The sequence below is a fragment of the Pristis pectinata genome, chromosome 7, assembly GCF_009764475.1.
Source record: "Pristis pectinata isolate sPriPec2 chromosome 7, sPriPec2.1.pri, whole genome shotgun sequence".
NCBI lineage: Eukaryota > Metazoa > Chordata > Chondrichthyes > Rhinopristiformes > Pristidae > Pristis > Pristis pectinata.
In genome coordinates this window covers 28,185,658-28,257,746 of record NC_067411.1, presented here as the reverse complement: position 1 = coordinate 28,257,746, position 72,089 = coordinate 28,185,658, and positions in this window count along the sequence as shown.

Here is a 72,089-nt window from a genome sequence, read left to right as displayed (position 1 = left end):
ACAATTAGCCTCACTTAGAAAAACACAAAGAAGAAACTGCTCTGAAGATCCTGGGCATTGTAGGCTCCATGGGTTAGGTTTCAATAATGCTGCTTTTTGTAACACTGGCTCCCCAGTGAAAGCCTGCCATGTGTGGGCCTGGATTATGCAACATACCTTTGTACAAGTCACATCAAAATGTACTTTGCACATCACTTGCTGGCATTATGCTTGCCCAGTTGCCTCAATGTGTGTGTGCAATGGATGCATGAAGCACCTAGAGCCAAACTGCAGAAGTGGACTACCAATACTTCATTATACTTTATTTCTTTTCAATAAAATTCCCTCACATAGTGCCCAGAATGTTGTGCCATGTGATGGAATCCCTGGACCATGATGTTAACTGTCTTCTTAAATCCCATTCGATTGCACCGGCATTCAATCAGCACCGCAGGTTGATTGACATCACAATCTGTTTATTCTGCATTTCCTGGCATGCAGGTCTGCACCAATGCTACAAATATGCACGCACACATCCATCTCCACTCTGAGACCAGTTGGGTACCTGTAGCTCCCAAATGACAGGTGTTACACAGATGTGATTTATAGCCCGTTCAGTTAAAAAATATTTGAAGGTTCAGTTTAACGCTGACTGCTAATCTAGCGGTTAGCGCAACACTATTATAGCGCCAGCGATCGGGTTTCGATTCCCATTGCTGTCTGTAAGGAGTTTGTACATTCTCCCGTGTCTGCGTGGGTTTCCTCCAGGTGCTCCAGTTTCCTCCCACATTGCAAAAAGATGTACAGGTAGGTTAATTTGGGTTTAAAATGGGTGGCGCGGACTCGTTGGGCCGGAAGGGCCTGTTACTACGCCGTAAATAAAATTTTAAAAATTTTAATATTTACTTTTCCAGTTCTGTCCTGCACTTTGCATAATCTTCCATGTCCGCACCATGGATCGCAACTTCCCATTGTTTTCTTCTTTTCATAAGACCCTGCACCCACCCAGTGATACCCTTCATCCTGACATCAGGGAATCAATGCACCATTCAAGAATCACATTTGCAGTTACAGAAATGTTGCCAATGGCTTCAGTATCAAACCCCCTGTCTATAATGCATTTGTGATCTTGCCTTATCCCCTCTATGCAGCCAAATATCTTATGTTGCCACGGTTTCCATTCTTACTGCATTCTCTCAAGAATTTGTTACCTTCCCTGGTATTTAGTCCTGCAAACTAGCACTAATATCAATTTAAGTAACTCTCTTGCAAATTGGTGGAAATTTTAAACAGCAGAGAACACCATAATCCAAGAGAATGGCATGGGCACATTTACAGGTCATATTATACTTCTGTACAAAAATTGGAACTGTGGATCACAAATTGCTATAATCTTCACAAAGACCAAAAACGCCAAAAGATTTTTTTCCTAAACAGCTTTAACCATTTGCAGATGTTTTTAAAATTGAGAGTTCCATCCCACAGAAACTCATTATATTTGAATTTACATTGTTTTTGTCTCCCTTAATGAGTCTATATTGTGAATCTGAAGTGAATTGACGGCATTTTGGCAAGTACATTACAACAGCGACAACAGAACTAAAGTACTTCACCTACTCTTAAGCACTTTGGGATGTCCTGAGCTTATCAAAAGCTCTTTATGACTGTGAGTTTTTTTCTACTTCTTAAAACTAATTTAACCAATGTGCTCAGAGAAAAAATATGAAGAAACGTTCAACACTAGGAGTTTAGTCAAAAGGAATTCTGTTGACAGACACCAGCAGACATTTGCTGCAACAATCACCATAAATAAGACCATTATTTGCCCTAATCCTTTAGGAGTGAATTTCTAGGGGAGCTCTTTATCCTACAACAGCAGGGTAATGATTATGATCCAAACAACTCTGAAGCGTTTTTCACTCCGTTTGCGATTGTGAGACACATCCAGAGAGGTTCCTAGAAGCCACAGTCACAAGGCAACGGTGAATGCAACATCTCACTTCAAACTTTCCAGGAGAACCAGAATTTATGCAGAAAAAATATAACTTAAATAGAGTCATGGAGTCATACAGCACAGAAACAGGCCTTTCAGCCCATTGAAACCATACCGACCATCCAGTACTGACACACACTAATTTGACCCTCACAACTCCCCCAGAATCTACTCCTCACTTGAGGGTAATTTACAGCAGTCAATTAACCTACCAACCTGCATGTCTTTGGGATTTCATAGAGTCATAGAGTCATATAGCATGGAAAAAGGCCCTTCGGACTAACTCGTCCATGCTGACTGTGTTGCCCAGCGAGCTAGTCCTATCTTCCTACAATTGGCCCATAGTCCTCTAAACCTCTCCTATCAATGTTCTTATCTAGATGGCTTTCAAATGTTGCTAATGTGCCCACCTCAACCACTATTTCTGGCAGCTCATTTCAAATATGCACCACTCTTCGCGTGAAAAAGCTGCCCCTGATGTCCCTTTTAAATCTCTCGCCTCCGATCTTAAACCTATGCCCTCTTGTTTTTAGAACCCCCTTCCTGGGAAAAAGACTATGTGCTTTCTCCCTGTCTGTGCCCCTCATGATCCTATATACCTCCATCAGGTCACTCCTTAATCTCCAAATTCCAGAAAATAATGTCCTAGTCTACGCAACCTTTCCTTGTAACTCAGGACCCCAAGTCCAGGCAGCATCCTGGTAAATCGTTTCTATAATAGGGTGACCAAAACTGTGCACAATATTCCAAGTGTGGCCTCACTAACGTCTTATATAACCGCACCATAATTTCTCAACTCCTATACTCAGTGCCTGGACTGATGAAGGTCAATGTGCCAAACAACTTCTTCACCACCCTGTCTACCTGTGACACTGCTGTCAGCGAACTATGCACTTACACTTCTAGGTCCCTCTGTTCCATTCACTCCCCAGGGCCCTACCATTCACTGTATAAGTCCTGCCCCGATTTGATTTCCCAAAATGCAATACCTTACACTTAAATGGATTGAAAGCCATTTGCCAATCCTCAGCTCACATACCTAGCTGATCTAGAACACCTTGTAATTTTTCATAACCTTCTAGACTATCTACAGCACCACATATTTTAGTATCATCTACAAACTTACTAACCATGCCTTGTACATTCACATCCAAATTGTTAATGTAAATTACAAACAACAAAGGCTCCAGCACTGACCCCTGCGGCACACCACTAGACACAGGCCTCCAGCCTGAAAAACAACCCTCGACTACCACCCTCTGCTTCCTACCATTGAGCCAATTATGAATCCGTTATCTCCCCCTAGATCCTATGGGATCTAACCTTCCAGACTAGCCTGACGTGAGGGACCTTGTCAAAGGCCTTGCTAAAGTCCATATAGATAACATCCACTTCCCTACCTTCATCTACCCTCTTGGTTGTCTCCTCAAAGAACTCCAAGAGATTTGTCAGACATGACTTCCCATGCACAAAACCGTGCTGACTGTCCTGAATCACACCCTGTCCCTTCAGATGTTGGTAGATCCTGTCCCTCAGCATCTCCTCCAGTAATTTGCCCACCACCAATGTCAGACTCACTGGCCTGCAGTTTTCTGGCTTGTTTTTGTTACCCTTTTAAAACAATGGTACCACATCAGCCATTCTCCAGTCCTCCGGAACCTCACCTGTGATCAGAGATGAAACAAAAATCATTGCAAGGGCCTCCACAATTTCTTCTCTAGCTTCCCAAGATGTCTGAGAATGCACCAGGTCAGGCACTAGGGATTTATCCATGTTATTGTGCTTTAAAGCCTCCAGTACCTCTTCCCTGCTAATTCATATGTGGTCCAAGACATCATTACTCATTTCCTCCATTTTCATCATTTTCTCCACAGTAAAAACTGAAAAATATTCATTAAAAATCTCACCCATTTCCTTTGGTTCCACACACAGATGGCCATGTTGATTTTTAAGGGGAACTATTCCCTCTCTAGCCACCCTTTTACACTTAATACACCTATGGAATCTCTTGGTATTTTGCTTCACCTTGCTTATCAGATCCTTTTCATATCCTCTTTTCGCCCTCGTAACTTCTCTCTTAAGTGCACTCCTACATTTCTTGTAGTCAAGAGATTCTCTAGTTCCCAAATGCTTATGCGTAGTATATCCCTCCCTCTTTTTCTTAACCAGAGCCTCAATTTCTCTCGTCAACCAGGTTTCCCAAAACCTGCCAGCCTTGCCCTTCACCCTAACAGGAACTTACAGGCCCTGAACCCTTGACATCACACTTTTAAAGCCCTCCCACTTGCCAGACACTCCTTTCCCTGCAGACAATCTAGCCCAATCAACCACTGCAAGATCCTGTCTAATGGGTCCAAAATTTGCTCTGCCCCATTTCGGGACCTTAACCTGTGAACCGACTATATCCTTCTCCATAACTATTTTAAAACAAATAAAATTATGGTCACTGAAACCAAAGTGCTCGCCGTCAGACACTTCTGCTGTTTGCCCTACCTCATTCCCCAGGAGGGGGTCCAGTGTTGCACCCTCTCTAGTAAGTCCCCCGATATATTGATCAAGGAAGCTTTCTTGGATGTATTTCACAAATTCCACTCCATCCAAGCCGTTCACATTATGGTTGGCCCAGTCAATATTAGGGAAGTTAAAATCTCCCACCAATACTACCCTATATTATGATTCTATTAAGCATATGGAGGAATTTAAGATAGAGGGATATGTGGTAGGAAGGGGTAGATAGTCTTAGGAATGGTTTGAAGGTTGGCACAACATGGTGGGCCGAAGGGCCTGTATTGTGCTGTATTGTTCTATGGTTCTATGGTTCTATACTTACAACTAGCTGCAATCTCTTTACATATCTGCTCTTCCAATTCCTGCTGACTATGGGGGAGCCTATAATACAATCCCATCAGTGTGACCATCCCCTTTCTATTTCTAAATTCTACCCATATGGCCTCACTGGATGATCCCCCAAGAATATCCTCTCTAAGAACCATTGTTATGTCCTCTTTCATCAAGAAGACAACTTCGCCTCCTCTCTTACTTACACCTCTGTCACGCCTGTAGCATCTGTATCCTGGAACATTGAGCTGCCAGTCCTGTCCTTCCCTCAGCCATGCTACTGTTATGGCGATGATGTACCAGTCCCCAGAGCCAATCCACACCCTGAGTTCATCTGCCTTACCTGTCAAGCCTCTTGCATTGAAATAAATGCAGTTTAAAGCAAAGGTCCATCCTCTCTTTTTACTGTGCTGCTGTGTATCCTGATGACTAAATTTGCTCTCATTGGCTACAGTATTATCCCCTGATTTCTCTTCAACCACTCTATTGTTCAGGGCCCAACTCCACTGCCACTCTAGTTTCAATCCTCCCAAGTAGCACTAGCAAATCTCCCAGTCAGGATACTGTTCCCCCTCCAGTTCAGGTGCAACCGGTCTCTCTTGTACAGGTCACCCCTACCCCAGAGGAGATCCAAATGATCCAAGAACATGAATCCACGCCCCCTGCACCAGCTCCTTAGCCACACATTCATCTAAGCTATCTTTCTATTTCTACCCTCACTAGCATGTGGCACTGGGAGTAATCCAGAGATTACTACCCTTGAGGTCCTGCTTTTTAGGTTCTCTCCTATATTAACTGTGCAGGACCTCATCCCTCTTTCTACCTATGTTATTGACATCAACACACACCATGACCTCTGGCTGTTCACCCTCCCCCAGAGAATGTTCTGCAGCCGCTCTGAGACATCCCTGACCCTGGCACCCAGGAGGCAACACACCATTATGGTGTCTCTTTTGCTGCCACTCCAATCTGTCCCCCTAACTATCGAGCCTCCTATCACTACCTCACTGCCTGACTTCTCCCTTACCCGCTGAGCCTCAGAGCCGGTCTCAGTGCCACCAACCTGGCAATTGCTGCTGTGCCCAGAAAGGTTATTCCTCCCCAGCAGTATCCAAAGGGGTATACTTGTTGCTGAGGCGAACAGCCACAGGGGGACCCTGCACTGTCTGTCTCTTCCCCTTACCTCTCCTAGTGGCCACCCAACTATCTGCAGCCTGTCCCTTAGGCATGACCACCTCACTAAAGCTCTTGTCTATGATGCTCTCAGCATTCCAGCCAATCCTAAGTACATCCAACTCCAGCTCCAGTTCCTGGCCTATGTATAAGGATGTCTCCTGCCTTTACTCAGACTGGCCTGTATATAAGGATGCGTACTGCCCTTACTCAGTCTGGCTTGTGTACAAGGATGTGTACTGCCCTAAGCCAGATGGCTTATAAGTCCACACTCACAACAATGTGAATGATTCTTCATTGCCCTCAAGATGCTGAGTACTTGCAATAAGTAGCTATTTCAAAACATAATGAAAGTAAAGCCAGACAAGTCACTCTTCAATGACTGGGTAACAGACTCCAACACAGTAATGGCACACACAGAACAGTCAATCTTGAGAAGTCCTCAGATTGTGGGTCTGTCTCTAATTTAGAAGAGCTGCCCCTCAGACTGGTCAAACAACAGCCCGAAATAAGCACACGTAAGCAGAATCTTACTTTTCAACCAAAACTGAGGTCTCAGAACTCATGGCTGCTGAATAGGTTCCTATCCTCCTGCAGGAGAGACACAAAAGTGGTAGCATTATGGTGAAAGGTCTTCAGGGGAGTGAATCTGTAAGTCCTCACCATTGGTTCTGGACCATCAAGACTCCTGTCACCAGGTCAAACATGGGCAGTGAATCATCATACTGTTTACAATCTACTAACCTACTAGTTTTGATGAGTCAATATTCCTACACGTTGAACACTTTTTGGAAGAAGCACCAAATGTAGCAAGAGCATAGAATGTCCAATAGATGGGATCTTCAATGTGCATCACCAAGAGCAGCTTGGTAATACCAAAGCTGTCAAGGGGGTTGAGTCCCAAGGATTCAATATGCAACAGGGGCGAGATAACCAACACGAGAGATAAACTTAGTTTGTCCCATCTTTGTAACCACTGCGCAGTCCTTATGGAGATGAAATCCTCTCTTTACATTAGGGATCCTCACAATCATCTTGTGTCAAATGGGATTGATCCAGAACTGATCTGTCAGCTCAAAAATGGGCATCCACGGAGCACTGGAGGCTAGTAAAAGCAGCTGAATTATATTCCACCACTTTGTTTAACCTTATGACCATGCATATTCCTCATATTGCCATCATCATTGATCTACTGAGGTGTCCATTAGAACATGCCAGGGCAGCACCTAACATAACTCATGAGAAACAAGCCTAGTACAGAAAACAGCTATGTTCATGCTAACCAGAAAAGTCAGAATGAAGTGGACAATGTTGAGCAATCCCACAATCAACAAACATGTCAGACCAGAACTGTGGTTCAGCCACATCCAGTTGCAAATGTTGATAAATAATTAAACAACTTTCAGGAGGATGATGGTCCAAAAATGTCATCATCCCAACCCTGTTGCTCTGCATGTGAATGCAAGAGAAAAGACCAAAGCCAAGAGATGCAGAGAGACAGTCCATACTGACTGGAGTCGTACTCACGCAAGAAAAGGATATTGTGGTCATTTGAGGTCAATCAGACCAACTTCAGAACAACTCTTCAGGAGTTCCTTGGGCCAGTGTCCTAAGCCCATCCAGCTTCATCAGTTTCATTAATGACCTGACTTTCATCTTAATGTTAGAACTAAGGATATTTCCTGATGGTTATATAATGTTCTATTTGCAACTTATCTGAAAGTAATCCTGTCCTTGCCTGCTTGCAGTAAGACCAGGCAACTTCCAGGAATACAAGGCGACTTCCAGGTCTGGGCTAATAAAAGACAAAGGAAATTCATGTCACGTAATCACAAGGCACTGACCATCTCAAACAAGAGAGAAGGAGTCTAATACTCCACCCCTAACATTCAATGCCATCACCATGACACAATCCAAAACATTAACCTCCCGTTAATATTTACATATCGACAGTTTTCACATTTGGCAGTGTGGGGATGAATAGATTTGCAAGATATTGATTTGTATTGCATTATTACAGAATACAGATACAGAATCCTTAGATGCACAGGAACCACGCTGTGTGGAACAGCTAACTACCATAATGAGGGTGGTAGATGTGGCCAACTATGGCAGATAGATTGAGAACCACTATTCTATCCTGATGTGTTCATACAGAGTACCGTATGACAATACCATTGAGAAAAAATAAAAGCAGAGGTGCAAGCTAATACTGGGAATGCGTTCAGATATATAGGACGCTGATGGGGTACTGGAGCATAATGAAAACATTTACAGTACGGGATTTAAAGTAAGCTTAACAAGATTGCTGTAGTTTACTTTGCTCTGTTGGTTAAAGAATGTAGATGAGAGATGCAGTCGTCCATATGGCATTTAGTTATGGCAATGTTTACTGTGCAAAGTCTTTTATGGTAGTTTTGTAATGGATTTTTGACAGGTCAATTCTACACATAATAAATTCTCTCCATGCGCTGACTGTGGCCTGATATCTCCGTGCCAAGGGTATATTATACATTTTTTCTTGCGTGTTCAGCTGTAACTTACAAAGGAAACCAGTCTGCCAGGAACAATTTGTCAAAATAATGGGGGAGCATTCAATTCTGGGGTTGTTTATCCAATGTATTTAGTGTTGAACCAGCTGCTCGAGAGAAAAATTGCAGCAGATGTCCAAAAGTATATTTTTAGGGTTGCAGAGGGATTCCTGATTAGGTCAGTGTTCAGCATTCCTGATTCATGTGTTTAAACATTGGTGGAAAAACCACCATCGTGGCCCTCAGTAGAGGGACCTGAGTACCTGAAGTGAAAATTGCTACTTCTTCAAATATTTGAGGTCCTTCCAGAGTTGCAACCGTACTTAAAATACTTAATTTAATTTTGGATTTATAGTGAAAATTAGATTAGAATCACTGTAGTGAAAAGAACATGCTTTGACACACTTGTTGAATTAATCATTGTTAAGAAATCCTTTCCTTTCTATCCTGTACAATGCAAAATATTTTTAAGTTACACAATGCTACTGCTATTAAGGTATAGCACTATGATATCTACATATTTTCCAAGCTCATTGTAACCATGGATTATGCATAATCTTTTGTTGGGAATTGATATGTAAAGTTGTGTGTGGACCGAAAATTAAACAAAACTGCAGATGCTGGGAATCTGAAATAGAATCAGAATATGCTGGAAACTCTCAGCAGGTGAAACAGCACCTGTGGAGAGAGAAACAGAGTTAATGTTTACATTAACATTCCACTGTTTCTGCCAGTCATCAGTTTGGTTCAGTTTTTTCTATTTGTATATTCTGGCCTGTTGGGTTAGGCACATACCACAGGCTTGTTATTAGCAATATATTACTCAAGAAGGCATAATTGCTACCTTGAGACCAAACTGCCCTCATTTGGTCTCTCCCTATCAGAGATGTTCCCTTTGATCTACTAATTCCTCCCCATCTTCTCTGCTACTAACTTTTTATCTCTTTTCTCAACTTCTGTTGAAGGGTTTTGGACCTGACATGTTCACTGTTTCCTTTCCATAAAGGCTGTATGCCCTGTTAAGTGTTTCTGGCAATTTCTGCTTCAGTTACTGGTTCTCCACTCTCCCCTTTAAAGTCAGCTTCACCAAGCCAAGCAAAAACCTACCTCATCTCTTCAATGTCTACACACGTACTCACATGTCTGAGTTCAATCCTATTTGAGTTTGCTTTGAGTAGCTCAAGGAAACAATTATTGATCTTTCAACAAAAATTAACTGGACTAGTTGGCATGAAGGAGTTGGCCACTTCCATGGCTATAGTCGCATTCTTGGTGGTATTGCTTCCTCCAACCCCTTCTCAATGTTCAGCCAGTACGCAAAAACCCAAGCAGCATATGACAATTCTTTTGTAGGTCATCTACAGTCCTTTCCCTGAGAACATATGTACAATAAGCAATCTGCTGGAGGAACTCAGTAGGTCAAGCAGCATCTGTGGGGAAGAAGGAATTATCGATGTTTCTGGTCAAAACCCTGCATTGGGACTGCTCATCCTGAACATCCTTGGTCAGTTGATAATGCAAACTGGTGCTTCTAGAAGGGTTACAAAGTTTCATTTGGCCACTTGTCCAGGTCGGTCTATCCAAGGTGTGTCTGTAGATCTGTTTTAGTACACAGCCTGGCTTTTACCAGGAAACTTCCATCCAGAAGTCGTAGCATGAAAATTGAGGTTTTACTGCCAACGTCGGGCAATTCCTGCACTAATCCAAAGGAAGTATCCAATCCATTAGTGAACACTTCTACCCAATCAACTTCTAATCATGTTAACCAATCTTTGCCCATTATCGCAGCTTGTGCAGTGTAGTCCAATAGAATTTTGAAAAACTGGCCATCATAACGTACCATGCATTGCAACTGTCCCTATACTTTAAAAATTTCTCCTAAATAAGTCTTAACTCTGACCTTGTTCCTTACCAAGGGTAGATGACTAAACTGTTTGTCTTAAATATCCTTCTGCATAATCGAACAGCCTGTCACTGTGTCAAACTTCAGCTCTATTGGCTTTCTATCAGTCAGGACTGTGACCTTATATTTCTGCTCTCACACTACAATTGCTGTCATATAGATACCATACAGAGTAAATTCTGTGTTATCAGCAGCAGATTTTCTTTTTGAGACTCGTTCTCCGTGCTGATGTTGCATTCAGATTTACACTCCTGTCTGCTGTCTTGTATTTCCATTTACAAGCTGCTGTTATGTGTCCTTCTTCTGATGTTAGAGGCCCTTAGAGTCTTTAAGAGAACAGCCTGCTGAGGAATGGCTGCCTATCTATGACAGTGACTGGTGCCAATTGTGGTCACATCAGGTCGTCCTTATTGCTGGACCAGAGCTTTGGGGGTTGACCTGTACCCGCAGGTTGCTTTTCCACCCGTGACTGACACAGGATGGAAATCTCCGCATGTTTCCCTGGCATCCTACATGCCAAAACAAACACAATGCTCTGGTGAACCTGGCTTCAACTGAATCATTTCACTTACGTTTCTTGTCTCTGAATATGCAATCCAGAAATTCTCCAAAGTCGGTCTTTGGGAGCACTGACATGGTGCACTGTTTGGGAGCACTGTTTCCTCCCCATCCCAACAACCACCAAACAATCACTACAAACAAGAAATCTGCAGAGCTAACGAGGCACTGAGTATGTGATAAACTGCAGAGCGATTTCTGTCAATAAAAATACTTTCTCCTGTTCCTTCACTTCAACATTCAATGCCTGTGTGCTTCCAGCAAGAATATTATTGGTAATGAAAAACACCTTCAATTTTTCCATGTATGATGCGAACATTTGACGTACCTTGTTATATACCTCAGGCTGCCTATCAACTGCCATTTTCCTGTTAAATACTGTCACAGTACTCAAGCTCCTGTGTGTTTGTACTTCAACCTTCAGCTTGTTCCACTATTTACACTTGCTTTAATTTTACTTTAAAACTTGATTGATGAAGTTGATGTTTAACAAACATAACTACCATTCACCTGACCTTCAGGATGTGTGTAAAGTTGACTGAGCCTGTAATCTGGAGACTGAAGCAGGCAAGAATATTTCCTGACAATTTTCGCTGTCCTTACTTGCAGCAGTAGAGTTTTCACAGAGTTGATGAGGTAAGCAAGCTGCTCAAAGCATGATTTTTTTTCCCAATGCTTATCTTAAGTATCCTTTTCTACTTTCCCTGAAAGTGGCAAGACAAGTAGATAGGTCAGGGCATTGATTATAAGATTTGGAAAGTCATGTTGCAACGGTATAAAACTTTGGTTAGGCCACATTTGGAGTATTGCGTACAGTTCTGGTCACCACACTACAGGAAGGATGTGGAGGCTTTGGAGAGGGTACAGAAGAGGTTTACCAGGATGCTGCCTGGATTGGAGAGTATTAGCTGTAAGAAGTGGTTGAACAAACTTAAATCGTTTTCTCTGAAGCATCAGATGCTGAGGGGTGACCTGATAGAAGTATATTAAATTATGAGAGGCATAGACAGGGTAGATAGTCAGAGTTTCTTTCCTATAGTGGAAATGTCAAATACCAGAGGGTGTTATTGAAGTTGAGTAGGAGAAACTTTAAAAGAGATTTGCGAGGCAAGTTTTTTTATTGGTAGGTGTCTGGAACATGCTGCCAGCGGAAGTGGTGGAAGCGGATACAATATCAACATTTAAGAGACTTTTAGACAGACTCATGAACAGGCAGAGAATGGAGGGATACAAATGCAGAACCCTTCCCGGAGTGATGTCCTTTCAATCCACTCAGAAGAACATCACTAAGATCCACGGTTTGCTTGCTGTACCTAAGGGCAGCCCAAGTCCAGATCCTAACGCTCATGTACACAAATGCACAAAACTTCTTTGATAAAGACAAATCATCAACACATGAAGTGTTGTGCTTTGGCTACATGGCAGTCTGTCATGAGTATGGAGAACTATTTAGATCATAAAGTCATGGATAGAGCATGTAAGCAGGCCCTTCAGCCCACATCAACTACCAAATGCCCATTTTAACATTAATCTTCCCCTAACCCATTTTATTCTCCCCACATTCCCATCCACTCCCCCCAGATTCTACCACTCACCTACACACCAGGAGCAATTTACTGTGGCCGATTCACCTACCGACCCACACATTTTTGGGATGTGGCAGGAAACCGGAGCACCCAGAGAAGACCCAGTGGTCATAGGGAGAAAGTGCAAACTCCACACTGACAAACCGGAGGTCACAACTGAACCTGGGTCACTGGAGCTGTGACCAGCTGCACCACTGTGTCGTCAGGAAGATTGGACCTTGTCCAAATTTCCTTTATGTGCTGCACCCTGACAAAAAGATGAGAACAACCTTCCCTGAAAACATATTCTCAGTGACGCTGTTCTCTGGTGTTCTTACCCTCTCTGACATTCAGAAGCTGATTAGAGATGTTGTTTTACATTGTTCCTCTCCTGCCTCATCCTATTTCCAAAGAAGAGGAGTGCTCTTGGCAATCCTCCCATCGATCAAGACTATCACCCTTTGTTCAAGAGCCTTCATTACTTTGTGGTCTCATCTAATTTTGCTGCAAGCATTGTTATTGTGTTCCACCATCCTCTGTATAAATGAGACAGATGGTCACCATGACATGATCTGTTCCAATGTGCTTCTTGAGGTATCCTGTGTGATCACTTGAGGTATCCTGTGTGATCATGGCTTGTACAATACAAATGTCTGTTTTTTTTAAATATCACTTTCATCAGGATATTGCACTCAATCACGCCTGTGTCAGAGAAAGGTTAAAATTCCAATGTCTAAATTTGGAATACACTAAGGAATTAAGTTCAAATATACAGTGAAAGTTTATATTAGCTTCCCTTCCTAATCTTGCCATCAAGATTTAGTTTCTTAATGGAGTGCCAGACAGCCATAGATTACAACTGAATCTTCCTTAATTTGGTAATTTCAATTTAGTTGAAGGACAGGGAAGGAAGATGTTAGCCAGACAATGGAATGTAACATACTTATTCACAAAGAAGGTCAGACATTCACAAATGACAATATCTTCCCTGTGTACTGAAGCCTTCCCACCAAGTTATACCTTCCACCAATTACTCTGCCTAAAGCGGGGCACTGGTAGCACAGGGGTTAGTCCTCTGGTACCCACCACACTGCATGCCCTACTCTGTCATAATACCAATCTACTCCAGGGTCAGCTAGATACAAAAAGGATGAACAAAAGATTAAAGCAGCTGGAAAAGTTTGAAAGGCTTCAGAAGAAGGATGTTGCAATCATGAGACTAGTGGAAGAAAATAGAAAGTTTAGCCTGGAGAGAGAAAAACAAAGAAACGGCAACAGGTGTAGAAGTTGACTTACTACAACAGTGCTACATGATGCAGTGGATAATGAAAGGGAAAAGAATAACTGGGTGTTTCGGGAGTGCCGTCATTTAAAGCCAACACTACAGGTACTTAAAGAGCAGGAAAAGGAATTTGGTGCATGTGCTCAACAGTCAGTCTATGAGGGAGTGATTGAACAGCTTCTACAGAGGCCACTGGGACAGAGAGATGTGACTTGTTCTAGGATAGAGGCTGTACAGACAGGGAATGTTTTGTGCATTCTCTGGAGGAGAAAGCTGTGGTTGGAGAGAGGGAAATGATAGTGTAGAGTGGGGAGCAGCATGTCCAGGTGCAGATGATAAAGCTTATGGTCTTTCGGCAGTAGAGCCAGGAACCCTGATACGGAGGGGATATGTGGAAGGTCACCTTTTACACTGAGACAAGAGATAGAATATGGGATTTTAATGAGTTTGAAAAGAAGAAATGTCTGCTTTTCAGTTTAGGTGGTGCAGTGTGGCTGGAATTCACAGACACTAAGTGTGCCAAGCTGGATGAGAAGATACTCAGCAAGTCAGCCAAGCTTGTGGATATGGAAGAGGTGATCCATTTAAAATCACAGTACAAGCTCTGCAGCAGCAACATCCAGAAGCATCTTTTAATAAGGTGTGGCCCCTTTACAATGAAATACAAAGAGGAGCATCAGTTGACCAGAGACAATCTCTGTCGATGGTTAAAAGCCACTCCAACTCACACAAAACCTGGAACTAATGCAGCGCTGTTGGAGTGTGATCGGGAGATCCAGATATGATAGAAGCACAAGTGCTTGGGGAAGAGATAAACTCTGGCAGGAGAAGCAGAATAATGACAACTATCATTTTAAATGATTATCAGGAAGCAAAGCCTCCACGAGAGAGGTCTAATACACATCCACACGTAAGTGGAAGCAAGGGTCTGAAATAATAGAGGGAACTGGCAGGAAATGGGAGAGTGGCAAGAAGGAACCTGTAGAAAAAACAACTTTTATAACCTGAGTTCTATCATAGATATGAAGTTAGAAAATCAGAGAGCCTGGAGAGGGCTGGAGTTTGGATTGTGGGGGTGTCTTCGGGATCAATAGTTTCCAGCATCCTTCGTTTTAAAGCCTTAACATTCAAAAGTCTCCTTGAAGTGTGCATGCTTGTGTTTTAAGCTGTCTTGTCTGTTTAACCCTTGAGAGTAAGTCATTTTGTAAACTCACTTAAGGTGTGTGAATGCTCTGTGAATTTTAAACTGTTTTAAGCATGCACCTTTAATTTCTTTTATTTCTTTTTCTTTCGCTTTCTTCTCTTCTGAATTAATGGGAGAATTTTACAGTGGTCATTCCAATTCAGGTTAATGTGATGAATTACGTGAAAACCTCCAGATCTGGATACAAGATTCCCATGCATTAGAGACATCAGCATTTTGGGAAACTAAATTTATTTGGTATTACGGTTGGCACAGACATCATGGACTGCACATCCTGGGCCGTACTGTTCTATATATTATGTCCTATGTTCTAATGGTGAGTGCACATTAGATACCAGAAATTCTGACTTCACTTTTTTGGGAAATAGTGTAAGATAATTGCGGATAACCTCAAATGTTATTTCCCTGTTTGAGAATACTTTTTTCCCTTAAGATTGGTGCTGATGTTGGTCAAGGTCTTTAACCTTCTGATTTTCTAGCTTTGAAGTTTTGTTGCAATATGTCCTTATTTTGATTCAGTTACAGGCTGACTCACTCAAGGAAGCATGCTAGATCATTGGCTTATACTCAATGATAAGACAAAGTTCCCCTATCAACATATCCACAATGTATAACACCACCTGTCAAATAATAAAGATTTATACTAGACCCTGGAAGAGGTACCAAAATATCTGGATGCTACACAGGAAGCACAGATTCTGGACATGACTGTTCAAAGAGGTTTGTAGGCTGTCAAAGTAATCCTCAATCAATTCTCCAGGATGGCTGAGGAGAAGTCAGGCAAAGAACAAAGGTTGTATGGAGTACAAATCTGCCATCCATTTCAGAGTAAAAGCATTCACAATCCCATCACTGCTGCTTCGACACAATGGCCAAACAGCCTTGATGGTCCCCAAACATCTCCTCACCATCTATTTTATACTGCGGCCTGACCAACTTGCTATTCCTCAGGCTTTATATAAATAAACCACATTAACATTAACTTAGTTTGGTTGTACACTTCCTTGGTCATACCATATTGTTTCTGATTATTTCTGACCAATCCTACATCATCCCCACGTCCCCATAAATATCCTGAATCCCATTTCAGTTAATCAACCAGTGTCAGTATAAATCAAACTCATCCTTGAAATTGTTTGAAAAAACTACTATTTCATTCATATGTCAGTACAGCTTGGTATTGACCCTGACACCAAATCACATTTACATATTCATTGCTGTTGTTTCATTTAATCCTCTGCCAGGCACTGTCTGACTCCTTTTGCAGCAATATCTAACTAAATGAAGGTCTCATTCTCCCTGGCTAGTGTGCAGGTACGTGGGCTGAGCTAGTAGCTGATCAGTGATTCTCTCACATTTAGACCATCCAGTGATTAACAGCTGACTTGATTGAGAGGAATTGACAGGGTAGATGGGGAGATGGCAGAGGCTGAGGAGAGACCTGATAAAAGTTCATAAGATTATGGGAGGCAGAGATGGAGTAGACAGCCCATATAATTTTTCCCAGGGTGGAAATGTTTAATAAATGCATTTAAGGTGAGAGGGTGAAAGTTCAAAGGAGATGTTGGGGGTGGGGAGTAAGTTTTTTACACAGAGAGTAGCGGGTTCTTGATATGCGCTGCCAGGGATGGTGGAGGTACCAGAGACATTTAAAAGGCTCTTAGATAGGCACATGAATATGCAGAGAATGAAGGAATATGGACCATGTGCAGGCAGAAGGAATTAAGTGTTGTTAGCTTCATTAGTTCAGCACAACATTCTGGAGCGAAGAGCCTATTCCCGTGCTGTACTGTTCTATGTTCTATGTTCTAAAATATTGCTGCTGATAGGGGAGGCTGGTAGCAGGGAGCCGGGGTCAAGATGTCAGAGCCAGATCTTTCGAGAGTGAAGGTCAGAAATAACTTCCACACGCAGAGGACTGAGAAACTTGGAGTCTTCCAGCAATGGATGAATCTGGTCACTTTGATCATAGTATTGATACTGTGGCAGGGCAGTAAATTGATTGGAAGGATTCAAGGATGGACTTCAGGTTGGATTTTGTCTAGGAGTTTTAGAGAGTTCAGGGGAGGGTGGAGGTGGTGCAATAGTTTACGAGGACAGAAAGGTTGATGGGTGTTTCTTTCAGGATCTGACGGTGATGGAAATTCCACATAGAGAAGCTGAGGAGAGATTTCTGTAACTATAGCGCGCACTGGAAAGAAAGTTGGGTGGTCGGTATATGGTGGTCGGGGGAGCTGGAGATGTGTCTTATGGACATGAAGAGGATATGGGGGAGGGGGAGTTTAAGGTGAGAAACCAGAGGACAATACAAGGTTGGACTAAATCTGGGATCAGGTGGTGTGAGGACAGTAACACTATAATGTGTGTGCATGGATCATTCCAATTTCAGAATCAATTCAACGTCCGATCAACAAATACCACACAGCCACATTTTCTAGTCTTTCTCTTTGTTTTTTCTTAGTTCTTCAAAAATATGATAGCCATTTATTCAGTCTTCCCAGCCTTGTATAACCTTTAGAGCGCAAGATTCAACCACTCACTGCTCTTTTCATTAGTTCTTAACCATCTTCATTTATAAAATATGTCTCAGATTTTCTTTCCCTGATAGCTTAAACGTAAGGTCCCCAGTCTTAATTTTAACCTGACTTCAGAAAGCCAAAAATGTAAGAATTATGGATACTTTGTATTCAATTAAAATCAGAACAACCAACTCTAAACCAACAGACCCAAACTGCTCAATGCCTGAACTGTGTTAAATTAACTCAAATCAATTGTTCAGTGATAGAGACAATAAAATCAACTCTGCAATCAACAGTGTTTCTCTTTGTAGGACAGCAATCTACACTGGCAATGCCTGGGTATCTGAGCATGACAAGAGCATTGTCCACTGGAACCTCCCACCAGGGTTCAATAATAACTACATAAACAAGGTAATGCAGCAAGCTTGTCGTTCCAGTGAATTTGGAGGACTTTGTGGAGACAGCATTGGTTCCCAGTGCCTTGAGATGCCACTGGCATCTGGATCTTCAGCTCCTGAATTGGAAAAGAACGATATGGTTCATCTTGCAGAAAAAGGAAGAGCAGGGTGTGGGTTGTGATCGCAGGGTGGGCGTGAGGCTGATACCAGAGGCTCACTGTCATCCATCGTGTCCAAGGTGAGCCGGAGATAAACAGAGAACAAGACTTGAGGAAATCTTGTGTGATGTCATCAACAGAGCTGCCAGTCATCACAAATGAGGTAGTCCCCCAGCACTCACCTCCTCCTCTGAAGCAGAAAGGAAAGAGTTTACAGATGGCATGGCCTTCTTCTCATAATCTGCTCCAACAGGAAAGAATCTTATGTCTTGTGTCTTCTGGGTGAGGCAGGTTCCTTTTACTGTTCTAATGAAAATGCACTCCATGACCATTATGGCCTTTATTTAAAAGGTGAAAGGCACATTACACTTCAGTTAGAGAGAAAATGCTGATGCAACCTTTTAAAGTTGGTGTTTCCTTAGGGTGAAAATGGTGAACAATGGTGTAAATGTGTCGATGAGCATGGGATAATGGCCCTGGTCTCAGCTAACACCTTGCTCTCTGTGGTGAGTTAAAGGAAAAGATCCTCACCCCAAGGGAATGGGATGTTAACCACTAATGGGGTGCTTGAGAATGTCAGATTTCTGAATTACACTGACATCGCTAAATAATTCATGGCCATAAACAACATCCATAGAGAATCGATCCATGACCCTAAGTCATCGGCAGGCTCAGGCAACACAGCCATGACCTTTGTAAAGGTTAAATCCATCATCTTTTATATCCTCATGTACATGTCATGCTTCTAAATGATCTGAACTAACACTTACAATCTCGGTATAATAATGAAGCTTTTCTCTGACTTTGCATCTCTTAATAACACACGTGCAACATAATATTTGGAAAATTGCTGATTAGGAAGAAAATGGACTCTCGTACTCCATATTTAGCCAGTGTTACATTCCTCCTCATTAAAGAAGACCTTTTTGCTTGGGTTATGAATGATAGAGATTTTAAAACAAACATAATCATTGATAATTGTACAGGCAAGAGAAAAAGTAGTTTTGTTGAAACACTTTGGAATGAAAACGTTGATAAGCCCAAATCAAAGAGCACAAAGTGGAGAGTTATACAAAGACAATTTGTGTAGTAGGGCAAGCATTCATCAGCTTCGGGAATCTCAGAAAACAACTGAATCTACAAGAGTAATAAAGTGTCTCACACTGGCAGTCACTCATCTGATTTACTTCAGTTACTTTATGTCCACACTGGTATCTTGAATTCAGACAGGCAGGACTTTCTCTGATCGAATTCTGTTGGATCTGTAATCCAATAGTGGACCACCTCCTGCATTCCTTTTCTTTAAGCCACATTTATAAAGTACTTTCACTCTCAGTTCCAAAGGCCCAATGATAAACCTTGTAAAGACTGCCCGCTGCAACAACCAGTCTCATATAACAAATTCCCACAGATAAAAGTATGTCGGTGATGTCAGCTGACAGATGCACCAGGAAGAATGCCCCCCCTCTTCTTCAAAATAAAACCTACTGTGATCACCTCAAAGGCCAGACTTTGTTGATCTCTAAGGAAACCAGTCACAGAGTTGTTCAGCACACAAACAGGCCCTTCAGCCCACCACATCCATGCCGACCTTTTGCCCATTTGCCCACATTAGGACCATATCCTTCTATGCTTTGCCTATTAAAGTGCCTGTCTAAATGGGGGGAAGGAGAGGGTGTGGAACAAATCTATGCACCAAAAAACCTAAATAAAACATGGTCAGCTGGATAAATTGCTCCCTCTGACTCAGCCAGAACTGTTGAAGTAGTAAAGCATTCTGAACATTTCTGAGTGTCTCAGTTTCAGACATTCAAAAACAATTAAAAGTATTAAAAGGTTATAACATATTAGAAAATGAAAAACCTAAAATACTTAAAAGCTCTCAAACTATTAAATAAATGGAAATTGATTATTTCTCACAACCATTGCTCTTTATTGAAATTAATGGGGATCTCTTCCTGAGACTGATCACTCCTGCTTCAGGATGTTTGTGTACATATCCTGTCATCATGATGGTGAAGCAATACCAGTTTGCGCTCCTTCCCTGCAGTGTGCCCAGCCTTGCAGTGTAGTCATAGAGAGAGCAGTGGCTGCAATTTCAGGACTGCTCTTGCACATATCCTTAAACTGTTACCAGTTACACAGGAAATGCCAAAATTTCACTGCATCATCCAAGCTATTAATTCCCTTTAATGAAAATAAATCATCTATAGTGAAAGTACGTATCGGCACAAGTGGGATAAGATGTTTGTAAGTTTCTAGCCCCTGCTTGCTCAGTATTTCTGGGTTCTATGATTTGATGTTAATCGCCTCAAGCATGTGAATTGATGGCTATTGTACTTTTGTCAATAACTAACTATAAACCACAAGCAAGGATCTCTTAATAAGAGTACTATCGACTTGAGAAGATGAAAAGGAATGCAACATAGAGGGATAAATATGTACCTGGAAACATAGAACATTCAAAAGAAAACAACCTTATCTGTTCAGGAGAATTTGGAAAATAAGGAAATTGAATTGATATTTCATTCAAAAGCAAAACAGACCTCCCCTGCTCGCCTTTGATCTTGCAAATGATCGGTTCCAATCACAAATGTTTTACTGGTGATAGAGGGTTGGGGAGAAGCAAAACATACATCACCTTCTCACAGGGAAGAATATAATGTAAGACAAAATGCATTAGAAAAGTGTGTACTGGACAATTAATTAGCAAATGTAATCTCACAGAGTAATGTGAGCTGATCCCTTTAGTGAATGCAATGGGAACAAACTTAACTGCTGAGAAAGTCAATCCTGTTGTGCATTTTTTCCTGTATTCATGCATATGAAATATGGTGTTTCTGAGGAGGGTGTGAACATGATTGTTTCTGGGTCAAGTTATGCTGCTCCAGAAATTTACTCATTTTAGTCTCAAATCACCCACGCAGTTGCAGAGCACATGTGTGTAATGATGTCAATCTCTATGAGAGAGAAATTATTTCCCATGATTTCACATCCATCATTGGGGACTCTCAGCCCAGCTCGGCTTTGATTGGACAACAGTGAAATCTGCAGGCAGTCCAGCCCAGCACTGGCCATCCAACTCATACAGGTGTGCTGGCATTCATTTACTTACGGGCTGCTTTTAGGACCACCTAATCATTGCCAGCAGAGTTATAATGCTACCCCACTCAATCCTAAACTCACAAACTTACCCAACCTTATCCAGTCCCCATTGACCTCAGAACACTCTGGGCCCAATCTCATAACTTGATCCTGGCCATGAATCTGAAGCCATCAACTCTCACCCCACCCAACCTCCATCCAAATCACCAACGTCATCGCCAACTTTTCAAACACTTCTCCCCCCACGCCAACATAGACCAGAAACTTACCTCTTTTCTGTTCTGCATTCTATACTGGTACAATGGGAAGGACAGTTCACACCCTCATATAAGGCTGAAGATTTGAACTTTCAGCCAACTGAGACGCACCTCCAGAACAGTCATTGGTGCATCAACTAATTAACATGGTTCTGCAGGCTGCAATAAATTTCTCACCCTACATTTTGAAAAATAGGAACCCCATTCAAGTTGAATAACAAAGGATCCAAGAAAGCACCAAAACATGGGCAATCTGCACAAACCACCTGGAGCAGACCCGATCGGCCTTAGGGAGAGATTCCCATTAATTTCAATTTAAAATGAGAAAAAGGTCTCCAATATATTTCTGATCATATAGAATTCAAAGTGGTGGTTCAGTCAACCCTGGTTTGGATCTTGGGGTAACATGTTCTTGTTCTGAGAAGAATGTGAGAGGACTGGAGAAAATATAAAAATTTACAAGCATGTTTCAGATGTGATACCTTACTGAAGGATTGAAGAGGTTGAAGCTCTTATCTTGAGAAGTGAGAAGACAAGAGTTGTCCTAATGAAGGTCTTAAAAATTGTGAATGGGTTGGGAAAAGGTGTGGGGAGAATGGGTTGGGAAAAGGTGTGGGGAGAATAGATTGGGAAAAGGTGTGGGGAGAATGGGTTGGGGAAAGGTGTGAGGAGAATGGGTTGGGAAAAGGTGTGGGGAGAATAGGTTTGGAAAAGGTGTGGGGAGAATGGGTTGGGGAAAGGTGTGGGGAGAATGGGTTTGGAAAAGGTGTGGGGAGAATGGGTTGGGAAAATGTGTGGGGAGAATGGGTTTGGAAAAGGTGTGGGGAGAATGGGTTGGGAAAAGGTGTGGGGAGAATGGGTTGGGAAAAGGTGTGGGGAGAATGGGTTGGGAAAAGGTGTGGGGAAAATGCTTCCTCAGTAGCAGAAACAAAATTTAGACATTTTAAATATAAAGTAATTACTGATATACCAAATGAAGAAATACAAAGCAATTTCTTTACATAGAGAGCAGCTGAAACTCATTACTTTAGAAAGTGGTTGAGGCAAATACTTGGATATTACATAGGAGAAGGGTTATTACCAGCATTTGGATAAACAGAGTCTGATTAGGAGGGGTCAGCATGGCTTTGTGCATGGGAAGTTGTGTTTGATGAATCTTTTGTAGTTCTTTAAAGAGGTAACCAAAAGGGTAGATGAGGGTAGGGCAGTGGATGTTGTCTATATGAACTTTAGCGAGACCTTCAACATGGTCCTGCATGGTAGGCTGGTCTGGAAGGTTGGGTCCCATGGAATCTGGGGAGAGCAAGTTAAGTGGATTCAAAATTAGCTTGGAGGTAGAAAGCAGAGGGTGGTGGTTGAAGGTTGTTTCTTGGAATGGAGACCGGTGACTAGTGGTGTGCCACAGTGGATGATGTTGGGACCCTTGAAATTTGTTACTTATATAACTGATTTGGATGCGAATGCACAAGGCTTGATCAGCAAGTTTGCGGATGACATGAAATTAGGAGGCGTTGTTGACAGTGATAGATTAGAGGGGGATCTTGATCAGTTAGGGAAGTGGGCCAAGGAGTGGCAAATGGATTCTAATACGGATAAGTGTGAGGTAATGTATTTTGGAAAGTCAATCCAGAGTAGTACTTATACAACGAATGGTAGGGCCCCAGAGAGTGTAATGGAACAGAGGGACCTTGGAGTACAAGTGCATAGTTAATTGAAAACGGCGTCACAGATAGACAGGGTGGTGAAAAAGGCATTTAGCACGCTGGCCTTCATCAGTCAGGGCAGTGAGTATAGGAGTTGGGACATTATGTTGCAGTTGTATAAGTCATTGGTGAGGCCACACTTGAAGTATAGTGTAAAGTTTTGGTCACCCTGTTATGGGAAAGATGTGGTTAAACTGGAAAGAGTGCAGAAAAGATTAATGAGGATGTTGCCAGGACTAGAAGGCCTGAGTTATAGGGAGAGGTTGGCCAGGCCTTATTCCTTGGAACATAGGAGAATGAGGGTCAACCTTATAGAAGTGTTTAAAATTATGAGACATAGATAAGGTGGATGGTAGCAGTCTTTTCCAGGATAGGGGAGTCCAAAACCAGGGGGCATAGATTTAGGGTGAGAGGGAAAAGATTTAAAAGGGACCTGAGGGGTAACTTTTTCACACAGAGGGTGGTGAGTATATGGAATGAGCTGCCAGAGGAAGTGGTTAAGACAGCTGCAATAGTATCATTTAAGAAGCACTTGGATAGGTACATGGAGGGTAGGAGCCTGGAGGGATATGGGCCAAACGCAGGAAATTGGGACAAGCTTCAGGGCAGAGTATAGGGTAAATTGGAAGGACAAACTTCAGGGCAGAGTACAGGGTAAATGGCAAAGTACTTGGCAGTGTAGAGGAGCAGAGGGATCTGGGGGTTCATATTCACAGTTCACTGAAAGTTGCCTCACAGGTGGATAGAGCAGTTAAGAAGGACTATGGGATGTTAGCTTTCATAAGTCGTGGGATTGAGTTTAAGAGCCGTGAAGTGATGATGCAGCTTTACAAAACTCTAGTTAGACCAAGCAAAGGCTTAAGGTGCTAGGGCTTTATTCACTGGAAAGGAGGAGGATGAGAGGAGACATGATAGAGGTATATAAAATATTGAGAGGAATAGATAGAGTAGACAGCCAGCACCTCCTTCCCAGGGCACCAATGCTCAAGACGAGAGGGCATGGCTTTAAGGTTATGGGTGGGAGGTTCAGGGGAGATGTCAGGGGGAGGTTTTTCACCCAGAGAGTGGTTGGTGCATGGAATGCAGTGCCTGGGGTGGTGGTGGAGGCAGATATATTGGACAGGTTCAAGTGTTTGTTGGATAGGCATATGGAGGAATTTGAGATAGAGGGATATGCGGGAGGAAAGGGTTAGATAGTGAGGGTGGTTTGATGGATGGCACAACATGGTGGGCCGAAGGGCCTGTTTTGTGCTGTATGGTTCTATGGTTCTATGTAGACAACATGGTTGGCATGGACTTGTTGGGCCGAAGGGCCTGTATCCATGCTGTATTGCTCTGGGACTCTAAAAAGGGATAGTAAGGTGTGTCAAAATGTCAGATAATGGAATGTGAAGGGACTCACAAACACAAGTATAGAGCAGTTGTGTCAAGAGATTTGTTTTTGCAAGGCATACTTTATGTAATTCTATGTTATGTTAACATTGAAGGCCAGGGAAAAGAAGTGAGAAGTTTTCATTTGGAGTCACTCTTCCTACACCAGCCAACCTTGTGACTTTGACGGTAGAAGCAGAGACCACACAGAGGTGAGATACAATTCCACCAAAGACAGTTATATCACTGGTCACTGATGGTTTATTTGGACATGCAGAACAAAATAAATCATTTTTGCCTCCAATTCACGGCAACATAAAGCAGCTGCACACCAGAGATGGAAGGGACAGAGTTGGAGAATGAGGTTTGGGTGGTGATTCTCTGATCACTACTAAGGTAAGGATGGAGCGTTTGGTGAGGCCACACACACAGTGAGGTTATAGCAGAGACTGTGGAGGGTTGTGTGATCACAACTGTCAAAGGCTGCACATGTAGCAGGGAGATGAGGATTGAGGACAAACATTTTACTGAGGTCACCATCACATAGGATATTATATCACTGACATAACGTTTGTCAGGGTCCTTTCAGTGGTGAGGTGAGGCAAAGATCCCGGAAGAGAGATTCAAACCTGGCATTCCAAGAAACATTGGCATGTTTTTGCAAGCTAACAGCTCATTCAAGAACTTTGGAAGGGAGAGGGAGGTTGGAGATGGGTGGAAGTCAAGCATGGTCTCTTTGAGCAGATTTGAAAAGAATGGTTACAGTACTTGAAGGGAGAGACTTGTTAACAATACCTGCCGGTACGGAAATTGGAAATTAAGTTAAGAGCTCCACAGTGTGAGGTAATAGTGGTCAAAGAACCAGGAGGCAGGTTTCATGCATAAGATGAGCCTGGAGAGTGAATGAAGAGAATCAGGAAAAAAATTAGAGAAGAATGTGGTTGGACAGGGTGAAGCTTTTGAGGGCACGTAGTCCAGTGAGCTGGTAAAATGAAAGGAAATGGTAGAGGGCATGTAGTCTAGTGAGCTGGAGAAATAAAAGGAAGAGGCAGTTAAACAGAGTTCTTATTTTAGTGACATAGAAGTCTGGTAGGTCCTCACACTTGTTGGTGGAAGTAAGGTGGAGGAGGACAAGGAGATCTTCGCTTTTGGGAAATCTTGGAAGAGTTTTGGCCAAGATAAGTGGAATGTGTTTCTGTTTTTTTCGTGGTCTGGTTGGGTTCACTGAGCTCAGTTTTCCAATAGAGAAAAATCTTTTCTCAGCAGTTATTTTTAAGGGCTGGCTATTAAATAATTAAGTGTTGTTAACATATTTCACATTCCAAACATCAGAACTGAGAGTGGATGTTCGAAGAATTTGTTATGATCAGTAACTGTTCACAAAGGTCCCAGAAAGATTCCTGCTTGGATTTCCCTTGGTGCAGTGGAAGATCGCCTCACATTGGCTGACCTTTCCAACAGGCACTTTACTGTTGGCACATCAGTGGGAATTGGATCAAATGGATATCACGGCTCCATATACTGACGCCAAGGCTGGAGCCAATCTGATTAATATTTTATTTGGTTCTGATCTATTAGGTTCTAAATCAATTTAGGATTATGTTTACAGAATTGTGGAAAGGGAAGAGACAGATTTTACATTTGTCTCCTTAACTGTCCAGACTATCCATTTAAATGATCCCCTGAGATTAATAGTCTATCTACGCAGTATTTGTAAATAACTTACATTTAATTAAATGCAGGATTCTCACCAGTTGGCAAGATCCAAAAACAAAAGTGGAAGACGAGCAACGAGTATTGAAATATTTTAAAGAATGTACAAAGATCAACTTGGTGCCATGTGTGAAAATCAAAAAAACTGCAGATGCTGGAAATCTGAAATGAGAACAGAAAATACTGGAGACACTCAGCAGGTCAGGCAGCATCTGTGGAGAGAAAAACCAAGTTAATGTTTCAGGTTGAAGACCCTTCATCAGAACTGGGAAAGAGAGAAAAGCAAGTTAATTTCCAGTAACGGAGAAGGTGGGGGACGGATGGGTTAAACAAAGGGAACATCTCGGATAGGGTGAGACCTGATTTATGTGGCAGTTATAAACCAATTATGCTTCTTTATTTATGTAACATGTCGATAACAGTGAGACTGTGGGACATGCCCAGCAGGTCAGACTGTACCAATAGAAAGAGAGAAACTGAGGTAATTGATGACAGGCAAAAGTGACCAGGTCAGGCATGGAAAGAAAGTACGAGCAAGTTACCTGAAGTTGGAGAATGTGAGATCAAGTCCTGCAGGATATGCCCAGGCAGAAGATGAAGCATTGTTCCTTAAGCTTGCATTGGACCTCGATCGCATGCCCCACAGCCTCTCTATTAACAACATATCACACAGACAACAAAATACTACCAACTGCTAATCTAACGGCCACATTAACCCATTGATCTCACTCTATCAGAGGTATTTCCGTTGCCCTCTCCATCCCTCCCCCACCTTTACTAGTGAAAATTAATTTGTTTTTCTCACTTTCCCAACTATGACCAAGAACTGAAACGTTAACTGAGTTTCTCTTTTCACAGTTGCTGCCTGACCTGCTGAGTGTTTCCAGCACTGTCTGTTTTTATGTGGTACATTGTGTATGAAACCATGATTCTCAAATATCAGAGCTCTCAGGGATTACTTGGACAGGTTTTCATGCTCATTAGTTAAAGGTGGGCACATTCACACATTGGTCTAGAAAATCCTTGGAGCACCCTCTCCATGGCTATAAGCCCCCTGAAGATGTTATCCAGCCTCAGCCTCATCAGAGTTTGTGAGATCAAATGGAGGGCACCTCATTCCCACAGAAAGATAAGTACATCTCAGAGAGGGGTATCTGCTCGTTGCCCACTATGTTTGTGCTGAACTCCGGCACTCCCCCAGGAGCTCAGACAGCTCTGTATCAGTGCTTTGTGTAAGTTTTGAAGGGTTCAGGACGAAGCCGTGGCCACTTGGAATAGTTCCTTTGTGTCAGCCGGCAACATCTGCCAGAACTCTCTGCACTGGAGAAGTGGGAACTCCTTTGGCTCCAACTTCCTGGAGTCCTTCGTAATATAGGGAGAGGAAAAGCTTCAACCTTTTACAGTTAGTCGTAAACCATTTCATTTGTCAAAGAAACAGTGTATCCCAAGCAGTATCTTTATTGCAGAAACTTTCCCTGGGATTGCCAATAAGATTCAGGTCCACCATCTTCAGGGCCGCCATGTTAACAATGGTGTGCAGGCAAGGTGAAAGGGCAGGTCAAATTGTTGCCTTAGCTGATGGCGGAGCCCCCAGCAGCTGGTTGTTTTCACCTTAAATTACGGATCTCAGTGTAGACAGAGAGCTCACTCAACATTAAGGGAAGAAAAGGAGTTTGCTCATGCTGAAAATCTTTTCTCAATTGATCCTACTTCCTGAAATAACATAAAATATAATTTAATAACTAAACATTTAATGGAACTGGTGACATTTAATGAAGTGGGGACATCACCCCAAATGGAATCTTAAATAATTCAGATTGTGTTGTGGGTGCCCCAGGTTTCCTAATCAGAACAAGATCAGGAATGACTTCATGTGAGTTCAAATCCTATTCTTTGGGTGAAAGTAGAAGGGTCTAAGGTCACCTATGGGAGGAGAGATGTGTCAAGTGATGTGGGAAAAAAATAGGAGAATTAAAGCCCTTTAAAATGTTGATTACATGGAGATACAATGCCTCCAGCAGTAAATTGCTAATTCCATTTTTATTTTCAAAGGACACTCAAGGCTGAAATTTCTTTTAAAAATTCATCTTTCTTTTCAGCTTTGTGTTTTGCAAACCACGTTAAGTTTTCCAGGTTGCATTGAATCATTGTCTAATGACTATTCATAAGTTATTCACTATGTCCTGCATACAACTCACTATGATTTGATAAACTGTTTCAGGTCTGTCAATATTGGGGAATTATGAGGAACCAGAACTCTGGCTGGGATGAGAAACAAATGAACTCACCCAAGCATTTTGATTTATTTTATTATATTTCAGTTTTTTATTTTCAGACAAATTATGTAAGGGAATAGGTTAGATGTTAATGCAAATTAGATGTCATTGCCAAAAGCTGACAATTGTCAGGTCTGATTATCATACAGTCAGACATCACGGGAACAGGCCATTCAGCCCACTGAGTCTATGCTGATTATCAAGCACCCATTCACACCAGTCTTTCATTAATCCCATTTTATTCTCCCCCTACTTCCATCAACTCAAACCAAATTCAGGCATGCCCTACCTCTGCACTTACAACATATTACAGGGACAAAGAAGGTTAATGAGCTGGTAAAGGCCCGAAGTAACCCATCCAGTCTCACCCTATCAAAGATATTCCCTTTGTTCTACCCATTCCTCCCCCAACATTCTCTCCTATTGAAAACTAACTTTATTCCTCCCCTTTCCTAGTTCTGACCGAGGGTCTTCAACCTGGAAAGTTAACTGTTTCTCTCTCCACAGCTCCTGACCTGCTGAGTGTTTCCAGCAAAGTCTATTTCTGTTTCAGACTTCCAGCATCTGCAATTTTTTTCATTTTCTGTATATCTACATAGGCTTACGGTGTGACTTGATCAATTCATGTTAAGCATTGCTGTGAAATGTAATCATTAGTGTTTAATAATGAGGTGAGTTTACCTATTACCTGCCATACTGTGAGCCAAGAAGATCCAGAAAGAAGTCAAATTGTAGGGAGAGAAATTCTTGTATTTTTTTTACACATGAATCCACTATAAGGACCCATTACACCCTGATGCAATGAAGAAACACCCAGGTGTTCCGCACGTACCTCACAGAAACACCCAAATAACTTGAACCGTCCAACCAATGAGAAACGGTATTCTCAAACTCCCAAATGTTTGAATGCTGAAATAACTCATAAATGCAATCATCTGATGAGGCAGGTCACCTGCTTGTTATACAATCTGCCTGACCCGTATTGACAGCACAGCTCCAGAGACCCAGGTTTGATTCTGTCCTCCAGTGCTGTCTATCTGGAGTTTGCACATTCTCCCTGTGACCACATAGGATTCTTCCAGGTACTCCAGTTTCCTCCCACATCCCAAAGACATGTGGGCTGGTAGGGTAATTACCCCAAACGTATAGGTGTGTGATCGAATCTGGGGATAGTTGATGGGGACGTGAGGAGAATAAAAAATGGGATTAATATAGGATTAGTCTAAATAGATGATTGATAGTCAGTCAAGACTCGGTGGGCTGAAGGGGTCTGTTTCCATGCAGTTATCTCTCTATGACCACTATTTATTCTGTTGATTCACACCATCAGACAAGTATCTACCCAATGTGTTTTCCAAGACATGTCCCTCAACTTAAATATGTTTAGACCTATTTGCAGAACTACCAAAGCGATCAAGGCAACATTTAAGGCAAAACTCTGAACAATAACGGGCTATAAATATTATAAGATGGTTTGTAATACAGACTGTGATGTCCAGAACTGCTCACAACTGAGGCATGACATCTACTTCCTTCAGCTCCCATCCTCTGGATACAAAGACACGGCTTTTATTGATTAATTTCTACACCCGTTCATGGTGACTTTCTCTCCCCACCCCCCCCCCCCACCCATCAGGCAGAAGATACAAAAGCCTGAAAGCACATACTACCAGGCTCAATGACAGCTTCTATCCCACTGTTATAAGACCAGTGAATGGTCACCTAGTACAATAAGATGGACTCGACCTCACAATCTATCTTGTTATGGCCTTGCACCTTATTGTCTACCTGCACTGCACTTTCTCTGTAACTGTAACACTGTATTCTGCATTCTGTTGTTTTCCCTCAATGCACTGATGTGATGAAATGATCTGTATGGATGGCATGCAAAACAGTTTTTCGTTGTACCTTGGTACATGTGACAATAATAAACCGATTTACCAATTTATTTTACTGATCTTTGTACATAGGTCTCCAAGGCATTTTGGAACTTCACTACTTCCATCTTTTTGTTATACTTTCATGGTCTAAATAGCCTCATATTTGCCTATTTTGAAATCAATTTGCTGTGGTTTGATCCTCCACAATTCATTAATGTTCCCTTGTAATTTATTGTTTCTATTCATCAGCAATGCGATGCCATCCATCACCAGAAACCTCTACTCCACACTGAACAGAACTACCCTTTGCCAAGAGGAGAGCCCTGGGACAGCAAGTCACAGTCCAAGCTCATCTGCCTGCGATCAAGCTGACAGTTTGCTATCCTGTAGCTTGGAACAGGCTCTTCTGCCCATCATTCCTGTGCCCATCGTCGAGCACCCATCCACAACTAATCCCATTTTTCCTCTCACATTCAAATCAACTTCCACCCCCCAACAACCCAAAAAAAACCCAGTCTCCAGTCAGCTGCACATTACCGTAATGAACAATTTACACTGACCAATTAACAACCAGGCAGCACATGGGAAGAAACTGGAGGAAACCCACCCGGTCACAGGGAGAACATGCAAACTCCACACAGACAGCACCTGAGGCCAGGATTGAACCTGGTTCGCTGGAGCTGACATACTGTGCTGCCTTTTGAGGCAGGACTGAAAGTCTCTCATGGATTGTTGCTGACACAGTGGCAGGGTGCTGAATGTGTGGTCTGCCTGTGACCGCACATACCCCCAGGTACTCCAGCTTCCTTCCACAGCCCAATGATGTGCTGGGCTGCAAGTTACCCCTGGGGTAGGTGGCTGGCTGCAGAATCAGAGGCTATAAGTTATAGGGAAATAAATGGTGGAATGAGATGGATGGTGATGGTCTGAGAGCCAACATAGGTTCGATGGGCCGAATCACCTCCTTCTGTGCAGTAAAATATATGGGAAATGAGAGGAGGATGCTCTCTGAAACTCCAGTTACTGAAACACCTACCACAATACTCCTGCAGTCTTGGGAAGACAGTGCCATCGAGTGGCATTTACTGAAGCTTAGTTTGGGTTCTGCCAGAACCACTTGGCTCCAGACCTCACCATATGGACCAATGAGTTGACTTCCTGAGGGAGCGAGAGAGAGTGACAGCCCTTTGACCAAGTGCAGCATCAAGGAACTAACATCACTGGGAATCAAGGGGAAGTTCCACCGGCTAGATTCACCTCCAGCTCAAAGGACGATGGTTGTGGTTGTTAAAGCCAATCATCCCAGCCCCTGCACATTGCTGCGGGAATTACTCAGGGCAGCTCTTGGACAGAACCATCGTCACTGGTCATCAGTGACTTAAGGTCAAAAGGAGGATGTTTACCTTACCAAATGAAGCAGCACATACCTGCCTGCAGCAAGGCCCAGACAACAATCAGGCAAGTAACATTCGTGACACACAGGCAACAGGAGAGGACACCTTAAACAAGGAAGAGACTCACCAGCTTCCTTTGACATAATATTGCATTACCGTCACTGAAACACCCACCATTCACATACTGGGATCACCATTAACCGGAAACTCAAAACAAACCAAATAGATATTGTGGCACAAGTATGTGATACAAGCTGGGTATCTTCCAGTGACTGAATAATTCCCCGACTCCTAAGGCATTTCCACCATCCACAAGACAGGTGGCAGGAGCTTGATGGAGTACAACAGATAAGGAGATCCAGGACAAAACAACTTGCTGGATTCCACCATCTCTCCACCACTGTGGCTGCAATAAAATGTACTGCAGTTACTCACCAACGCTACCCTGACAGCTCCTCCTAAACCCATCACCCCTGCCACCAAGGCAGTGGGTGCAGGTGATCACCACCACCTACAGGTTTTCCTTCAAAGCCACACACCATTCCATCTTGGGAATACATTACTGCTCCTTCATCACTGTTGGATCTAAATCCTGGAATTCTCTACCCAACAGCTCTGTGGGAGTACGCTCACCAAAAGGACTGAGCAGCTTCCAGGAGAGAGTTTGCCTCTGAGTGGTGGGTAAAAAGTGCTTTGGGTTAAAAAGTGCCAGCCTTGCTCATAACACCAATATCTCAGGAAGTGAATCACAGGAATCTCCCTCCCCAGCGTGCCCCAGTTACCTACCCATTGCCTCACACATAACATTATACCTGTTGAATAGGATCAGTTTCTGCAGGGTCTTGTTCTTTCTCCTTCTCGGATTCCCTTTGCTTTCTACAATATTAGTCACACGAAGACATTCTGATCCTGCTTTTTCCTGTGAGTGATTGAGGCCTGGAACAGATTGACCTGACAATTTCCCAGACACACAGCTCCGTCCCTGGTGTGTGTGTCTCCAGCTCACACTCTATGTGACCGCACTCTGTTTCTAATCTCCGTGTATATTCCCTCAGCTGAACTTCAATCCACAGTCTGCACAGAAGACCAGGAACAACATTTCACTGCTTGTATCTATTGATTTATTCTCCAGGAAATGTCATCACCTGGAACTCTACCCAGACACAATTAATTATTATTTGCTGCTCTGTAGTTGTCAGGATTTTATATCGAGCAGTGGAAAGAAAGGTAGTGGTGGAAATGCCTATGTAATCTGAAATAAAAAACAGAAAATGCTAGAACCACTCAGCAGGTCAGGCAGTGTCTGTGGAAAGAGAAGGTCTCCCTCCCAGAGCTGAAAAGTTAACTTTTCTCTTCCTGCAAATGCTGTCTGAGATGCTGAGTGTTTCCAGCATTTTCAGTTTGTATTTCAGATTTCTAGCGTCTGCAGTATTTTGACTTTCTTGACCTAGGTAATTTCTCCCCTCTGCACTGTGTCCCCAGAAGGGGCTGCGAACATAGGCTTGAGAACTTTGCTCTTGTTCAAGATGTCCCCAATTGTATCCTCCCATTGCAGCCTGTAAACAAAGAACAGAAACTTCTTGTAAAGATGAGAACTCTCTTTGAACTTTGGGAAGCTCAACACAGAGTTTCCAGGAAAATATACCCTGCTACCTTTCGTCAGCAAACCTTTGGGCTTCAATTGCCTTTAAGTTACCGCGGGGTTAAGTGTAGTTTGGATCCATTCTCCATGCATCACCAGCAGCACTTACTGCCCTTCCTTGGCTGCCCTGAACTGCCAGTTTAACAAACTTACATAGAGTCCTTTGTAACACAGGACAGTCATTTTTACACACAGGTATGGATGGTGCAGGCTTCATGAAGAAAGAGGTGTTGGTTTATACAGGAGCTCTCGGGACTGTCCTAAAGTGGTTTAGGGACACTGAAGCATGTTAAGCATGTTGCAGTTGTATAAAGCTCTGGTTAGGCCACACTTGGAATATTGTGTGTGGTTCTGGTCCTCCCATTACAGGAAGGATATGGTGGCTTTGGAGAGGATGCAAGAGGTTCATCAGGAAGCCGCATGGATTAGAGGGTATTAGCTATAAGGAGAGGTGGGACAAACTTGGATTGTTTTCTCTGGAACTTAGGCTGAAGGGAGAACTGTTAGAAGTTTACAAAGTTATGAGAGGCATAGATAGGGTAGACAGCCAGAATCTTTTTCCCAGGGTAGAAATGTCAAATATGAGAGGGCATGCATGTAAGGTGAGATGGGGAAGGTTTAAAGGAGATGTACAGGGCAAGTTTTCTTACACAAAGATTGGTAGGTGCCTGGAACGTGCTGCCAGGGGTGGTAGTGGAAGCAGATATGATAGTGGTGTTCAATAGGTACATGAATATGCAGACAGGGATATGGACCTTGTGTAGGCAGAAGGGGATTAGTTTAATTTGGCATCATGCTTGGTGCAGAAATGGTGGGCGAAGGGTCTGTTCCTGTGCTGTACTGTTCTGTATTCTAGGCACTGTTGCAAGGTAGGACATGTGGCAGCCAAATTGATCACAGCATGAACCCCTGGGCAATAATGGGATATTGCCCAGATACTCTACCTATAGGGATTGACTGAGGGATAAATGTTGGGCAGCAAACCAAAGTGAGCACCTTCAGAATTGTTTATGGGATCCTTTACTTCCATTCAAGCGAGCAGATAGCGACTTAAGGTAATGGCTCATCCAAAGATTGGCACCGTACAGAATTCCTTCAGCATTACACTCGAATGCAAGCCTGAATGATGCGTTAAATCCCTCAATCAGATCTGAAAGCGGTACCACCAAGTCATTGCCGACATGTTTAAGTATTCAGCCAGTGTTGTCACAAAATAGGCACTTTGTGTTTTCTGAGATGTAATTTCTTACATAGCAGTTTATCACACAGGTTAATCCCACAGTGAGTTGTCTGCAAATTGCAAACTTGACATTACAGATTCCAATCAATTTATATTTAGCTATCTTTCACTTTCAAAGTGCATATTTGAAGTAATCCTTCGACCTCTACAACAATTCCATTGACAATTTTCAGGCTCATTCAATAATTTAAAGATGGTGCAATTATTCACTTCTTGGTTCTTGCCACTTGCAGCCATAAAAACGTCAGCTGGTCTTGCTGCTCCTTATGCTGTTATTATGCCAGGTCGTCGACTTGTGCACATCTTTTATCCTGGGGCATACACAGGCTGGTCACTTGCCTGGATCCCAAACCATCTCAGCTGTTCTCAGAGCAGCTCTGAGCCGTTCAGTCAACACCAGGGAGCTGCATAGCCTGTCTACACAAGAGGCTGAGGTTAACACTCCAACACTTCTTTCTTTGGCAGGTTCCAGAAGCTCCTTGACAATCAACAAAAATATCACTGCACTGAGCAGACAGCACACCTATGTTGTGCGCAAGCAACTGAGTTTCAGTTTTAGTGTCTCACTAGTTTTCAATGAGTACTTTATATGTAGCCCTACAATCCAAAAACAGGAACTTCTTAAACCTGGGTATTACATCTATGGCCAAAAGAATCATTTCCTTAAACCCTCATCATCATTCTGCTCCATTTGGTTTACACACAGAAATGTATTTCCTTCGATGGAATAAAATCACGTTCATGCAGGCAATGGTAAAAGCAGTGCAGAAAATATACTATTCTCTCTTTAATGTGGTAGTGTAGCGGTTAGCATAATGCTTTATAACGCTAGCGACCCAGGTTCAATTCCAGCCGCTGTCTGTAAGGAGTTTGTACGTTCTCGCCGTCTCTGCTTGGGTTTCCTCCGGCTGCAGTTGTGGGCATGGTATGTTGGCGCCGGAAGCGCAGCGACACTTGCGGGCTGCCCCCAGAACACTCTAAGCAAAAGATGCACTTCACTGTGTGTTTCGATGTACATGTGACTAATAAAGATCTGATCTAATCTGATCTGATCTGTGTGCATTTCTGGTCGCCCCATTACAGGAAGGATGTGGAGGCTTTGGAGAGGGTGCAGAAGAGGTTTACCAGGATGTTGCCTGAATTAGAGAGTACTAGCTAAGGAGAGGTTGGACAAACTTGGGTTGTTTTCCCTAGAGGGTTGGAGGCTGAGGGGAGACCTTATAGAGGATGATAAAATTATGAGAAGTATAGATAGGGTAGATAGTCAGAGTCTTTTTCCCAGGGTATAAGCGTCAGGTACTAGAGGGTATAGGTTGAAGATTCCAGAGGGAAAGTTTAAGGGAGATGTGTGGGCAATTTTTTGTTTACACAGAAAGTGGTGGGTGCCTAGAATGATCTGCCAGGGGAGGTGGTAGAAGCAGACATGATAGCAACATTTAAGAGGCACTTAGGCAGGCACATGAGCAGGCAGGGAATGGAGGGATGGAGGGATATACACCATGTGCAAACAGATAGGTTTACGTTAATTTTGCATCTTGGTCAGCACAGACATGGTGGGCCAAATGGCCTGTTCCTGCGCTGTACTGTTCTATGTTCTGTTCTGTGTCTTCAAATACCAAATAATATTTAAAGCTCTGGCTGAAAGTTTCCTCTGGTTAGTTGTGGTCTCGACAAAGCCTATGGCCAGAGGTCGCTGAACATAACCATATGTTCAGACCTCTCTCACATCACCTGCCCCCTCAGTCCAATGACTTACTTCACTAAGACCCAAGAGAGACTTCAGATGCTGGAAATCTGGAGCAATGCACACCAAATACTGGAGGAACTCAGCAGGTCAGGCAGCAACTGTTCATTTGCCTCCATAGATGCTGCCTGACCCGCTGAGCTCCTCCAGCATTTTGTGAGCATTGATCTACTTCACTAGGTATTTATAAACCACACCTAAGCAGGCATTTCATGCTTGCAGTTCCTCCCCACCACTCTTCTCACAGACTTCGCCACATTGTGTCTTATGTTCACCAGAAACCCCTCTTGTCCGGCCAGTGACAGGAGAGAAAGAGGGAACAATGAAAAGGGAGGACCTCCCTGTGGGGCATCACTGGTCTGGGAGAGAGGACCTCCATGTGATGGGTCATTCTAAGATGAAGGACTTCTATGTGTGAGTCACTGATGCGGAAGGGAGGACCTCCATGTGCGGGTGACTGGTCTGAGAGGGAGGACCTCCCTGTGTGAGTCACTGGTCTAGGAAGGAGGACCTCCATGTGACCGGTCACTGGTCTGGGAGGGAGGACCTCCATGTGGTGGCGCACTCTGGGTGGGAGGACCTCCCTGTGGTGGGTCACTGGTCTGGGAGGGCTAATCCTGGAAGATGGGGAAGCATAGTGCAGGCAGCAGCTCCAGTAAGGGCAAGGTTGTAGCCAGTGAACTCAAATAAGGACTTCAGTGAGACAGTGAGCAGGGAATGTTGATGGCGATGCACAAGGAATGCCCTGCTGCATTTGCAGGAGTGTCAGATAACCTCGGTGCGATGTCAAAGGGATTGGTGAAGTCCAGCACCAACCTCATTCACGGATCATGGAGCCCATTCCTTCTTGTTTGGAACTGGTGGCCACCTATACGTTCAATGTGTGTGAACCTTTCCTACATGCAACATCTAACACCTGAGCTCTTGTCTTCCTCAGCAGAAGCCAACCTTTGTGGGCCACAGTGCAAACTCAGACTTATCTCAGCATGGCTTCAAGTACCAGTGCTGGAAGAGACATGCAGGTTACCCCACTGTTTGAGGTGCCAACCTCGTGATGTTCCAATTTCTCCATGGGGAATGAACCTGCTGCCCCCAGAATGACAATGTCTGTGATCCCACCAGTTCCTGTTCCTGCTGCACATCAGCCAGCGTCACAAGGAGAAGGTGCAGGAGTCAACGTCCAAGGTCACCAGCCCTCCATCAGTGGTGTTGCAAACAATGAACTATAACAGACAAAGGCACACAGATCTACACCAAGAGGCAGTGGTAAGTGTAAACCATTCTGTCACAAATGAAAATCAAAAAAAACACTCGAAATCTGAGGGAGTCAAATGTTGACTGTTTCTCTTTCCACAGAATCTGCCTGACCTACTGAGTTTTCCCAGCATTTTCTGTTTCTACGTTAACAAGAACATTGCAATTGTTCTGTCACTTTTAGATAGCCGATTAACGTTTAATTTTCCCTCAATGTGAACCTTCTCTGTTTTGATATAATTTATAGTAACAGTCACAACTTGATCAAGATCACCTTTAAGTAACCTCTCGTCCATTATCTCAGCAAGGACCAGACGAGAAAAACATTTTCCATTTTCATCAATTGAACAATGTCCCCGCACCATACTGTCCTCACAAGACCATTACTCCAGCAAACGGAACAGCACAGTGCGATGTATAAAGTGAAGATGATTAGAGACTGGACAAGAATAATGTTCACCTTTTCAGACATCATGCATATGAAAAATGCCTTTGCAAAGCTGTGGTTTGTCCTTCAGGTCTGAAGATGAGTGTGCAATTGCTGGCTGATCTGGTCATTATCACACTGCTCTTTGTGGAATCTTACTCTGCACCAATTGGCCTCTGCATCTTACACAACTGTGACTGTGAATACACTTCAAAAATATTTCATTGTTTGACAAAGCACTTTGGAATGTTCTGAGCTTGTGGAAGGCACTGTGTAATTGCAGGCATTTCTTTTATGTTTTGCAGTGATCAGATGCTGGTATCCGAACACAAAGGCATCGTTCCTCTGTTGATCCAGGACGGACAGCACGCCACACAGTTCAGACGACATGGTCTCTCTTCCAGGACAGCCTCAGCAATTAACAATGTTCTTTCGTTAGTTCCTCAGAAAAAATAACAGGTATAATTAAGACTTTAAATAAATGCTAGTCACTGTTACCAAACAGGAGGATTGCAACAGAGCAACAACAACTTGCATTTACAAAGCTCCTATAATATGCTTAAAACTTCCAAGCCACTATGACACTAGAAATAAAATGAACGTAAAACATAGAACAGTACAGCACAGATCAGGCCCTTTGGGCCACAATGTTGTGCCGACATAGGTAATCCCTCCTACCTATAGAATGCCCGTACATTCTATTTTCCTCTCATTCATGTGCCCATCCAAGTCCCTCTTAAAAGCCCCCAATGAAACACCAGTTGATCTCTGATTGCATTAACCCTGGGCTTTGGGCGCCAGCTCCCAATGTTCCTCCTGGTCACTTTAATTCAGCAACAGAATACTGCTGATCTGTGGGCGTAATGGTCAGCATGGACTAGTTGGGCCGAAGGGCCTGTTTCCATGCCATGTGACTCTATGACCTGTTTGCAGCTTTCCCATGAATGCCATCAGTATTCAGCTAAGGGCAAATAAGGCTCCCCATGTCCTCATGTTTCTCTCCATGTGGTACTTGACTCTACTCTGCCCCCATCTATATTTGCTCCCTGTTTCCTCCATGCATGTGATCACCACGTTTCCCAGTTCTGATGTAAGGTCATCGATCTGAAATATTAGTTCTATAAGACCATAAGACCATGTGATATAGGAGCAGAATGAGGCCAATCAGCCCATTAAGTCTGCTCTGCCATTCAATCATGGCTGTTTTTTTTCTCCTCAACCCCATTCTCCCACATTCTCCCTTTAACCCTTAACCACCTTACTAATCAAGAACCCATCAGTCTCTGCCTTAAATACACCCATTGAGCTGGCCTCCACAGCCCTCTGTGGCAACGAATTCCACAAATTCACCACCCTCTGGCTGAAGAAGTTCCTCCTCATCTCAATTTTAAAGAGACGGCCCTTTATTCTGAGGCTGTGCCCTTGGATCTTATACTCTCCTACTAATGGAAACTTCCTCTCCACATCCACTCTATCCAGTCCTTTCAGTATCTAGTAGGTTTCAATGAGATCCCCCCTCATCATTCTGAACTTCATTGAGTACAGGCCCAGAGATATCAAACACTCCCATACATTAAGCTTTTCATTCCTGGAATCATTCATGTGAACTGTCTCTGGACCTTCTCCAGGGCCATCACATTCTGTTTCATTCTCCACAGGTGCTGCCTAACCTATTAAGTATTTCCAATTTTTTCTTTTCAGCAGCAAGTTAGTGTTCTAGCTCGAGTCTGTGGATACACTCACGGGCTTCGTCTGAGGATGGATTGGTCCACCGTCATAGGGAAAATTCAGCAGCCAATTTGCACTCAAGGGACAATTTGAAAAGGACCAATTAAATCTGCTTTGGTGATGTTGAGGGATGTGGAGGATCTCCCATACTCATCAACCCAAAGGAACCATCGCTATTCATCGAAAAGGGTAGATGGGGCCTTTGGTTATCTGAGCATCAAAATCGAGCACAATTGACACTGCAGTATACCCTCAGTCCTGCACTGAGACAGGGGCTATGTTTGGAACTGTGTCAGAGTTCAGATGCAGGGTCATTTTCCAGTGTAGTGCAGAGAGATTTATGCATGCATTGACATGTTGTCTTTCACATGAAACATTAGACTGAGGTCCCACCTGCTGTCTCAGGTGGATGCACTTTCTTGGTGGGTGGCACAATTTCAAAAAAAAACAGAAAATGCAAGAAATGCTCATCAGGTCAGGCAGCATCTATGGAGGAAGAGTAGAGGTAACCAGATCATCAGTTGACATGAGTGAGAACAGGAAATTGTTTAGAGATCAGTCACAATATCATTGAATGTCCAATTTTTATCATGTAATATCCTATCGTTCCACTGAATCTGTGGGCTGAATTGTACTTATGCAAAGTATTCCACAGGGAAGTGCCAGTGGAATCCTCCTCAAAGGTCATTTCTTCCCTGACATCTGCATCTGTGCATGAAACATGGAAGTCAAATGCCTACATGTCTGACCCCTCGCTCTCTCGCTGGACTCATGACCAAGTCAGGGTTGGGAGGAGTGGTGTGATTTGGGGAGAAAGCACAAATGGATTGATCAGAGGTGATCAGATGCACTTTGTATCTGGCCCCTCAACTTTACTCCAGTGATAAGTGGCCTAACAACCTGAACCTTTCCTTTGTATGAAGGTGATTTAAATAGTGTGGATAAGTGGTTAGCTTGTGTTGATTTATTTTATTTTATTTTTAGGTCTTAATTAATTTCTAGTCATTTAAAATATTTAAAGTCAATCTTAATAATAACATAACTTTATTTAAATCTAGATAAACTGTCTATAAATATCCCTGACTATAAATGACTCTTAAACACAGTTTGAAATGAAAAACACTATGATGCTGGAGGAACTCAGCAGGCCAGGCAGCATCCGTGACTGCCCAATTCTATCTCCTCCTACTCTCAGACATTTCCTCCTACCCACCTCTGAACCATGACCCCACTGAGGACCACCAGGACATTATCTCCTGCATCATCACTGACCTCATCACCTCGGGAGATCTCCCCCACCCACAGGTACCAGCTACCTAGGACTGCCCGATTCTAACTCCTCCCCAGCCTGCTGAGTTCCTCCGGCATCATAGTGTTTTTCGTCTAGATTCCAGCATCTGCAGTCCTTTGCTTCTCTAACACAGTTTGGAAATCCATTACTGACGTGATTTGTCAAACATCCATTGGGTTGTTGTGGGACTGAGGTCTCTGGATTCACCATCTGAGGTCTGTTCATCCCTTTATCTTACTGCAGAATCCAGACCTCCAGGTAAAACAATCACACAGAGCTACTGAAGGTAAGGATAACATCGAGAACAATGCCACAGGTGAGCACAGGTGCTGCATGGCATCAGACATGATCCAACCCACTATCATGATAAGACCTTCAACTGATTGCTTAATACATTGTATATAGCCTTTAGGCATGAGTTCCTATTTCAATTAGACATTGCTTTGATTCAGTGGATCTCACTGGGATCATACATGCCTCTGTCCCCCTTATAAATGTATCTCATTTAATAACTGGCCCACTCTATAACTTCTGATGAAACTACCTAAGGCTCTCCATTCTCAACCTTCTATCGATATCATTCCCAATGAGCGAAAATTCCACATGCACCTGGTGGACAAAACCAGCATCTCAGGGAAGGTGAATAACGTTTTGCTGCTAGGCTCTATCTAGGCAGTACCTTGTTATAGTCTTTACACGGCTGTCATCTTGTGATGGATCAGACAATTGATCCACGTTGATGGTATAGTGCTCGTGATGCATTTACTTCTCCCTGGAGCTGGCAGAAAAACAATTGAATGAGATATTTATATATTGGAGTGCTAGGTTAAGCATTGCACTTAAGATCTAGTACAGCCACCTCCAATGCAGTTGGTCTCCACAGTGCACGTTAACTCTGAGGCCACCACTTCATCAATGTGAGGTTTTTGCAATGTTCCTCTTGTAAATGATTTCAAACTGAAGAACCCATGTGAAACCTGAAGGTCAGCTACTACCAACAGCTGAAGACATCAGCTAAGTCCCATGTGAGCCCCACACTGAAGCTAGCAGGGCAACCTGGGGAAGCAGAGTTAAATGGGTGTATCAGCGGTAGAATTCCACTGCAAAGAGGATAAACAATGACAACTTAATTCTGCACCATGATCGCCAATTCTCTCCTACATCCCGCTCATAAACTTCAGGTGAGATGCCATTCTACTCTGAGTATCATAAAATACCAGTCAACCCAACACTCTGGCCTGTCATATACTGGTACAAACCTTTCTGGACTCACATGGAACCAAAATGAGTGGCATTAAAGCTGAACAGGTGACAAGAGCCCAAGCAGGTGTCTGATTGAAGACCTAGTGGGAGTTACTTACTTTAGCTCCTTCAGAAGAATTGTAAGTTGCTCTTAATTTCACCATCTACTTCCACTTGAAGGAACATTATGCATCAAGAAACTTCAAATGCCATAGAATGGGTTGCCAAACTCAACTTCCAGTTATAGCATTTGATTTGTTGCCTTTCAAAGTCTCTTTACCTAATCCTTTGACATTCCTCTATGCACAGTTGACAAACGGAAAATGAACTATTTTGCTGAAGAGAATTGTTTAACTCCTCACGGCCAATCACATTGCAAACACTGGCAGAGGCAATTCTCTTCAGTAAAACAATTCAGCAAGTATTTCAAACAAACCCAAACCAACTTAGACAATCCAGAAAAGTCATCTGGTTGGTTTCAAGTAGATTTCCCAAGATGTCAACTTGATCTACTAATGCCAAGAAACTATAACTGTGTTTACAGTGGAAGTTCACATGTGCTTGGAAATATATCTTCCATGCTGTTTGTTGGCAAAACGCAAAGGAACTAAGTGAGGCTAGAGACATCTGTTCATTAAGGCAAGCTACTCCAGACCACTTCTCATTTCCATTATTGCAGAATTCCTGGTGCAGAGCTGTTCTATTTCATGCTACTTTTTTCAAAATATTAAAGCACACGTGTTATTTAATGGAGCTTTCTGAATGACGCTTTCTTTGGACATTGGGACAAGTTGCTTTAGGAATGTGTAGCAAGTGGTTATGTTACACAGATGTAAGTTGAGTCTCGCCACAGTGGCTGGGGACATTGAATTCAAACATGGAATGGGAAAAATGAAGGGGAGTGTGGTAAAATGATGCTGTGCATCAGAACCTTGATGTTTCTACCAATGTATTATGCAGTGCAATGTTACAAACTTTTACTTTATTCCATTCTGAAGAGGGAGACTTCAGTGACAGGACAGGAAGTGTGCCATCTGTACCTGGCCTAATCAATATATGTCTCCCATCCACCAAACATTGAAGCTTAAAGCCATTTGGTATGGATAAGAAATGCTAGTCTCTCCAGCAATTTCCTCATCCCATTTACAGTAAAGTCATGACATGGAAGGAGGCCATTCAGCCCATCAAGTTTGTGCCAGCACATAGAGCAATCCCATTCCCTCACTAATTTTCCCTGTAACCTACTCTCTCCACATTCTCATCAATTGGCCATAATTCTACCATTGGGTGGAAGGTTGGCACTAGGAGCCCATCATACTCCCCATGGAGTTAGTACACAGCCTGAATCCCTGTCTTCATCAAGCCCCAGTCAAGATACTAGCCACCAGTTTGTCAATGGAGATAACTGAATGGTATACCAAAGTAGCACATTGTAACGCAGGGACAGTGCGACTGAGTCAGGGATCCTTGTGCTGAAACCTGTGCTGAACCTTTACAACATGCTGAGATTCCAGTTTGCTAAACTGAAATATTTTTATAACAGTTGCACGTTTATTTGGAACATAGTTTACAATGGGAAACAGAAGCAACTGGTACAAAAATAGATACTGCTTGAAGCTGATGGAAATGCTTCCCAAGAGAGGTACAATTTGGGCACTGTGACACCTTTAGAAATGCATGTACTGAGAAATGATTCATTAGATGTGTACAATAAAGTTAAAGTCCTTGATTATATTTCTGTTGAGAGTGTTTTTCAACTTCATAGACCAGAACTCATGCATTTAAATGACATAAAAATAGGGTAAGGTTAGATGTTGTCAGTTCTTCATCTTCCTGAGAATAGCAGACCTACACAACAAAATAATATCCCAAGTAGTAAGAGCAGGTGTGTCATGAAGTGCTGTTGTATCGATACAAGAAGGGAAAAAGAGCACTTGTTGTGAAAGATAAGTAAAAATCCCATGTGGTATAAACATAGCTATTGGGGTCTCCTGAACAAGATTCAATTATCAAAGGAGATCACAGGAGGACTTTATGGATTTAATTTTTTTTCCTGATTGATCCTAGGATTTTGTTGTTCTTTCTTTGCCTCGACCAGATCAATGATGGGCAGGTTGGTGTGTATTCTTGTTTGAACTCTGGCCTAATCATCACAATCCAGTCAGGACAGACTTCATGGACAAGTTGGTCTTTACTTGCTCATCAATTTTACACATCCACACCAACTGACAAGTGATGGTTAACTTTCCATTACAACTTTCATTTGCAGTGGACAGGTGGTTGAACTTATAGAACTGCTGAAGATAATAAATTAGTAAATTGGTTTATTATTGTCACATGTATTGAGGTACAGTGAAAACCTTTGTTTTGCATGCCATCCATACAGATCATTTCATTACATCAGTGCATTGAGATAGTACAAGGGAAAAGCAATAACAGAATGCAAACGAAAGTGTTACAGTTACAGAGAAAGTGCAGTGCAGTCAGACAATAAGGTGTAAGCCCATAACAAGGTCGATTGTGAGGTCAAGAGTCCATTTTATCATTCTAGGGAACCATTCAATAGTCTTATAACAGCAGGATAGAAGCTGTCCTTGAGCCTGGTGGTATGTGTTTTCAGGCTTTTGTATCTTCTGGCCGATGGGAGGGGGGAGAAGAAAGAATGTCTGGGGTGGGTGTGCTTGTTGATTATGCTGGCTGCTTTACTGAGGCAGCAAGTAGTATAGACAAAGTCCATGGAGGGGAGGCTGGTTTCCGTGATATGTTGTGTCCACAACTCTCTGCAGTTTCTTGCGGTCACAGGCAGGGCAGTTGCCAAACCAAGCTGTGATGCACCCGAATAGGAAAGAGAGATTAGCACAGATTTCAGAAGTGAAAGTCATTTTTGACACTTTGACAGGAGTAGCAGACAAAGCAATGGTAATGTCTTAGACACAATACAATTTTTTCTTCAGAAAGCTTTTAATAAGGCTTTATACACTGTAGATTCATAACTAATGTCAAATGTTAGGAGGTAAAGAGAAGGCAGCGGAAGTTTACTCAGATATTATTGCTGTCACCACAGTCACAGAGTCATAGAGTCATACAGCACAGAAACAGGCCCTTCGGCCCACTGAGTCCACACTGACCATCAACCACCCTTTTACGTAATCCCACATTAATCTCAACACTGATGATCAGGATTGAACTAAAGGCAACAGCTCTACTCACTGCGCTACTGTTATTCATTATTTATGCAAGTGGCTTTGACTCAACATTAGAATTGTTATATTAAAGTTATCCCATGGAAAACCTGGAGAAAGGAAATTGGGAACAGCTGTTTGAGGGTAAATCCACATCTGACATGTGGGAGTTTTTTAAAGGACACCTGGTTAGAGTTCAGGACCAGCATGTTCCTATGAGGATGAAAGATAAGAATGCCTAGGTTTGGGAACCTTGGACGGCAAAGGATATTGTAAGTTTAGTCAAAAAGAAAAAGGAAGCACATGGAAGCTGAAATCAAACAAGGGCATTGAGGAATATAAAGGAAGCAGGAAAGAACTTAAACAAGGAATTAGGAAGGCCATGAAATGTCTTTGGTCATTAGGATTAAGGAGAACTCCAAGACATGTAATACATATATTAGGAGCAAGAGGATAGCTAGGGAAAGGGGAAGTTCATTCAAGGAAAAAAGGAGGGAATTTTTGCATGAAGCTAGAGGAAGTGGGAGAGGTCCTTACTGAGTACTTTGCATCAGTATTCACCGAGGAGGACATGGATAATGGGGAGATTCAGGAGGGACATGTCAATATTAGGAAGGAAGAGGTGTCGATGGTGACTTGAAAAACATTGATGTGGATAAGTCCCCAGGGGCTCTTGGAATCTATCTTGGGATATTGAGGGACGCAAGGGAGGAGTTGTGGATAGCAAGGAAGGTTGTCAAAGGATACAGCAGGATATAGATCAGTTGGAAATTTAGGCAGAGAAATGGCAGAAGGAGTTTAATCTGTACAAGTGTGAGGTGCTGCATTTTGGGAGGTCAAATGCAAGAGGAAATTATACAGTAAATGGCAGGACCCTTGGGAGCATTGATGTGCAGCATCTTGAAGTGCAAGGATCTGAGTATCTTGGATACTTAACCAGGCCTCTTCCTCCTTTCCTATTGGGGAAACAAAACCCCACTGTTTATGTCCCTACTCACACGAGGTCTCATTCCCCCATTTTCCCTTTTCCTGATGAGCTACAGTGAGTTAAGGAATATCTTGAATTTTCCGGTTCTGCATCCTAGTTTTCACATCCTTCCTTTGTCTCACCCCGTCCTTCGAAATATGTGCAACACTCTACAAATCTCAGATTGGAACTATTTCACCACTGGTGGCTCCATTGTTAAAGGTCCAAATTCTATGATTTCACCTCCAAACTTCCCTGCCTCTCTACCTCACTTTCCTCTTTTTAAGATGCTCTTTTTGACAATTCCTTTGACTATCTGTCCTTGGATTCGCTTGTGTGATCTCTGCCAGATTTTGTTTGATAATGCTCGCATTTTGGTCTTTTTAAATGTTATATACAGATATAAGAATTAAGTGATTATTCCTATCGCAAAAGATTGATCTGAGGCTATTTTCTTAAAAAAAGAGAAGACTATGGGTTACCAAATAGAAATCTTCAAGATTATGAAAGGAGTTGACAAGGTGGATATAAAGAAGATATTTTTGTTTGTGTGCAGACCAAAAACTAGAAAACTAGAAGCCATAAAGACAAGATAATCCTTAAAGAGGGCAACAGGAAATTCTGGTGATACCGTTTGCTTATGGTGTGGAAGTGACTTCCTGAAATAGTACCTGTGAAATATGGAGCAGACGTATCAAAGGGAGATTGGGGTATACTGATGGGATTAGATAATATACCTATGACAGTGTGGCTAAGCACAACTCGAATATCATCTGCAAATCTGTTGGCAACACCACTGTTGTTGGCTGAATCGCGGGTGGTGATGAGTCAGTGTACATTTGGTTGAGTAGTGCCACAATTACAACCTCACGCTCAAGGTCAACAAAACCAAGGAGCTAATCGTTGACCTCAGAAAGGGGAAGCTGGGAGATCACGTGCCAGTTCTCATTGGTGCTTCAGAGTAAACAGCTTCAAATTCCTGGGTGTTAACACCTTGGATGACCTGTCCAGAGCCCAGCACATAGATGCAATCACAAAGGCATGCCAGCACATCTACTTTCTTGGAAGCTTAAGGCGATTTGACATATCACCAAATATTCTAACAAACTTCTACGGATGCACTGTTGAAAGTATCCTGACTGGTTGCATCATGGCCTGGTACGGCAATTCCAGTGCACAGGAATGCAAGAGGCTGCAGAGAGTAATGGACACAGCCCGGTCCATCACGGGCACAGCCCTCCCCACAGTTGACAGCATCTACAGGAGACGCTGCCTCAAGAAGGCAGCATCTGTCATCAAGGATCCCCACCATCCAGGTCACACCCTCTTCTCACTGTTACCATTAGGCAAGAGGTACAGAAGCTTGAAATCCCACACCACCAGGTTTGAGAACAACTACTTTCCTACAGCCATCAGGTTCTTGAACTGACCTTCACAACCCCAACCTTACCTCAGCAACTGAATGCTATGGACCACCTATTGCACTACCACAGATCGTCTCTGATTGTTTTTTACTTACACTAAGGTCTTGTTTTGAACAGTCTTTTTCTTCACTGCCTTGTTCTGTGTGTTCTGTGTGTTGTCTGTACCTACGTGCCTGTGATGATGCTGCAAGCAAGTTTTTTATTGTACCTGTACTTCACCGTACTTGTGCACATGACAATAAACTTGACAACTTGAAGTGAAGAGAGGGCACATGTGAAGCAAAACCTCTGACAGACCTTTGGGCTGAATGTCCTGTTTTTGTGCTTTTGTTTCTAAGTAACATTACCTTGGTGTGAGTCACATACAGGGAAATGGGAAAACATTCAATAGTGTGATTCAGTGTTAAATCTTACCAGGCATGTTCCAGGTACATGAGAATACAGGAAATTACTCTGCTTCTCACTCATTCATGTGGAGGATGTTAATTTTTATAGCTCCTAACTGAAATCCAGACCCAAAGTATACATTTATCTAAATCCTCCAGTGAGTGACAGCTGTAATTTTTAAACCATGGGGCTAGTTTCCGAAGTGTTTGGTGCTGTGGGGGGGGGGGGGGGGGAGGGATCTCAATATCCCTTCCACATATCTCAACCAGATAACTTCCCATTTTCTGATTAGCACTCCCACAGGCATACTTGGGAAATTGCTCCTCATAAGCAGAACAACTGTTTGATTTCTCAAGCATGCTGCTCAATGAGGCAGCAGAATCTGACAAACATAAGAAATCCCCCTGACTCTCCATTTTGTGGGAAACTGCTCACTATCAGGCACGAGCTGGTGAGCTGATTTGCATCTCTCTTTTGATCTGCAAGAAAAATCTCTGACCTGAGTGCAGTATCTTTCAGAAATGTCAAAACAACATTGCGTTGCTCATACCACAATCATAAACTCAGATGGACCCACAGTAAACAGCCAACAGCCAACTCTGCCTGCAGTTATTGTCAAACCTGGTTCACCAGCTGCTGTGGGTGTTGTAAACTGTGAATTTACCCCATGTTGTGGTGGAGAATATGTTCCCGGGGATGGTGGACTTATCCTAGACGCTCATGACAAAGAACATGACTGCTTCATTCTATAAACAACATGACACATGCAAACACCACACCACACTCACATGTAGACACACACACATGCACCAGACACACACGCAGACACACACAGAATTGAATACTTGTATGCATAAACCTCCACACTCACGAGTATATGCTTACGTTCACAATAGTGGCATCGGTAAAAACAAATGCACTTGACTGAATATATTGCCTATATGCCCACACACACAACTATTCAGATGCATGCACACTAATAAATATCTATGATGTACTATATTTTGGTGTGGACCTTGGACCACACAGTTGAGCTTTAACCACAATATATTTACAGGAGACCAGGAGTTTTAAAACAAGGGGTGTATTTTTAAGGACTAATAGCAAGACTACCGACAGATAACATTGATGTCACATACACACAGGATGACGTTATTGTATTCTCTACCTACATAACTTATTTGCATATTATACATAAGTACTTTACACAGATTAGATGTCACAACAATCACAAATGGTAACTAAGCTCTGTTTAAGATGATTTAAGTTGAATTGAAAAATCCTTGATCAATAATCTACACACTCAAAAAGTCCACAGGTTTTCCAAGCAAACCCTAACCTCTCCTTGCTCCTGTCATAATCAGAGCCAATATCCAAATGCAAGGAAATTATGCTGAACCTTTATAAAATTATTCCCACTGCTAAAATATTGTGCCTAATTCTGGGGAATGCACATGAGGAAGGATATTAGTATCTTAGCATAACATTTTGTCTCAACTGTGACCCAGGATGAACTTCAGTCACAAGGGGAGAGTAGAAGAAGTGTGGATATCCTTCTCGGCAGAGAGATTTAGAGGGAAACCTGATGAAAGTGTTCAAGGTTTTGTGAGAGTAAATAAACAGAAACAGCTTCCAATGGCAGAAGAATTATTAAGAAAAGGGCATGGAATTAGGGTAGTTGGCAAAAGTACTGAAGGCGACCTGAGGCATAAAGTAACGCAGCAAGAGTTTTGTTTTGCAACCCACTGACTGACAAGGTGTCAGGAGCAGAGTCAATAATAATTTTCAGAGGTGAATTGAATAAATACTTGAAACAGAATAGATTGTTGCATTACAAGAAAGAAGCAGGGGAGAGGAGGTGATTGGGTCGTTCTTTCAAATGCTCGACACAGACCCAATGGGTTGATGGATGCCTCCCATGAAATGCCTTGCTTTGATTCCAAGACAGGAGATCACTTCAGATACAAGGAACTGGTTTACACTCACCTTCCCTGTGTGCCTTGAAAGAACAGACAGAAATGGGAAATGCTTCACAACAGATCAGTGTTGATATTTCTGGCCCACACTGGCCTCCTCCCTGTCTAATTACTCCTTCACACACCGCTCCAGCAAAGCCCGATTCCTTTCTTCCTTGTTTCTGCCTCCTGTTAAATGTGTCAATGCTTTTACTCAAGAGTCAGCCTTAGTGCAGAGTATCAGCACCACTCAAGATATTTTAATAAGAAAACCAAAAAAATACAAAGCGCATAGAAGGGTATCCTGTAGATTTTACCTCAGGGAATTTGACAGAGGCGTGTGTGGTAGTGATGGCATCACTGCAGAATGATGTTTTACCCACTCTTTCTGATGTCTTACTGTGAGGAGATGACAAGGAGCGGATGTGAAAGTGAAGAAGGAACAGAAAATAAAGAAGGCAATCAATGGTTTACACTGATCCATGTACCAGAGGAAAATGGATTAAAATGTTTATATCAAACCAAATTTACATTTAAGATTCACGACTGCTCATTACAGTGCAGTGTGTGTTGAAAAGCTGCCACCACCAGGGAATTATAAGTACCACTGATGTATACAAAACAGAAAAAACTGCAGATGCTGAGAATCTGAAATAAGAACAGAAAATGCTGGAAGCACCCAGCAGGCCAGGCAGCGTCTGTGGGAAGAGAGGCGGAGTTAATCTGTCAAGTCGACGACCTTGCACCAGAACTAGTAGAAGATGGAAATCAAACAGGGAGTCAGGATAAATGGGTCATTTTCAGTTTGGCAGTCAGTAAGTGCCACAGTCCTCAACTATTCATAATCCATAGAATGGTTACTTTTATGAAAGCTCTGAGTCCACAGCGGCCAAAGTTTCTGATGATACGAAGGTAGCTGCATTGGCAGATCCTGAGGAGGACACAAAGAGCCTGTAAAGGGATGTAGATAGAGTCATGGAGTCATGCAGCATGGAAGCAGGCCCTTCAGCCCAACTTGTCCATGCCATCTGCCCACATTTGGCCCATAGCCCTTTAAACCCCTCCTATCCATATACTTATCCAGATGGCTTTTAAATGTCACTAATGTGCCCACCTCAACCACTATTTCTGGCAGCTCATTCTAAATACGCGCCATTCTTTACCTGAAGAAGCTGCCCCTGACGTTCCTTTTAAATCTCTCGCCTCGGATCTTAAACCTATGCCCTCTTGTTTTTAGCACCCCCTCCCTGAGAAAAAAGACAATGTGCTTTCACCCTGCTATGCCCCTCATGATCTTATATACCTCTATCAGTTCACCCCTCAATCTCCTACATTCTAGGGAATAAAGTCTACACAACCTCTCCTTGTAACTCAGACTCCCAAGTCCAGGCAGCATCCTGGTAATTCTTTTCTGCACTCTTTCTAGTTAAATAACATCTTTGCTATAATAGAGTGACTAAAACTGTATACAATACTCCAAGTGCAGTCTCACCAACATCTTAAATAAATGCACAATAACTTCCCAACTCCTGTATTCAATGCCCTGACTGATGAAGGCCAGTGTGCCAAATGCCTTCTTCACCACCCTGTCTACCTGTGATGCTGTTTTCAGCGAACTATGCACTTGCATTCCTATGTCCCTCTGTTCCATAACACTCCCCAAGGCCCTACCATTCACTGTATAAGTCCTACCCTGGTTTGATCTCCCAAAATACCATACCTCACATTTATCCGGATTGAAAGCCATTTGCCAATCCTCAGCCCACATACCTAGCTGATCAAGATCCCCCTGTGATTTTTCGTAACTTTCTACGCTATTTACAACATCACCTATTTTAGTATCATCCGCAAATTTACTAACCATGCCTTGTACATTCACATCCAAATTGTTTATATAAATTACAAACCACAAAGATCCCAGCACCAACCCCTGTGGCACACCACTGGACACAGGTCTCCAGTCTGAGAAACAACCTTCAACCATCACTCTCTACTTCCTACCACTGAGCCATTTATGAATCCAATCCGCTATCTTCCCCCTGGATCCCATGCGATCTAACCTTCCAGACTAGCCTGCCATGACGGACCTTATCAAAGGCCTTGCTAAAGTCCATATAGACAACGTCCGCTACCCTACCCTCATCTACCTTCTTGGTTACCTCCTCAAAGAACTCCAAGAGATTTGTCAGACACAACTTCCCACACACAAAGATGTGCTGACTGTCCCAAATCAGACCCAGTCTCTCCAAATGTTGGTAGATCCTGTCCCTCAAAATCCCCTCCAGCAATTTACCCACCACTGATGTCAGACTCACTGGCCTGTAGTTTCCTGGCTTGTTTTTACTACCCTTTTTAAACAACTGTACCACATTAGCCACTCTCCAATCCTCCGGAACCTCACTTGTGGCCAGAGACGAAGGAAAAATCTCTGCAAGGGCCTCAGCAATTTCTTCTCTGGCTTTCCACAAAGTCTGAGAATGTAGTAGGTCAGGCCCTGGAGATTTATCCACCTTAATGCACTTTAAGGCCTCCAATCCCTCCTCCCTGCTGATTTGTATGTGGTCTAAGACAACACCACTCATTTCCCCCATTTCCTTAACTCTCCTCGTTTTCTCCACGGTGAAAACTGAAGAGAAATATTCATTAAAAATCTCACCCATTTCCTTTGGTTCCACACACAGACAGCCGTGCTGATCTCTAAGGAGACCTATTCTCTTCCCAGACACCCTTTTACTCTTGATATATCCATAGTATCCCTTGGAACTTTGATTCAATTTGCTTGCCAGATCCTTCTCATATCATCTCTTTGCCCTCCTAACTTCTCTCTTAGGTTCACTCCTACACTTCTTGTAGTCATCAAGAGATTCACTAGCTCCCAATTGCTTATGCGTAGTGTATGTCTCCCACTTTTTCTTAACTAGAGCCTCAATATCTCTCGTCAACCAGGGTTCCCGAAACCTGTCAGTCTTGCCCTTCACCCTAACAGGAACTTACAGGTCCTGAACTCTTGACATCACACTTTTAAAGGCCTCCCTCTTGGCAGACACTCCTTTCCCTGCAAGCAATCTTGCCCTATCAAGATCCCACCAAGTGGCTCTAAAATTTGCTCTGCCCCATTTCAGGACCTTAACCTATGAACTGACTGTATCCTTCTCCATAATTATTTTAAAACTAATAGAATTATGGTCACTTGACCCAAAATGCTCGCTGACAGACACTTCCACTACTTGCCCTACCTGATTCCCCAGGAGGAGGTCTAGTATTGGCATTGGTTTATTATTGTCACTTGTACAGTGAAAAACTGGTCTTGCATACCGTTTGTACAGATCAATTCATTACACAGTGTATTGAGGCAGTACAGGGTAAAAACAATAACAGAATACAGAGTAAAGTGCCACAGCTACAGGGAAGTGCAGTGCAGGTAGACAATAAGGTGCAAGGTCATAACAAGGTAGATTGTGAGGTCAAGAGTCCATCTCATTGTATAAGGGAACCGTTCAATAGTCTTATCACAGTGGGATAGAAGCTGTCCTTGAACCCGGTGGTCTGTGCCCTCAGGCTCCTGTATCTTCTGCCTGATGGGACAGTGAAGAAGAAGGAATGACCCGGTTGGGTGGGGTCTTTGATTCTGTTGGCTGCTTCACCAAGGCAGCAAGAGGTATAGACAGAGTCCATGGAGGGGAGGCTGGTTTCTGTGATGTGTTGGGCTGTGTCCACAACTCTCTGCAGTTTCTTGCGGTCCTGGGCAGAGCAGTTGGCGTACCAAGCCATGATGCATCCAGTTAAGATGCTTTCTATGGTGCATCGATAAAAGTTGGTGAGTGTCAAAGGGGACATTCCAAATTTCTTTAGCCTCCTGAGGAAGTAAGGCACTGGTGAGCTTTCTTGGCCATGGTGTCTATGTGGTTGGACCGGGACAGGCTATTGGTGATGTTCACTCCTAGGAACTTGAAGCTCTCAACCATCTCTAGTAGGTCCCTCTATATATTGATCAAGGAAGCTTGGACGCATTTCACAAATTCCACTCCATCCAAGCCATTCACGCTATGGTTGGCCCAGTCAATATTATGGAAGTTGAAATCTCCCACTAATACTACCCGATTACGATTACAACTAGCTGCAATCTCTCTAGCTATCTGCTCCTCCAATTGCACTGATTATTGGGACCCTATAATACAATCCCATTTGTATGACCATCCCTTTCTGTTTCTAAGTTCTACCCATATGGCCTCAATGGATGATTTCCCCAAGAATATCCTCTCTAAAAACCGTCCTTATGTTCTCTTTCAACAAGAAGACAACTCCCCCTCCTTCTCTTACCCACACCTCTGTCACGCCTGTAGCATCTCTATCCTGAAACATTGAGCTGCCAGTCCTGCCCTTCCCTCAGCCATGCTTCTGTTTTGGCGATGATATCCCAGTCCCCAGAGCCAATCCACACCCTGAGTTCATCTGCCTTACCTGTCAAGCCTCTTGCATTGAAGTAAATGCAGTATAAGCCAATGGTCTTTTTCTGTGCTTCTGTCTATTCTGATGACTAAATTTGTTCTCATTGGCTGCAGTATTATCCCGATTTCTCATCAGCCACTCTATTGCTTCGGGCCCTGTCACCCTGCCACTAGTGAGTAGGTTTAATGAGTGGGCAGGGATATGGTAGTTGGTGTATAATGTGGGAAAATGTGAAGAGAGAATGAAACAGCAAAACATTATTTAATTGGAGTGGGACTACAAAACGTTCCAGTAAAAAGGGATCTGATATGTGGAGTGCAAAAGGATAGCATGAAGGTACAACAAGTAATTAGGAGGGTTAATGAAATGTTGGCTTTTATTACAAGGGGCATGGAGTGTGAAAGTGGGAAGGTTTGGAGGCAACTTTTCATGGTGTTGGTGGGACTGTACCTGGACTGTGGTGTGCAGTTTTAGGTAAATTGGTTTATTATTGTCACATGTACCGAGTTACAGTGAAAAACTTTGTTTTGCATGCCATCCATACAGATCATTTCATCACATCTGTACATCAAGGTAGTACAAGGGAAAAGCAATAACAGAATACAGACTATAGTGTTACAGTTACAGAGAAAGTGCAGTGCAGGCAGACAATAAGCTGTAAGGCCATGACAAGGCAAATTATGAGGTCAAGAGTCCATCTTATTGTACAAGAGCTTTTGTGTCCATATTTAAGGAAGGCTGTGCCTACACTGGAGATGGTGCAGAGAAGGGTCACAGGGCTGATTCCTGGGATGAAGAGGTTGATGTAGGAAGAAAGACTGAGCATGTTGGGCCTATACTTATTGGAGTTCAGAAGAATGAAGAATCATCTTATAGAAACATCTAACTCATGAAAGTGATAGGTTGGAAACAGAGAGGATGTTCCCTGAGAGGGAGTATTTAGAACAAAGGGGAGGATGTTTCCCTGAGAGGAGGTATTTACTGAGTGTAATTACTGAGAGGATGTTTCCTATGTGGAGTACTTAGAACAAAGGGGAGAATGTTTCCCTGAAAGGGGGTATTTAGAACAAGGGGCATAGTTTCAGAACACCTATTTCAGATGGAGATAGGGAGGATTTTTTGCTCTCAGAAGGACATGCCTCTGGAATTCTCTGCCCCCAGACCTGTGGAGGTGGAGTCAATGAATGAACTCAAGGCAGAGATTGGCAGACATTTAAACTACAGGGGAGTGGAAAGCATATGAGAGAGTACAAGAAAGTGGTGTGATGCCAAAGATTGGGTCAGCCATGATCTTATTGAATGGTGGAGCAGACTCAAAAGGTGAACCAGCTCTCTCTTGTCTCTGTTTCTTAGCATCTGTTTGATGGCCGCATCCTAAATGCCCAATCTGCCTTCTTCAACTGTGGCAGTCCTTGTAGAGACATGTTTCCATGATGTTATTGGGAAGATGTTCTCCAATTTTCATGCAGCAATGAAGAAGGAATGACAACTTATTACCAAGTCAGGATGGTGAGTGACTTAGAGGGGAACTGGTAGTGATCCCATTCTCCTATTGCCTTTGTCCTTTCTGGATGGCAGAGGTTGTGGGTTTGAGTGCTGCCTTTGTCAGTTGATGCACTGGCCCTTCTACTAAAGTAGGCACATTGTGCCCGTGGTTTGGTAAGTGAATGTTTCGTGTGGTGGATAGGGTGACAAGCAAGTGGATTGCTTTGTCCTGATTGGCATCCATTTTGTGAGTGTTAGGGTGCACTCTTTCAGGCACTCTTCCGACTAATGGCCTTCATTAGTTGGGGTATTGAGTTCAAGAGCCATGAGGTAATGTTGCAGCTCTATAGAACTCTGTTGTTCAGATTTGGTTGCCTCATTATAGGAAGTATATGGAAGCTTTAGAGAGGGTGCAGAGGAGATTTACCAGGATGTTGCCTGGATTGGAGAGCATGTCTTATGAGGAAAGCTTGAGTGAGCTAGGGCTTTTCTCTTTGGAGAGAAAGAGGATGAGAGGTGACTTGACAGAGGTGTACAAGATGATAAGAGGCATAGACTGAGTAGACAATCAGAGGTTTTTTTCCCAGGGTGACAATGGCTAACACGAGGGGACATAATTTTAAGGTGATTGGAGGAAGATATAAGGGGGATGTCAGAGGTAAGTTTTTTTACACAGACAGTGGTGGGTGTGGGGAACGCACTTCCTGAAGAAGTTGTGGAAGCAGATTCATTAGGGACATTTAAGAGACTCTTAGATAGACACATGAATGATAGAGAAATGGGGGAGCTATGTGGGAGGGAAGGGTTAGAGCTGGATAAAATGTTGGCACAACATTGTGGGCCGAAGGGCCTGTAACTGTGCTGTAATATTCTATCTTCTATGTTCTTGACTTGTGTCCTGTTGTTGGTGGCTTTGTGGGGTCAGCAGATGGACTATTCACCTCAGGACCCTCAGCTCCTACCTGTCCTTGAGGCCACAGTGTTATATAACTTCCAATTTCTTTTTTGTACCTGCCCACTAGCTTTCTGTGATTTCTGTACATATTTCAGTTCATCCACGTTTTCCAGCTTCTCACATTTGTAAAACTATCTTCTGGTTTTCATTTCCGTTTCCTGCAATTGAAACAAATATCAGGAAGAGGCAGTCAGACCAAAATTGTGAGCTCTACACAGTTGCTAAGCCTTAAAAGGACCCTTGGGTGTCAGAGGTCCTTTCTACGGCTTCAAAAATGTTTTTTTTTATCTTTTACCAGCAATGTCTGACTGCTACTTAATCACAAAAAAAGAAATAAAGTAACCAGGTGATGATGCTTGAGACCCCAGGAGCAGATGAAGAAAGAGACTCTGGAAAAAGAGAGGGAAAGATGGAAGAAGGAGCGATGACACACATGATGAAATCGAGTAAATAAAATCTTCAAACACTTCAGTGCAGTACTGAGGGATATCTGCACTGTTGGTGGTACTGTTTTTCAGACATTATAATAAAAGGATGCCCAATCTTCCTTTCAACAAGAAGCATACAATGCCATGCCACTCCTCAAGGAAGAGCATGGGAGGTGGCCAAGTCAAAATTAATTTCTCCAGCAATGCCACTGAAGTAAATTTTCTCATTCTTCATGTGGGACCTTGCAACCTGTAAACTGGTCGTTGTATTTCCTACACATCAACAGTGAATGCATCTCAGACTGTACTCCATGGGCTGTGAAGCATTTAGGAGCATCCTGAAGTGATAAAAGACACAACATAAATGCAAGTTCTCTCACTTTCTTTACTGGTGACATTACCAGGCAGACGAACATAAAATAAAAAAGTTTTTCTTGTTTCCATCAGCAGTTTCTTGTTAGAAAGATGTTGTGTACAGGTAATTGCTGGAGCGATATTGATTAAAGCAATGGAATGGAACTCCAGCAAGATATGAGAGTCTTTATTGCTTTCATCATAAGACCATATTGGTAGATTATTGAATCTGCCACAGTTGTGCTAATGTCTTTATGCCATGTGTCACCAATGACAAGCTGTGGTTTTGTGCAATAATTTATCTTTGACTCAATTCAGTGGCTGGAAAGGGAGACCACATGGAAATCAATCTCATCGATTTTCTTTTCTCCATTATTATTATAATTATCATTATGCAGTGAAAGGATTCTGTGCATCAAAGTTACAGAATGTCAAATAGGGCACTTGCAGCTGTCTGTGTATCTAAAAAAATAAAAGCATTGGGTCTGCAAACAGTTTTTTGTTTAATTTATTCATTTACAGGACATGGATGACATTGGCCACGTTGACATGTATTGAACATCTCTGAATACCTCCAGACCATTTCAGTGGTTAAAAATTACCTCTATCGTTAGGTTGGGGACACAGGCAGTCCAGACCTGATATGAATGGTATATGTCCTTGCCTGATGGACGTTAGTGAATCACACTGGTCTTCAAAAGCTAATACATTGACTCAGATAGAAGATGGGTCGGCTAACAGGAATAGACAGTGGACATAAATGGGTATTTTACTGATTAATGAGGGCTGTGCCACACAGATCAGTCAGTGATGGGGTCTCAATCTTTTACAATTTATATTATTGACTGAAGGTGTAGTTGCGAAAGTTGCTGATGATACAAAGCGACACCAGAAGGTAGGTGGAAAATAAGAGGGCCTAAGGAGGCTACGAAGGGATGTGGAGAGATTAAATGAGTGAACAAAGACCCAGCAAATGTGACTGTGAATAAACATGTGGAGTTGTACATTTCAGCAGAAAGAATTTTTTAAAATACAGGAAGTCCCTGGGTTACGAACAAGTTCCACTTTTGAGACTGTTCGTAACCTGATTTTGTGTGTAACTCGGAACAGTGTCCGCGCATGTGCACTTGGCGCAGGTATCGCGGTCGCGCATGCGCACTTGGGCCAAGGATCGTGGCTGCACATGGCCCCGGCTGCACATGCGCACTTGGCCCGGGACTGGGCCAAAGAAGGTGTATCGCCGCCGTGGTAGGATCGGGGGCTGGGCCCGCTTACGAACCGACCTTCATGGTTGGTTCGTAAGTACGGACGTTCGTAAGTTGGGGACTTTCCATATTAAAATTTAAAAATTATTATTGATATTGGTTTATTATTGTCACTTGTACCAAGGTACAGTGAAAAACTTGTCTTGCATACCGTTCATACAGATCAATTTATTACACAGTGCAGTTAGGTAGCACAGGGTAAAAACAATAACAGAATACAGAGTAAAGTGTCACAACTACAGGGAAGTGCAGTGCAGGTAGACAATAAGATGCAAGGTCAAACAAGGTAGATTGTGAGGTCAAGAGTCCATCTCATCATATAAGGGAACCATTCAATAGTCTTATCACCGTGGGATAGAAGCTAGAAAATTAAAATTAATTATATATAAAAAATTTTTAAAGCTTATTAACTAAATTGGGAGAGACTTCAGAGCTGAAATACAGAGGAATCTGGGATCTGCAAAAGGATAGAAGGCTGTTACACCAACTAATAAGGAAAGTTGACAATATTATGGTTTATTGTTTGGACAAATTAATAAAAAAAGGTGGAGTTTATGCTTCAATTATGTGGGACACTGGTGAGATAACATCCAGAGTACTGTGGACAGCACAGGTCTCCTTATTTAAGGAAGTATGTAGATACAATTCAGGCAAGGTTGACGGAGCCGAAGCCCTAAGTCAGTGGGTCATCTTCTGAGGAAAAGATAGAGAGCCTTGTGTTGGCTAGAGTTTAGAAGACTGAGGGTCAACTTGATTGAAGCACAAGATCCTGAGAGTTCCTAACTGGGTGGTTGTGGAGAGAATTCATGGAAAAACCTAGAATTAAGAGTCTTAATAGTCAGATATGAGACAACATTTTTTCTCTGAGGGCTTTGAGTCTTTGGAATGCTCCTCCTCAAATAGTGAATATATTAAAGTCAGAGGTAGATTCCTGATAAGCAGTTGAAAGGTTACTGAAGGTATGCAGCAATGGATGCTTGCGGTTACAATCAGATCAGCCATGATCTCATTAAATGGTGGAGCAAGCTCGAGAGGCCAGTGAGCACAGTTCTGCTCCTTATGTGTAGGTCCACAACAACCTGGTCATGGTTACTGCACTGAAACCAAGTCCAGATTGAGTGAGTTGAATTTGAATTCCCCAGCTGTGGTAGGATTCTGGAATGGCCCAGACTTTTGTATACAAATCTAGTTATTTAGTCAGTGCTATAGTATCCCTGAGACAGCTAGGGCAAATTTCAAAGACTAGAGGCAAAGTGTAATGCAAAATGGGCCATCATACTTCATGTCCAGGACATTCCCAGCTTTGCAGTCATTGGAATTAACCATGGGACAATGACAGGCCATGGTCACTGGACCTGACTCCACAAAACAAGTCATAACACCTCCAGAGACTGAGTTCACGCTTGGGAAATGAGCCATCTCTGCACTCAGTCCTGATGCAGGGTTTCAACCTGAAACGCCAACAATTCCTTTCCTCCCACAGATGCTGCTCGACCCACTGAGTTCCTGAGCAGATTGTTTGTTGCTTCAGATTCCAGCATCTGCAGTCTCTTGTGTCTCTGTGTCTGAATTCAGCAAACCTCATTCATAAATAAAAGGCAGACACATTTTCAGTATGCAATATGTGAAAGTACTTTAGAAGACTTTCATTGTTCTAATGCAGGGCACATTGGACTAGATCATGTGACCTGATGCTCTGAAGCTCTTTTCTGTATTAACTGGTAAATTAACTGTTAAGTGTTAACTCTCCCTTATCTATTCTGTTCTTTACAACCTCAAAATATTCCAAACAATTTGCCAAACATGATTTCCCTTTTGTAAATCCATGTTGACTCTTCCCAGTCATTTCAAGTGCTCTGTTGCTACTTCCTTTGTAGTATATTCCAGTACTACTACTCCTTATTACTCTGTTACTGTTGTGACTGATTATTATTTCTCTGTTACCATGTTTTATAGTAGGTTCCAGTGCATTCCTCATTGTAGGTTCCAGTGCATTCCTCATTGTTTATACTAATTGGTGCACAGTTCACTGTCTTCTCTCTCAGGTCTTAAATAATGGGGTTAAATTTCCTGCCAGACTGTACAAACTTGTCCAGAACATGTGAGATTCTGGATAATGACAGCCAGTTCATCCACTCCTGCTTCAACCACCTCCTTCAAAACCCCAAGCTGTGGGTCATCAGGTCCCATACTTATCACCATTCATTTCTACAAACTAGTTTTTTGTTTTAAAATCAATGCTAGTTTCTTTGAGCTTCTCATCTACTCTGGAACTGTAGCCCTCTACCATCTCCTGGAGATTTGCTGTGTCTTCTTCCACTTTGCCCAAGCACAAAATATTTTTGTCAGTCCCTTACTTGCTAATATTAGTTTCTTCTGTCCCAGTTGTAGGGGATCAGCATTAACTTTAGCCAATCTTCTTCTTTTCACATATCTATAGAAGTCCACTTTTAAGTTATTCCATATTCTGCTTTATCTTTATTAATGTCTTGGTCCACCTTTTCTAAATTCTAAAACATTCAGAATCTCAGGTTTTCAGCATTCTTTGGCAATTTTCTCAGCCTTTTCCTTTGATCTAATACTACTTTTTCAATTCATAACCACAGCTGTACCTCTTTATAGAGTCATACAGCATAGAAACAGGCCCTTTGGCCCAACTCACCTATGCCAACTGTGTTGCCCAGTGAGCTAATCCCATCTGCCCACATTTGGCCATAGCCCTCTAAACCCCTCCTATCCATGAACTTATCTAAATGGCTTTTAAATGTTGCTAATGTGCCTACCTCAACCACTATTCCTGGCAGCTCATTCCAAATACACACCATCCTTTGTGTAAAGAAGCTGCCTCTGATGCCACTTTTAAATCTCTCACCTCTGACCTTAAACCTATGCCTTCTTGTTTTTAGCACCTCCTCCCTGGGAAAAAGACCACATGGCACAGCTATAGAGGAGGCTTGACCCAAAAGCAGAGCAGCGGGAGATAATTTAGCTGTGAATGATGACTTTAATAATAGACCACAAAATAACAAGCCACAAGTGGCCCCAAAACAGGAGAGAATAGAAACTAAACACCACAGGCAACCTAGCTTCACGCTTCACGCTTCCTCCCTGCCTAAGCTAGGGGCAACCAGTTGGTTCAATGAGTGAACCAGGACTGTGGCTGAGAACTGGGGTTAAATAGGCTGCAGGTGACAAGTCTGGAACGAGCAGTAGGTGAATCCTATTAGCTGGGTGGAGACTGGGAGATGCCTGCATGTGCAGGCTGGGAGGTGTCCATGGGAGTAGGCCTGACACTATGTGCTTTTACCCTGTCCATGCCCCTCATACCTTTATCAGGTCACCCCTCAATCTCCTACATTCCAGGAAATAAAGTTCCAGTCTACGCAACCTCCTCGTAACTCAGGCTCCCAAGTCCAGGCAACATCGTGTAAATCTTTTCTGAACTCTTTCTAGTTTAATAACATCATTCCTATAACAGGGTGACCTAAACTGTACACAATGCTCCAAGTGCAGCCTCACCAATGTCTTACATAATGGCAACATAACTTCCCAACTCCTATACTCAGTGCCCTGACTGATGAAGGCCAACGTGCCAAACACGTTCCTTACCCCCCCCCCCCCCTCCAATCTTCCTGTGATGCCACTTTCATCTATGCACTTGCACTCCTAGGTCTCTCTTTTGAAGTTTTTTTTTGCCTTGTAAACTTGCCTTGTACTTGTAAACAATGTATTAATTTTGTAAAAGTTAGCACATTGTGAGAGTGACAAAACACTGAGTCTACATTGATTCTAACATACACAGTCCATGCAGTTTAACTGAATGATCTGACTGTCCCAAATACATTAAAGCTTCAGGGCTCATTTACCAGCATTGTTGATATTTGTGTTACCGTCAACCAAGAACAGAAATCCTTTTGTCCTGTAATACTGAAATGTTCATAACATTGTTATCATACATTAACTATTTGACTGCTCCCTGGAATGACAGAAGTGAGTGCCATTCGGTTGACTGATTTCCAATTGGATATTGAAATTCAAATATTCTTCTACAATGGAAAGCAGAGCAAAAACTGAGTCCTGAAGAAGGGTCCTGGCCCGAAATGTTGACCGCCTGCTTTTCTCCATGGATGCTGCCTGGCCTGCTGAGTTCCTCCAGCATCATCGTGTTTTTCATCTAGATTCCAGCCTTTGTTTCTCCAGAGAATAACTATTTTAGCTTTCCTGTTCCTGTCCTCTTCTGATTAGCGAGCTGCAGTAAATGAAGGAACACAGTGTTTCTTCATTCTCCCATCCCCTCACCACAAGCCCAACCTCGTCTCAATTTACTCTCTGATAGCTAAGAACTAGACCCTGCCCAGCCAGTTTACGTGGAGGAAAATGGTGAGGATAAGGAGACATCATTACTCAATTTTACTGTCCCTCATACCCAGCTTGTATCTTACCTTGGTGAGTAAACTGAAAGTGTAACACCACCACAAGATAAAGAAATTGTGACACCTCCAGGGTAACAGGCACTCATCGCATCTTTACTTTGCAGAAACCCTGCATTCAGACCACAGAGTGACCCTGAGCTTCCCGTTCCTGACACATTAATTCTCCATCCCACTCCCACTCTGGCCTCTCTGTCTGTGACCTCCGGTACTATTACAATGAGGCCCAACACAAGCTTGAGGAGCAAATCCCAGCTTCCGTCTGGGCATGTTGCAGCCTTCTGAACTTAATATTGAATTCCACAGCTTCAGTTAACTTGATTGCTCAGTCAGTATCAGTCATTCATCTGTGAAATCGGCTCAGCTTGTTTGAGGTTTAGTTTACTTTTTTTTTCTTACTTCCCCTCTGAGAGTGGGGAACATACCCAGCCTGACCCGTGGACATGTCTTCCTGCTGTACATTCCTTTGTCTATGTTCTGACCCCCTAACTGCTCCCATTCACTATTTGACCAGATCACCTTGTTTACAGCTTATCCCCCAACCACCCCCCACCCCTGGTTTTACTCTCTCAGAGAAAACCCCCTCCCCCACCCTCCCTGAAGCTTGTCAAGCTTTCCTTTTCTCTCCCCAGTTCTGACAAAGGGTCTTCAACCTGAAACCATAACCCTGTTTCTCTTCCCACAGATGCACCCTGACCTGCTGAGTGTTTCCAGCATCTTCTGTCTTTTATTTCAGATTTCTGGCATCACACCTTGCACTTCCTGGGTGCAGCCACGAGAGGAATCACTTCAGGAGCAGGAAAATGGAGGAGTCCGTCAGGATGGGGCAACACCGGCAATGGCGAAAGGTCACAGCCTCTCTTTGCCTCTCTGAAGGGGCTGCTCCTTAAGTTCTGGCTGCACTTCAGCCCCACGCTACTGATCTATGGTCACCCAGTGTGGAGAGGGACTGGTCGTTCAGGGGATCTCCTGGTCGGTCTTCTCCTGAGCCTGGCCAGGCTGGGCAGCACATATTGGTGAATGGGATGCCCAGGGCATCTTCCTCCTTCCCCTCTTCCTCTTAACACTCCTTGTTCTCTTCCTACAAGGAGCCTTTGTCTTCCTTCACATCTGCATCCACCCTGGGCAGAGGGCCGCCACTGTGGATATCATTGGAGGTATCTACTGAAGATCTCCTCCGGAACGTGAAAGAAGCTAAACTCCAACTTCAATATTCCAACCTCTCAGGAAAAGAGCTGGGTCTCATTCATCACTGGTTGGCACACCGCTGGATGTTTGAATGGATAGCAGCTCCTGGCTCTGAGTCATGGAGTTGTACAGCACATAAACAGGCCCTTCAGCCCACCATGTCGATGCTGATCTTTTTACACATCCACATGTATCCCATTTTCCCACATTAGGACCATATTCTTCTATGCCTTGCCTATTTAAGTGCCTAAATTCCTCTTAAATACAGTAAACATATGCTCAGAGGATTGAAAAAGCTACCTAGAGTAGAGAAGTATTGGACAAGGAAACCAAGGAAACTATTGGGCAGGCACGGTAGTGTAGTGGTTAGCTATTACAGTGCCAGCGACCCGGGTTCAATTCTGGCCACTGTCTGTAAGGACTTTGTACATTCTCCCCACTTGGGTTACCTCGGGGTGCTCCGGTTTCCTCCCACATTCCAAAGATGTACGGGTTAGGAAATTGCGGGCATGCTATTGTTGGCGCCAGAAGCGTGGCGACACTTTTGCGGGCTGCCCCCAGAACACTCTACACAAAAGATGCATTTCACTGTGTGTTACGATGTACATGAGACTAATAAAGATATCTTATAAACCGACTGGTATCTTGCACAGACATTGAGAAACATATTGCTGTGAATGTATTTTAATGGAATGGAATTCTTTCTGATTAATAAATAATCCACACCAGACTGTGGAGCACTAAGTTGCCACAAAAGTGCAGTCTGCAGCACCCACCCCATCCATGGGCACAGGGTGGGGGACAGAGAGATGGGGGAGCAACAGATCGATGCCCCTCTCACTCAGGTTGACATCAACCAAGACACAGGAGCCTTTACAAACAGCTGTCATATCCTTCGCTCTGTCCACCACAAAAGCAAGGATCTCCCGGTGGCCAGCCACTTCATTTCCACATCCCCCTCCCATACTGACATGTCTATCCATGGCCTCCTCTACTGCCACGTTGAGGCCAGGCGCAGGCTGGAGGAACAGCACCTCATATTCCGCCTTGGGAGTCTCCAACCTGATGGCCTCAACATCAATTTCTCTAACTTGTGGTAACCGCTACTCTCTTCTCCCCTTTTTTTTCTCCCTCCTCCCCCTCCCCCATTTGTCTTCCCTCATTCCTGTGGCCTCCTCACCCCTTCTCTTCCCTTCCCCCACCTTCATGACCTGCCTATCTATTCCCCAACTCCATCCCTTTATTCCATGGTCCACTGCCCTCTCCTACCGGATTCCTTCTTCTTCAGCCCTTTGCCTCTTCTACCTATCACCTCTCAGCTTCTTACATCCCCCCGTCTCCCACCCTCTTACTTTCCCCCTCTCACCTGAACTCACCTATCACCTGCCAGCCTGTGCTCCTCCCCCTCCCCCGACCTTCTTATTCTGGCTTCAGCCCTCTTCCTCTCCAGTCCTGATGAAGGGTCTCGACCCAAAACGTCGACTGTTTATTTCCCTCCATGGATGCTGCCTGACCTGCTGAGTTCCTCCAGCACTTTGTGTGTGTAGCTATCATATCCAGTTGTGCATGGCAGAATGAACAATTTTGCAGGTTGTTTCTAGTGGAATTCAGATGATTCCCCCAGAGCTGTGTTCAGGTAGAAAGGCACAAGCTGAGTGTGTCTACCAGGTAATAGACTCCTTTCTAACTGAGCATTCTGAGTCACTGATATTCTGACGTGTTGAAGAAACCAACCTTGTGCTCACAGCTGATCACCTGATCCTCAGTCATGTGCCCCTGCTACTCCTGCAGGTTTAGGAGTGGACCGCTGCAATTCGTCAGGAACCTGTGCCTGGCTGCACGCTCCATGTCACTTTACTGCAGCAGAAGTTGTTCTTAATGAGCAGTTAACATAGTTAATTCACCAGCTTCCTTCCTCAAGGTTTTTCTCATTCACCACCTGTTAACTCTGGAGATCGGCAAGTCTATGATGTGCTTCTCACCCATCAATTGCTTTTGCCAATTTAATCCCCCATGAACTGCAAAACCCACCCTCTGAAAGGGTTTAGTGTTAACCTCCAGCATCATCCTGCCACCAATACACATGAATAACTGGATCGGGTGAAAGGAGAAGACCAGCAAACTAGATGGCCCCTAATGTCATTGGAAGTGTAAGGACCACTGCATTAATAAGTCAGCATGCTCACTGATAATGGGGCTACCACCAGCACCAGCTTTATGGTTGAAGCAGAGGCTTCAACTTACAGGGAGTTGATCATGTATTCTGAAAGGAAAAATGTTCATCTTCAGACATGTAAATACTCGCAAGATTTGCAACAGGAGAAACGATATTCTCATTCGCCCTCAGTTACAGGCAATGATATTTCCAGACTCACAGTAGATTCCAACATTAAAGAAACATTAATAAAAGCAATAATGCTGGATGAGAGAGATTAACAATGAATTATAGCAAGATGTCAGAAAAACTGGAAAGTTGTAAAAATAATCCGGGGATGCAGAAAAATTAATTTAGGAAGATGAATTTAAGGTTTAATTTGACACCAAAAGAGGCAAAGTATTGTCTAAAACACTATGAGAGCATATTTTTAGTTTTTGTAGAATATAGGTAGCCTAGGGAAGGAATAAATTAGTGAAAGCATAACCAATAATTATAAAATCATTACACTTTATTCTTCAGAGAAATCATAAGAGGAATGCTGAGCACCATGGTCTACAAAGCACCAGTCAAGAATAAAACTGTTGTGTGTGAATTACATTCCTTAGTAGTATTAGTCTGGAGTTTCCACAGGGATTCCCCAACAGCAAGAACCCTGATACACCAAGATTTTACTGGAGTTTCATTGTCTTCCCTGTCTGTATTCCAGTTAAGTTACAGGAAGGGATCGGGAGAAAGCCACACAAATTTACTGCCCTTATGAAAGGCAGAAACAGGAAAGAACAACAACATGCACTTATATGGAACCTTTAATGCAGTTACATACCCCAAGCCACTATCAAACTGGCAAACAAAAAGAACTACCTCAGGAAATATTAGAAAAAGATAATACTGCAAAGGCTGGACACCTGAAATGGAGCTGTAAATGCAGGATATCACGCAACATTTGTCGTCAGAGAAACAGATTTAGGTCTCAGATTAATCTTCTGTTTTTATTTGAGAAAACCGCTGGTAAAAATTGCCAGGAGTCTGGAATCAGAAGGTTGCTGGCCTGGATGGACTAGAGAGGTACGGAGATGTAGGGCAGTGAAGGGACTTGCAAACAAGGATGGCAATCTTTAAATCGAGACATTAATGGACAGTCATTACTGATCATCCAGTACAAGGGTGTTGGGTGAAGATACCTTGCCCACAACAGGTGACGTGTTGCAGCGTTTTGGGTGGGTCCCAGTTCATGCAACGTTGAAAATTGGAAGCTTGGATGTATCCAAAATGAGGATAGCTCAGGATTTCTCCAGCTGTTGGTTTCCTCTGGGATTTCCCCAGGTGTTGACTTTCCCTTTGGACTCCCCACACTGCTGCCTCTTTGCTGTGAATGCTCCCACCCTTCCCCACCTCTCCCACACACTCCACAGGTACAGAGCATTTCCTCCTCTCCTCGTTTACCAGTGCCTTGAGGGAAGGACCTGAGAACTGGCGGTCTTGGTCCCTGGCACTCTCTGCCATCCCCAAATCCCATTTGTGGAATGATTTACAATACTATTTACAGCCACCAAGCACCTTCCATTGGTGGGAGGGTCATGAACAAGGGGACATAGTTACATAAGAAAAGGCCAGTAATTTAATACTGACGGTGGTGATTCTCTGGAGTTCTCTGCCTCCGAGGGTGGTGGAGGCCATATCAGTAGATTATATTTAAGATGAAGATGGATTAATATTTGATCAATCAAGGAATTGAAGGTAATGGGGAACTGGCAGGAACTGGCACAGAAGAGGAGTTGAGGCCAGCAAAGATCAACCATGATCATATTGAATGGTGGGGCAGGCTTGAGTAGCCTGTTCCTATTTCCTTGTGTACTTCCATTTAAGGAGCATGGGCCTGTGTTTATCACTGGTGCCAGCCACTGTGGACAGTGGAGTATGTACTAACATTAAGGCCAACAACAGCCAGATTAACTGCAGCCAATGTTCACATTTCCTCTGCCCCACCCACTTCAGGCTAAATGCTCTTTGTGAATCTTGCATCCATTTTCCAGAACTAATCAAATTTCTTCCCCTTGATATCAAGATAGTGCTGAAATTCCACTCACCAAAAGAAAACGGAAGAAAAAAAAAGGAGAAAAAACAAACAAACTGAGCCAATCTCACAGACGGACGACATACAGAGAGAAATCAAGTTACCTAAAGTTTTAGAATTCAGTATTGAGTCCAGAAGGTTGCAATGTGCCCCGACAGAAGATGAGGTGCTGTCCTCAGCTGAAGTTATATGTGCTATTTACACTGCATACCCATTGATATATAAAATCATAATACTGAAGTCTCCAAATTATTTTTGCACCTTCAATGTCATCAAATCTCTAAAGTGACAAAGAATCCAATAACAAGTTCAACATCAATATTTGGGAATGCAAATTCCTTGCAGCACCATTGATTATATTTTCATTTCTTGTAAGTGGTTACAGTGAAATCACATTCCAGAAAAGTTTTTTCCTTGCTAAACAGGGGCCTTTAGATAAACTTTTGATGAACAAAAATTATCTGGCTCTTTTGCATTACTAAACATAGGATTGCATTCTAACAAGAGCATAACACTAAATCAAATGAAACAGCAGAATCTGGAAATGTGAAAGAAAACAGAAAATTCTGGAAATACTCAGCAGGTCAGGCAGTATCTGTGGGAAGGGAAACAGAGTTAATGTTTCAGGTTGAAGACTTGTAGTCACAACAGAGAAGAGAGAGAAACAAGTTAGTTTTAAGTCACAGAGAAGGTGGGAGTGGATTGGATTTGACAATGGGGAATATGTGTGATAGGGTAAGGCCAGCTGAGATATTATTGTAAGGGTGGTGATCTCTGCATCAGTGCAATGTGTGCTGATAGCAGTGCTGTGAGACACACCCAGAAGGTCAGGCTGTATTAATGGAGAAACACAAACTGGACCAATATCAGTTAATGATTTTCAGCAGAAGTGGCCAGTTCTGATAGGCAGGAAGAGTTAACTCAAGTTGGAAAATTCAGTATTGAGTCCAGAAGATGCAATGTGCCCAGGGTGGAAGATGAAGTGCTTCTTCCTCTTCTGGAAGAACTGGAGCTTATAAAAGCGCAGAAGGCCACAGATAGAGATGCAGGATGGAGAATTAAAGTGGTCAGCCATCGGAAACTCAGAGTCACTCCTGTGGATTGAGCACAGGTGCCCCACAAAGTGATCACCTAATCTGCATTTTGTATTTCCAGTGTAGAGGACAACACATTGAGTATGTGATACACTAGATTGAAAAAAGAGCAGGTGATTCATATGTCAGTGATAATAAATCTCATCCTGATTCCATGACATTGATTTTTTATATGTCCACGAACTTTCTAAAGTTGTTCTGAGTTCCATCTGTTTCATGCGCTTTTTTTTAATCAAACAAAAACCCAATTCTACAGTGTTCCACAGCAGTGTTTAGTCGTGGTGCCTTGAGGGGATTGACCAAAGGAAACAAATTAAAAACTTAGATTTAAAAAAGGTTTGCCAGTGGGTGGGTTATGTTCAAGGGAACTGCATATTTCATTAAGTATTTGCGAGTCATAAAATCCTCCTTGCAGAGAGCCTTGATGCTCGAAACTGAGTCCAACTGGTTGGTTAGGGCCTTGACTTCCAAACTCAGGTTTGCCTTAATCGACATCCTGATCCTGATCATTGTTCTTTTTCCTTTGGATGCCAGCATCTCTGGCAAGGTCTGTATTTATTGCCTGTCTGCAGAAGCCCGTGGAGAGGCGATGATGGGTCTTGTACCTGCATTACCAGTCCTGAATGAAGGGTTGAAATGGTTGCCACAGGAGGACACAGGTTTGGGGTGCTGGGGAGTGGGTACAGGGGAGATGTCAGGGGTAAGTTTGTTGCTCAGAGACTGGCGAGTGCATAGGATGGGCTGCCGGCGGCAGTGGTGGAGGCGGATACAATAGGGTCTTTTGAGAGACTTTTGGATGGGTACATGGAGCTAAGAAAAATAGAGGGCTATGGGTAAGCCTAGTAATTTCTAAGGTACGGACATGTTTGGCACAACTTTGTGGGCCGAAGGGCCTGTATGTGCTGTAGGTTTTCTATGTTTCTATGTTTCTAATCTGTATATCACCTGTGAGGACTGTTCATGTCAGTGAATGGTGGGAAGGGAAGACGTGAAAGGATTTGCATCTCCTGAAGTTGCATGGGAAAGTGTCACAAGATGGAGGTGGGGATGGAAGAGCGGAACAGGGATTTGTAAAGGAAAAGATCCCTTTGAAATTCTGAAAGAAGAGAAGAGAAGATGATCGTGGAATCTTGTTGGAGCTGGCAGGAGTTGTGAAGGATGGTCCATTCAGTGTGGAAGATGGTGGCAGGGAACGTAAGCCCAGGGGAACTCTGTTCTTGCTCTGTCCAGGATGAAAAGGGGTGAGAGCAGAGGTGCAGTAACCAGATGAGATGAGTCAAGGGCTCTGTCCACTATGGCCGAGGAGGGAATCCATAGCTCAGGAGAAAGGAAGACATTTCAGAAGCACCTATGAGGTAAATTTCCTCATCAGAGCAAATACGTCAGAGATGGAGGAAGCAGATAATGGAATGGATTCTTTACAGGAGGAATGGTGGAGATAGTTTAGTACAGATAGTCTGTATTTGTAATGCTTGTGGCTTGCATATCTTCTGGGATGGAGAGAAGATCCACGCAAGAAGGTAGAGTCAGAGGTGGACTGTGTGAAGTGAGAGCAGGGTAGAAATTGGAGCAATTTAGCAGACACATTCATCCAGTTAAGTTATATGTTTTTTTCAGACACAATGAGCAACTTCAGCAAGGTGTGCTCCAACCTGAAAATCAGTTCCTTCTTCCAGCAAACAGCCGCATAACCATTCCTTGTGTAGTCTTATTCAATAAATACATTTGAGCTATTACACACTTCTAACTGTGTTACAAGTGTAACAATGAATTGTTTAGTCAATGTTGTGACATTTTAAGTTGATAGTATTGAAATTGTATGCCTCATCATTAAAATTATTTGTAGGCTATTGAAACTGAACTGACAAAATGACTCTGAAAATTCTGACCTCAACTATTTCAGACAAAATTAAAAAATATTCAGTG